The sequence below is a fragment of the Crinia signifera genome, chromosome 4 (genome assembly GCF_055691185.1).
Source record: "Crinia signifera chromosome 4, ASM5569118v1, whole genome shotgun sequence".
NCBI classification, from domain to species: domain Eukaryota; kingdom Metazoa; phylum Chordata; class Amphibia; order Anura; family Myobatrachidae; genus Crinia; species Crinia signifera.
The window spans coordinates 321,867,470-321,939,558 of record NC_139220.1 but is presented as its reverse complement, the minus strand read 5'-3'; the positions used below and the strand labels follow the sequence as shown (position 1 = coordinate 321,939,558).

The window sequence follows — 72,089 nt, the reverse complement described above, 5'->3', positions numbered from 1 at the left end:
GTGCATACGACAATTGGAGTACTGTGTGCTGGGCACAGGAAGAGCAGATGTGCATACGACAATTGGAGTACTGTGTGCTGGGCACAGGAAGAGCAGATGTGCATACGACAATTGGAGTACTGTGTGCTGGGCACAGGAAGAGCAGATGTGCAATGTCACGAAGAGTACTTGGAGCTTAGTAATGCTAAAATATTTATATTTATGCACATGAAAACAAGTATTAACTGGACTAATATGTATATATGATCTTAACAATTCCTTAGTAAAATGTCAGATAAAAGCGCTGCGGAATATGTGTGCTGGGAAAAACATGGCAGCCCCCATGTCAGGCTATGGTGGGAAAGGCTGCTTGTACACACCATGCTTGTAGCCAGGAGCAATGGCATCGGACTGGGAGATTGCCAGGCGCTGAGGACGGTCACTCAGTATGAGAGAGGCTCAGCCGTACTGGGAGGACTGGGAGATGATTGCGGAACAGCTGTACTGCACACAGGACGTCGGCTGCATCCTGACTTGGAACACAAGCACAGCCTGCGCAGACACTTAGCTGGTAAGAAAGACTATCTCATAACTCGGATCGTGACAGCAGAACCCCTTTAGGGGTGGCTCCAGGACACCTCTTTGGCTTGCGTGTAAACTTGGGGTGGAAGGCTTGGGCAAGTTTTGTAGCATGGTCATCTATCACATTGGTCCAGGACCACTCTTCTGGGCCGTAACCCTTACAATCAATTAGGTACTGCAGACGACCTTAATGGATGTGAGAGTCCAGAATCTTAGTAACTTCATACTCCGTTCCACATTGAGTATGCACTTTAGGTGCCTTAGGGAGCTTGGAATGAAAGCGATTTAAAACCACAGGTTTTAACGAGATGTGGAATGTAGCAGGAACTTTCAAATATCGAGGCAATCTTAATCTGTAGGCCACAGGATTGACGACTCGTTCAACAGGAAAAGGACCAATATATCTGGTAGCAAATTTCATAGAAGGCACTTTCAGTCTCAAATTCTTAGTCGACAACCATACACAATCTCCTGGCTGGATAGCTGGTACAGCCCTATGCTTCCTATCAGCAATTTTTTTGTACCTGCTTGAAGCCTTCAGGAGTGAAGAACAGATGAGTTTCCAGGTTTTGCTGAATTTTCGGATGGTCACAGCTACAGCTGGCACAGAGGAAACTGGTTGGCGACTCTAGGGTGGTACCCATAGTTGGCAAAGAATGGAGTGACTGTGGAAGAAGAATGATATAGGTTATTATGGCAGAACTCTGCCCATGGAAGAAATTGAGCCCAGTCATCCTGACAAGTCGTCCTGAGAAGACGAGACATAAATTCACAGGAAAGCTTCAAGGTCCTGATTCTCAATCTGACCATTTGTCTGAGGATGATAGGCTGTTTTTGAACTTGAGCTTGATTAGAAGGAAAGAGCAGAGACTTCGTCAGAATTTGGCCACAAATTGGACTTCTCTATCGGAAATTATTTCTGGTGGCAGTCCGTGAAGCTTAAATATCTCTTTCACAAATAATTAAGCCAGTTTATAAGCTGTCGGAAGACTGGTGAGAGGAACGAAGTCAGCCATCTTGGTGAACCGGGCAACTATAACCCAGATGGTGTTGAACTTGCCAGACTCAGGAAGGTCTTTTCCTAGAATTCTTCCTGGTCTTCATCAGATGCAAAACTTTGATAATCAGAATGAGTGGACCACACTGTATCATTGGAACCTAGGCTTTCTCCAGCGCTGGAGGCAGAATGGCAACTCTCACCTTAATTAGCAGATTGGAGATTTAACTTGGCTTTGGAAGATGGGGATTCTGTGCTAGAATACTTGATTCCAAAATAATTTGAACTGACTGGAAGCGGAGGGTTCTCTGAACTTATGGATAGAACCAGATTGTGGCCAGAGACTGAGGAATTGGATGGATCCGAAGGAATGAATAGATGTCTGGAACCGAATTACATTTAAAGGAGTTTGGACCAGCTGGAACAGACAAAAGGAAGCAACCGGATTGAGTCCAGACGAGCTCGGGCCAACTAGAGTCGGTCAAGTCTGTGAACCTACAGGTGACACCGGTTCGAGTTCAGAGACTGACGAGTGTTCAGATAATTCAACTAGAGGCTGGATTATGCTGAATGTTGAACAGTTGACAAGAAAGAGTTCATATTTTTGTTTGTGACTCTGAAATTCCCACTTGGGAACTTGGTTCTGGATACTCCTTTTGGAGAACAATTGCTGGGAGTCCTTTTAAGGCAGACATGTCCAAAGTCCGACCCGGGGGCCAACTGCGGCCCATGCTTTCACTTCAACCGGCCCACAGCCTCCAGCCAGAAATGGGCAGAGCATCAGACGTGGGTCTCTAGAGGTGGTGCCACTGGTGAGCGCACATTTATCTTGCTGATTTGCTGTCTGCAGTGGTGAGGAGGTGCCAGTCACCACTGTAGTCTGGTGAGTATGCGTCCAACTCCCGCCCGGGCCCCAATTCATCCTAGATCTCTCCCCCTGCTGCTGCAACCACAATCACAGTGACAGTAGTGTGCGGGAAGGAGCATCATGCAGAGTGGAGGAGGCCGACAGCGGGAGCCCAAGGCATCGGTCTCCTCTCATTGGGGTGCCTGCTTGGCCTCTCCATCCTCTGGCTCACACAAGGGGCTGGGAGCCATACAGGGGAATATACAGAGAAGGGGCAAGTTGGCAAAATACAGTGAATGGGGCAGAGTGAGGGACATACAGAGAAGAGTGGCAGAGTGGGGGACATTTAGTGAAGGGTGGCAGAGTGGGGGACATACAGTGAAGGGAGGGCAGAGTGGGGGACATACAGTGAATGGGGGCAGGCTCGAGGACATACAGAGAAGGGGGATATAAATGGAGGGTAGTTAATAACTAGTTATCAACAAGTGCAGGGGGTGCAGAGGAATACGAGGTGCTTTGTCAAGCTGCAGTGTGAATAAGGGGTAGTCAGCCCCTTCTGGGTACAAAAAAGAACAAGGGGGTACACTGCGCTATACAATAAAAAGACCAATAAATAGATCAATTAATTCATTAATTGAGAGAGTGAGGTTCCAATTGGAAATAAAATGTAATAATATTTATTAAAACATATATAACATTTCAGCATGACATACCATAATTAAAATAAATTAGCACTAGGCAGAGGGAATAATGAATTTAGTCCAGTCAATACGGTACCGTATTTTAAGAATCCACTGTTCACTTGGTCTATTCCTATAATGCCTATTTATTGTCAGGAAGCCAGAGTCGGCTAATACAGTCCAATAGTGAATGTTGATGTTATTTGTAAAAAAAGGCCCACGGTAGGTTTCTTTCAGTGGAGTGATACAACTTGTGTGGAACCTCCGTCCGGGTTGGGGCGTAGGGCTGCCCTGGAGAATGGGACCAATTGGTGACCGCTGGTCAAAAAACTCACTGGGTGAGGCGGTTGGTGAGGCTGGTCCGGACCCAAATTAATGGGATGTCAGGGTGGATGAGACTGGATGTGGTTTACCCTCTGATCCACCAACGCGTTTCGCCAGTAACCTGGCTTTATCAAGGTGTGATAAAGTCAAGTTACTGGCGAAACACAGCCCTACGCACCAACCCGGATGGCGGTTCCACACAAGTTGTAGAGTATCACTCCACTGAACTACCGCAGGCCTTTTTTGACGATTTGGATACAAATAACATCAACATTCACTATTGGACTGTACTTAGCCGACTCTGGCTTCTTGACAATAAAGAGGCATTATAGGAAAATCCTTCCACACCTGTTTTGTGTGTACTACCTAAAGTAGTTAAAAATACTAGATCATATGCAAAGGACACAATTTCAGTAATTAATAAAATAGAACAAATTATATGGGAACCAAATTACCGACTTGTCACAGCAGACGTGAAAGCCCTATATACTATAATACAGCACAAAGATGGTTTTGAAGCTATGGAATATCAAAACCACAAATACCAAAAGTAATGAAAATAATTTAATTATGGAAGGCATAGATTTGGTGCTGAATAATAACTTTTTTTGGTATGCAGGGGACTTCTATCTACAAGTATCGGGTACCGCAATGGGTGCCAATCTGGCACCAGGGTATGCCAACCTATTCTTAGCCCATTGGGAAGATCTATGTGTATGGGCTGGGCATGCCTGGGGTGCCAGCTTGGCATTCTGGACCCGCTACATAGACAATATTCTGTTCGTCTGGAGTGGGGACGAGTCATCCCTTGGAGATTTTTTTACTCGCCTCAATAACAACCTCCTCAACATAGAGTTAACATTCACTATAAGTACTGTAGAGATCAACTTTCTAGACCTCACTATTTATGTTGCTCCCGGTCAAATTAAAACAAAGAACTTTGTGAAGCCGACCGACTGCAATACTTACTTAGGTTACGACAGTAATCATCCTCATAATTGGATCTGAAGCATTCCAAATACTCAGTTCCAAAGGATTACAAGGAATTGCAGTGACATAGATCAGGCGCGCCACATAGAAGCTAATTTTAGGGGAAAAGGATACGATCCCATTCAAGTTGGTAGGGCTCTGGAAAGGTGTACCAATATAAATAGGGCAGCCACTCTACAAAGTAAAAACCCCAATAACAAGGAGGAGAATAATGAGATAAGGTTTTCTTGGGTTTAAATTCTCCTCCCAACATCGTATAGTGGAGAACATTAGAAAAAAAACATTGGGGTATTCTTGTCAAAGACCCCATTTAAAAAAAATATTTTGGGGGAAACCTAAGTTTATATATAAAAAAGCAGAGAACCTAAAAAGTCTGCTAGTTAGGAGTGCAATCCCCCTCGACAGAAGACCCTCCAGAATAACTTCAAAAGGTCTCTATTGATGCGGACAATGCACCATGTGAAAATGGATAGTAAGATTATTCAATACAAATCCAATGTTACGAACCAGGTTCATGACATTAGGGACTTTCTAACTTGTGGTTCCAAAAATGTGTGTACCTACTAGAGTGTGTCTAAGATGTGGGAAATTTGTAAATAGAGGTCATAACACACAAATTTTGAAATACAATGAGCCAAATTCTGTGAAAACAAACAATGTTTTTATTTCATTTCAATACATGTTCTCTTTTATTAAGAATATTGTACAATTGTGATACTTTACAAGTGTGTCAATTCTGTATCTTTGTACACATTTTTCTGTCATTACAAAATATGTCATACTTTATCTAAATTGTATTGTATGGGGTGTGAAATAAAATATTAATAGTAAAAATAAAAAATAGTTTATGGTGTTCTATTTTGATGATTGAAAAGCTAAGACATAGAGGAGTAAGGTCATTCATTGAGAACCGGGCTATAGGCTCAAGGATTGGCCGACATGACCCACGTGATCGGCAGACCCGGTTTAAAAGGAAGCCTGGGAGAACTCAGCGGCACGTCTTGAAAAAGGAATTTTATTTTCGAAACGTGTAGATGCCGTGCACGCCACCTGTCACCTGGCTGACGTGTTTGTAAGGAGAACTGGGCTATCCTCCTGGAATCGGTGAGCGGTCTGTTGTTAGCAGCATCTGCGGCCGAAACATCTCAACCTTCACTTGCTTTCCATCCTGTTCCTTCGATCAACTGTTTGTGATCTGTTTTTATGTACTTTTATTGTGTGCCTTTTTGGGTACTTGTTTCCTAGCACGGCCACAATCGGGATTGGTCGCGGCTCTTATATAGTGCACTATAAGGGCCGCGATCAACCCCGACGGACGCGATGCTCTTGAATTAATCAATCGCAGGCAAAGTGTACTATGGTTCAATTACCGCGACCGACACTATAATTGAAGTCTGTGATGAAATCGGTGGCATTGAAAGCCATCGGTAACATCGGGTGCACTGTATAAGCATATTCAATCCCCCCGACGCGACCAACGCGACTATTGATCTTTCTGCAAATGTCGGGGGCATTGAATACCATCGCGTACAGTGTACCCGATGCGACCGACGCGATGTGTTCAATGAACACATCGCCTATTTCATGATGTGACGGGTGCTTACAATGAAATACCCCCCTACCATTTTTCTTAAACAAGCCATACCAATTTAGCCAATACTTTGGCCATACCACTTTTCCTACCCTACTCCCGTACCAATTTTTCAAACACTTTCCCCTTTCCTAACCAACTCCCGTAACAGTTATCCTTCCACTTTGCCCGTACCACTTTTTCTAACAACCTGTACCACTTTTCCTAACCAACCTGTACCACTTTTCCCAGTTTTTTAACCTGTACTACTTTTCTCAACACTTTACCCGTACCACTTTTCCTAATCAACCTGTACCACTTTCACCAGTTTTTTAACCCAATAACCATGAAAACTAAAATATCTTGTGTATTATCACGCCACCACCAATATAAATATGAACGCTAACCACTGCATTGCATACCATTGCATGCCTTTATGGTTTGCGATGCAGTGTGTGCCGTGATAGTACACAACTAAACAAATTGAAAGCCCAATACATCGCAGTACATTCTAAACAGTCTACATTACACACAATTATTGTACTACATTACAATAAATCAGACGACACATGTAAATAAAGTTAACAGGTTTTTATTTTTTTTTTTTTTTTAGGCAGTTCAAGCCAGTTTATTTTTTTTTTTAGGCCGATCTTGGCCAAACTTTTGAAATTTTTTTTTTATTTAATTTTTTACTTTTTTTTCTAAAAAGAGCGGGGGACACGGGGGGGGGGGGGGACCAAACATAGGATCATCTTTATGGGGAAGTTGATAGAAAAATACAAGGAAAATAGATGCCAGACTATCACAACCAGGCAAATTGAAATGAGGCAACTGGGAAGATAACAGCACGCTAGAAAACCGTGCCCACTCATGGAAACATTCACATGAGTCCGGAAGAAAATACAAATATGCGGAACAGTGGTTAGTGAAGGAGCACAACGAGTACGGTCATCACAAACTTCAGGAAGACCCCACTGCAACCTTCACCAACCGAAATTGTGATACATGACCGATAAAGTTCATTATGGAGCAAAAACAGAAGAACAGGAACAAGAACATTGCTGCCAGATAATAAATTAACAATAAAATTAGCCGAATTGAAACTAATAATTATAATACCGATCATCATCTGGGGTGGGGGTCTGCAAAGTTGTCATGGCAGAGAACAGAGTCCCAGACAATGACGAGGGATCATTGGCAGGTGGCATAGGGGGTCCCGGCGGATAATAAGGGGCAGGCGGAGGAACAACCGGCGCACTGAACATGGGGGGGTGATGTGGGTGCTGGGGTGGTGGCCCTAGTTGCCTTGCGTGCGTGCTACATGATGGTAGTTTGCACTCACCACACAACTCATCCTGTGATGCGCGCAACATATTATCATATAGCAAATGCTTGAAGTTATGGTAAGTGCTTGGCTTCCGCTTCCGCATCTCTGTGGCAACATGATTCGCTAAGATTTGGAATTCATCAGGGGGGTTTGCAAGAGCTTCCTCCTTACAGCGGCAGCAATGCTCTTGGCCAGCGGCAGCAGGTCTCGTCGGCTGTCTCCTCCTGCGCGGAGCTGATGACGTGCTCGCCACCGCAGGAGCCGCCACCGACTCAGCCTGCTGCACCGACTCAGAAGGAACTGCCTAGAATAAAAAGAAAGGTATAAAAAATGTAAAATCATTACATTACACTTTCAGTTACATGAAAAACATATTTCACCACAATTCTTACTACGTCCGTGCTCTCCTGTTCACTGGATAAAGAGCCTTTATCCGTAGCAGTCCCCTCTGTTCCTCTCCTTCCTTGTTGCTCCACAATGAACAGCATCCGGTCATAGTACCACAACTTCAGCTGGTAAAGGTTCTCACTATCGGTTCCCGAAGCTTGTGACTCCCGGACCCGATTATGCTCCTTCACCAACACTGTCCGCATATTAGTAAACTTCATCCGGACCCATGTGACGTCCGCATGATGGACACGTCTCCTAGTGTAAGCCGCTATCTTCCCTAACACCTCATTCCGCTTCGCCTGATTGTGAAAGTCCATGTGGTCCTGCTTCCACAGGCATCTATTTTCCTTGTACATGTCGATCAACTTCCCCATAAGTGGTCGATCCACACAACGGTCCATGCTGAAAAATATCAAACACAAACATTAACCCATAAATTTAAAAAAATGAAGAATCCCCTGCAAAACACAATGCACTGTAGTGTTATTCACTAATATGCAATCTAAGACCACTAATATTTACCTCATATATTTGGCAGATTCTGCTCAAATTTTTCAGCAAAAAACTGTATTGTATCAACAACTGGAATAGAAAGGAAAAAAAAAGCAAAAAATAAATCGTACATGCTACTTTAATATTACATAATAAGTGCAATATGCACCACAGTTCAATACATGCTAACACAAGCACGGACATATAGCAAACGGTTATGTACCACCAAATGCAATCCAATATTTCATTGTACAAGAACACAGCGTAACATGTGCTAGAAAATTTAACAGAAATGTGTCACCCACTATCCACGCCATCCCGAAGCGTGGCGAGCGGCGGCGATACGCGTCCTACGACCTTTTCATACCCCCACTATCCACGTCGGCGTGGAGTTGAGAATAGAAAGTGTGGCGAGGGGACGCGGATACCTGTGAAGCCTGCGAGGAGACACGGATACCTGTGAAGGGCTCCGCGGGGCTCGCTGCGCTCGCCACGCTTCGGGCTCGGTGGCTCGCTGCGCTCGCCACACTTTCTATTCTCAACTCCACGCCGACGTGGATAGTGGGGGTATGAAAAGGTCGTAGGACGCGCACCGCTGCGCTCGCCACGCTTCGGGTTTAGATGCCATGGGCGCTGTAATAGGACGCAAGTAACAAAGTCTGCTCCAACAGTTTATACAAAAAAAAGACACCAACTTGCACATTAATATTAACAGGACACATCATGCTGCCTGCTGCACCATTGCAATAACAACCACATGACACCTCAAACAGCTATACCTATATATCTGTACCAAGATAACATCACAGTCTAGTCACCCTGCATTACTATCACAAATGACAGGCTATTCTGCATGTATTACACCACACAGTACATAATGTCCATGCACATGATCCCCTCTGCACATAAACACTTTTTACACCCATGTGCATTATTCACATCACCCTGAATCCTGCACATCATCACCCCCTTCACATGATCACTCTCTGGCCCTATACATGACCAGTACCACTGCACATAAACATGATCCATGCACATTAGGACCTGTACCCCACCCTGCATATCATCACTTCTGTACATAATCACAATCCCCACATATTTACCCCCCCCCCCCCCCGGACCCTACCACAACCCTGTATATGCCCTCCCCAGACCCCACCTACGCAGAGTAATCCTTAAATTCCACTTACTTATTTGAGCAGGGGCAGGGAGGCAGATTCAGGTGCTGCAGCCAGAAGATTAATTATATTTAAAATGGCTGCTGTTGTCCTTCCCCAGGGTCCTTTTGGCGCCTTTGCCCGGCAGCAATATTTCATTGTAGAAGTACTCTGCAGCATTTATCATGTACGTCACTTATCATGTACGTCACGTCGCTCACGTTAAACTGTACACCGCACAGTAAGACGCGACCGACGCGATTTACCTGATAAGTGCGGCGGAGTACTTGTAAAAAGACACATCGCGTCGGTCGCAGCCCTTGTATAATGGGCCCGACGCGACTGACATGATAAGCACTGTATAGTGCTTATACAATGAAATATCGCGTCGGTCGGATGCATTGAGCTGTAAGGTTTACAGCACAATGCGTGCGTGGACTGCCTATACATTGAAATATCGCGTCGGTCGGACGCATTGCACTGAAAAGCTTACAGTACATTGCGTCTGACGCAATGTACTTTTCCACATGTCGACATGTGTACCATGTCGACTATGCATGTCAGCATGAAGTTGATAATATTTAGTGTGCTGATCACAGCAACCCACTGAGCCCAAAGCACGGCGAGGGCCACGAGGGGACGCGGATTATTTTGCAAGTAATCCGCGTCCGCTCGCCACGCTTCGGGCTCGGTGCGCTCGCCACACTTTCTATTCTCGACTCCACGCCGACATGGATAGTGGGAGTAGGAAAAGGTCGGAGGACACATAACACCGCCCCTCGCCACGCTTCAAGAATGGCGTGGATAGTGGCGGTGTGTGACTACAATCCATTCATCCTTCCAAAATCATTCAGCTGAGACAGGAAAGACAAGTTTTTTAAAGCAGTTTTTAAATTTTACTAAAAAATGAAAAAGGCAAGAATACAGGCATTTCATTGCAAAATAAACAATAATGGGGCAATTTTAAACATTAGGGGGGAAGTGTTCTGAGTTCAGTCTTTGGGCAAAAAAGTTAGTGCATGTAATATGCGTGCAAAGGGGTCATCACGTGCGAGGCTCTTCCGCCACATGAATTCTTCAAGATAACTTTGCAACATATGCCTGGCGGTGCCCCGGTGGCGTTTATTCCTCCATTGGCACGCCCCCCAAATGCGTTCGATATTCTGGGTGTGAACCCCTGTTGTTGGGTCCACGAAGTTATACCTGTGGTTGACCCGGGCATGGTCATATCCTGACGCTCGGAGCTGGTCCGTACTGTAGGCCCTCCAACAGTCTGTATAAACAGTAGACCCAGGCTCCACAAACTGTAAAATAGCCCCCATGAGGGTGTTGGCGTCCCGAGTGGCAACTTTAGTGGCAAAGCACTGTCCGGTTTCCCGGCAAATACCGCCAAACACCCATTGCTGGGGTAACACCTGGCCCACATTCGCCTGCCTCTTCACGAAGAGAGTCTCGTCGACCTCGACAATCTTGTCGGGACCTCCAATCCGGCGCTGCGGCTGCGCCATGAGGTCAAGCAGGCAGGCCTCCCGCATGTACTTGTTTTACAGTACGGCCGTTTTTTTGGACATGCCCAGGTGCTTGTCTCAATACTCCACAATGGTCATTTCCTCGACCCAGGAGAAGATAAACCGGACCAGCGTCAGGAACGGCAAGCGGCAGCCAGGAAAGAACATCGCCGCTCGGAGACTCCTCTTCAAGCGGCAGTCCCTCACATTGCAGCGCCACATGGTCTCCTTAAGATTCAGCCGCATGGGATGCCCATTCCCACACGTAGCCTCCGCTGGAAGCAGATGATGGCGCTGGAGAAATGCCACTGCCTCCTCCTCACTTGCAGGCAGCGAGAAGAAATTCACCTCAGCCATATCAGAGGACACGGAATCCACAGCACAGCAATCCACAGCACAGCAATCCACAGCACAGGATCAGCAGGGCTCAGGATCAGCACAGCAATGCACAGCACAGGATTCAGGATCAACAGCAATCCACAGCACAGGATTCAGGATCAACAGCAATCCACAGCACAAGACTCAGGATCAGCAGGGCTCAGGATCAGCACAGCAATGCACAGCACAGGATTCAGGATCAACAGCAATCCACAGCACAAGACTCAGGATCAGCAGCAAATAGTATTCAAAGCACAGGATCAATCAGGAAGATATCACCAGCAAAGGATCTATCAGCCAAAATATCACCAGCAACTGAATACACGTCTCACTCCAACCAAGACAAAACACACAAGGAGCTTGGGACAAGGAGCTTGGGGTAAAGATAGCAGAAGGGGCCGGATTTGGAAGGGGAAGGATTTTCAGAGTAAATATTGACAGTGATGAGGTGATATGCTGTAACTGTGCAGATTACAGAGGGCAGATTTAATGTTTACATAGAAACACACAGTATAACTGTGCAGATTACAGAGGGCAGATTTAATGTTTACATAGAAACACACAGTATAACTGTGCAGATTATAGAGGGCAGATTTAATGTTTACATAGAAACACACAGTAAAGCATATGTTACTAGGAAGAATTGATAGGAGGCAGGACTAAAAGGGTTAATTGGGCCTATTACAGATGGGCCTATGAAGTGGGAAAAACATTGGGTAAATGGGCCTGATTTACATCGCGACCATCGGGTGCATTAAAAGTAACATGCGACGCGACCGACGCGATTGAGCCAATCTTCAGCTAAAAACGTAACCATCGGGGACATCGGGTCCATCGCGTGTACAGATTTACAGGTCCCCGACGCGATTAACGATATGCCGATATAAAGGCCGACCGAAAAAAGTCCATCGGGAGTATCTCAAGGGTCGGGACCATCGTTACCTTACCGCAATGACCCCGATGCGACGCGATGCTAAAGATGGCCCCGATCTATATCGTTGTGGCCGTGCTAGGAAACAAGTACCCCTTTTTTTGGATATTAAATGCTATTACATTATAAGCATTGGGACCGTGTGATTTAAAGAACCTGCTAGGGGAACGTGAGTTTGAACCATTAAGTAAGTGTCATATCACCTGTATATGTTTTTATTGAATGAAATATCAGCAGACAAAGGATAAAGAAACCATTATGGGCACGCAAGACAAAATCTTTAAGTAAGTGTTTACCTTAACCCCTTGAGTGGTAGGTTTTGCTGGGGCAGGACAAACCTACCAGGGCAGGTTTTTCCTGCCCCAGCAAAACCCACCACAGTTGGAAGCCCCCCTCCCTCACCTCTGCTCCGGCATTAGTACACCCGAACTTACCTGCCACCGCTGTCCCCGCTGCCTTAGCCGCCGGCCTGTCACATTCAGCAGTGACGTTGGCGGCAGGATGGGGGATGTTCGGGGCGGCTCGGGAGGACTGGGGTGCCTGAGCGCTCCCGAGTTCCCCCGAGCCGCCCTGAACATCCCGAGCCTGCCGCCGATGTCATTGCTACTAAAAGTATGGTGGCAGGCGGAGCGGGGTTAGAAGAGCTCTGGCGTGCGATCGCCGGAGCACAGGTGATGGGAGGGTTAGGAGAATGACTGGGAGGGGGGCCTCTAGAGGTGCTGCGCCAGTGCTGCACACCTGGACACCACTGGCGCGCACCTATTTCATATTTGTGGTATGCCCGGAAATTTTCCGGGACAGCCCGCTGCGGCAGCGCAGCTGAGCCTGGAAAATTTCCAGGCATATCACTCAAGGAAAAATGGTTAGGTCACTAGGTGGCCCAAGAGTGCGCCTTGATAAAGCTTATACAGCGAAACGCGTCGGTGAAAGAGACCCAGGACACCCACAGCCAATCTGCGGATACAATCTTACCCTGTGACCGGACCAGCCTCGGGAAATGTATCCCTTCTACTTGCAATTTGCAACAATACCATCTAATACCAGGTAGAGCACCACCCAACATCTGGCGCTCCCTGGTCCCATACTACACAATCCCAGGTAGAGCACCTATCAACAACAAGGAGCTCCCTGGACTGGAGATCACCTTTCTCCTAACAAAATTTACTATTGGGACATCACTACCGAGGCATACTAGGAACGGACTCAGGACTGTGCAGCATATTGTGGGTGACTATACCATCTCACACAACACGCATTGTGGTATCAATGTTTTTATGGGATATGTAATCCTTGTAATTTTATACTTTATTATTATTAAATATTTGTAACTTTTTTACCCAAACCTGTTGCATGTTTTAGTTAAGCGCGGTTTCACCCCCTTTTTCTTTCTTGTTATATCACTCAAGGGGCTAAACTTAATCAAAGTGCCCCTACACACAGCGTGGTGTTTTTTTTTAGGTAACGCTCCCCCTAAAAACTCGCCTAGTGGGGAGTGCTACCTTAAAAAAAATCACACCACTGAAGGTGTTAATAAGTAATTATGAAAGACTTCCAGTTCCGGCAGCGGCATGAACAGCCGCGTGTGAGAGAGCTCCGCTACCCTCCGGCTCACGCTCACCCTTTTCACGGCTGTTTCAGCCTCCACAAACCGCTGCACTCACCCCCCCCCTGCTCCCGGCACCCCGCAGACCCGCATGGACAAGTTCCTGGAGGGAATGTCCAGCTCCAGGTACCCTGCAAACAAGGCGAAATCGCCAGCACCCGCCACCTCCAAGATGGCGACGGCAGCAGAATACACGCGTGCGGCCGCACAGAACCCCTCTCCACTGCCTCCCCGATCCAAGCCACCTTCGCCCTCAGCCGCAGACAGCTACACTGAGGACTCTCAGCCTACCTCCCCAGCATCTGACCTTAAGGTAACCCCACAACTCGACGAACCGGTAAAGCAGCACTCCTCGGATCTAATGTACTTATATAATAAGTTACAAGATCTGGAAAATAGATCCAGAAGGCAAAACCTGCGTATTATTGGTTTACCAGAATCTTTAAAGGGGGCTGATCTCTTCCAGTTTATAAAAAATCAAGCCGCCAGAGTTACTTAACTTTCAAGACTGCTGTTCAGACATGGTGATAGAACGTGCACACAGGCTAGGGCCACAACGGCCCCAAGAAGGCGTGAGACCCAGAGCAGTTATTTTCAAAACGCTTAACTACCTCCATAAAGAACTTATCTGGACAATGTCCCGCAGACACAGGGACTTATCTGGGGAGGGTCGCAGAATCCTTATTTTTCAGGATTACACTGCAGAACTGGGAAGCATTGAACACCGCCAACACTCGCAGAGAAAGGAGTTCTCACAAATTTGTTCCCGGCTTATTAAGCTAGAAAGGAAGTTCGCTTTGATGTACCCAGCGAGACTCAGGATATATGATGGGTCCTCATTTAAGGACTTTGTCAGAATGGGATGCAGAATGCTTTTTGATGGAAGAACATAGCTCAGACCAGCAGAACACCCTATGTCAGATTGCGAGTGACTTTCCCATTTGACTGAGTCTCCCCCCCCCCCCCCCCCCCGTTTGCACTACACATTACTGAAGTTTATGGTCTTGATGTGGACCGCACTTATGTGATTTCATCTTGAGGACTACCACGTTGAAAATCCCAGTTGGGCCGAATCACAGACCTTTCCCTTATTGGTTTAGTATTATAAGCTAACTAAGCAATGGCAAATGATTGATTTAAGATGGCAAAATGTTTAATTAGCTAACTATTATGAGTGAGTTGGTAGGCGAAGGAGTCTACGCAGAAGGTAATAAGGTGAGATGTGTTTATCTCACCTCTCAAGTTATGGAAAAGCCTTTTTGGCAATTCAGTTACAATTTTTTATTGTTTTGTCTACCCCCCCCCCCCCTTGATACCCACTCATCTCCCCAACCCCACCCCAAGAAAGAAAGCAGTATCTACTGTATTTGTGTATTAATGTTTAAAAGGGAATATTGCTGTCAAGGCAATCGCTTACTCCAATTTCAGCCTCCATGGCGATTAACATAGGAAGCTGGAATGTGGGCGGGATTAACTCCCCTGTGAAACCAAAGAGAATTTTGGTACATTTGAACAAACTCCGTCTCGATTTGGTGTGTATTCAAGAATCACATTTGCTACCTCAGGAAACAGTCAAACTGAACATGATGAAGTGGAAACTTCTAGCATCTTCCTCTTACACATCAAAGGCGAGAGGAGCGGTTATTATAGCCAACAGTCATCTAGATATAGAAGTGGTTACGGTTATCTCGGACCCTCAGGGCCGATTCATGTTGTGCCAACTGAAATTTGATCAACAGGAATTTATATGTATTAATGTGTATGCTCCTAATCAATACTCTAATCCCCTTTTTAGACAACTGATCACTGTTATGTCCCCATTTTTGCACCTACCAATGATATTATGTGGAGACCTAAACTTAGTCTCATCTAATTATTTAGATAGGCAACCTCTCCCCGTACCTCTCCCCGCCAACTCCCCAAATTTGGCATTCCTAAATTCTGTGAGCAAATGCAGATGCTAGACGCATGGAGAGTGATGCACCCAACAGAGCAAAATTACTCATGTCTTTCAGCAGCCAGGAATAGAATGTCTCGTATTGACTATATTCTCTTGTCCCATTTTCTCCTCCCTAAAGTAGAGCTTGCTAAGATGGCTAAATGGATACCACCCCATCTTGGAGATGCCCCCCAGCCTTGGCGACATCTGTACATCTTAGAAATGCAGTTAAAAAGGCTTGGGACAACTATGCTACAGATAATCATGAGGCCTAGGAGGTGGACCCCCTACTGTTCTGGCAGGTGTCTAAAGCCACAATAAGGGGAGAAATAATCTCCCAAATGGCACATCTAAAAATGAAAGTGAAGCGAGAGCATCTACAAGCTCAACTAACACTTGGCGATGCCTTTCGGGACTTTAGGACTTCCCCTTCTCTTACCACAAAAAATAACTATTTATTTGCCAAACGGACTTATGAAGCCTCAATAGAGAGATCTGAATCTATTTATTTGTTTGCTAAAAGAGCAAGGTTCCATAGATTTGGAAACAAATCAAGTAAATTACTTTCCTCACTGCTACAGGGACAAAGGCCCCCTGCGACAATAAGACCCCTACGCAAGGTAGATAACTCCCTCACGACATCTAATACCCAGACAGCACAGGTACTCTGTGACTTTTACACTAACCTATACTCCAAACCAGTCTCTGATCACTCTAATTCTAGCAAATTTGGAGAAAAGATTACACCACCTCAGATTTCTGAGACTGATTCAAATTTCCTTACCCAGGAAATTGCTTTCCAAGAAGTAGCCAAGGCCCTATCTAATCTTACATTGGGTAAACCACCTGGTCCGGACGGACTCACACCAGGATACCATAAGCTACTATCACCAAAATTATTCCCGATTCTTACCAAAGTGTTTAATACCATAATGTCATCCAACACGTTCCCTAGTCACTTTAATTCGGCCACACTCAGAGTGATACCTAAACCAGGCAGGGACTTATCCTCTCCCAGTTCCTATAGACGAATATCTTTATTAAATATTGGTACTTGTGAATTATCCGGGCTGCCGATTTTGTCCTTAAGTTTAGTTAACTTAAGGACACCCGACCGACGCGATGCCCGCGATTTACCCCCAAATCGGGGGCATCGCGTCGGTCGTGGCCGTTATAAGGGGCCGCGACGCGATGCCCGCGATTTCCCATAGACGGTAATGTTAAAAGACACGATGGACCCGATTTCCCATAGACAGTAATGTTAAAAGACGCGATGGACCCGATTTCCCATAGACAGCAATGTTAAAATAAAATGACAATGTGAAATTGCCCAATATGGCCATTTCACATTAGATATGTTTTAAAAAAAAATGTTTCATGGCCCCCCATCACCGTTAACGCCACCCCGCTATTGACGCCAACCCGAAGCGTGGCGAGCGGCGGCGGTACGCGTCCTCCGACCTTTTCATACCCCTACTATCCATGTCGGCGTGGAGTTGAGAATAGAATAGTGTGGCGAGCGCAGCGAGCCACCGAGCCCGAAGCGTGGCGAGCGGACGCGGATTCCTTCACAGGTATCCGCGTCCCCTTGCGGGCTTCACAAGTGTCCGCGTCCCCTCGCGGGGCGCGCTGCGCTCGCCACACTATTCTATTCTCAACTCCACGCCGACATGGATAGTAGGGGTATGAAAAGGTCGGAGGACGCGTACCGCCGCCGCTCGCCACGCTTCGGGTTGGTGTCAATAGCGGGGTGGCGTTAACGGTGGTGGGGGGCCATGAAACATTTTTTTTAAAACATATCCAATGTGAAATGACCATATTGGCCAATTTCACATTGTCATTTTATTTTAACATTGCTGTCTATGGGAAATCGGGTCCATCGCGTCTTTTAACATTACTGTCTATGGGAAATCGTGGGCATCGCGTCGGTCGCGTCGCGGCCCCTTATAATGGCCGTGACCGACGCGATGCCCACGATTTTTCGGGCGCGATGAAAAAATCGGCAGCCCGGATAACTCACAAATACCCAAATATTGACTACAAGTTGCTCATGAAGATTATGGCAGAACGTCTTAAGCAAATCCTACCTAAACTAATTCATAAGGACCAGACTGGCTTCATCATGGGAAGGAGCTCAGTCATTAACATCAGACGAGTTTTGGCGGTGGTCAATGCTTCCCAGTGTGCTGTGTCGGAAGATCCAAAAGCTATTCTATCTTTAGATGCCAAGAAGGCCTTCGATATGGTACACTGGGAACACCTACATCATACACTGAAACGCTTTGCTTTCCCAGAGACCTTTGTACGCTTCTTATCAACGGTATATGAGGGTGCCTCCTCCCGCATCATATGTAATGGCCTACTGTCGGATCCATTTCTCATTTTGAGAGGAACAAAGCAGGGATGCCCCCTCTCGCCATTATTGTTTGCCTTGGCTCTTGAGCCATTAGCCATACACCTAAGAGAATCCCCGGAATTTCAGGGAATCCAGATTCGCAATATAGACCTTCATGTATCCCTATTTGCGGATGACATGTTGTTGTTTTTGTCTTACTCACAGTACGCCATTCCATTGATATTCCGGACGCTACATAACTTTGGTACCTTCTCGGGATATAAGGTCAATGTAGACAAGTCAGAACTCCTACTTTTAACAGGCCCCCCACCTACGTTCCCCCCTACTGATAAATTACATTCAATAAAAATTCAAACATCCCATATTAAGTATTTGGGCATACAAATACTGAACAGGTTATTAGATTTATACAAGAGAAATTATTCCCCATCATATCGAAAATCCTGAAGACACTCCAGGACTGGACATCCTTGCCCCTCTCCCTTCTAGGAAGAATCGAAGTTGTGAAATCAGTCATATTCCCGAAAATAATGTACCCAATGCAAATGCTCCCAATAAAAATCCTGCCCTCCGACATTAAAACTTTAACACAGGCCTGCTCCAAATTCATATGGAATAGTAAGAAGCCTAAGATTTCCCTGGCGAAGTTAAACCTTTTCAAAATTAATGGAGGTTTGGGTCTCCCAGATATTACAAATTATTCCTGCTCCTTACTGGCCCGAGTGGCGGTAGGATGGTTGCAGGAGGCCGACTTGTATTCTTTATATGAGTTGGATAGGGCTGTTCTCTTCCCATATTCCCCCAAAGCCCTTATTCACATACCGAAAAAAAACAAATCCCATCACATGTACATAGCAACCTCTTGTTTCAGAATATCCACAGTGCATCGCACTTCGTGTGCTCTAAAATTGGCCTAGACCCAATGTCTGCTGAATGGATGCCTATATGTGGCAATCCTCTGTTCCCTCCGGGAGTTGATAACCCAGTTTTCAAGAGACTTGAAAGTAAGGGATTAAAATTGATATCCCAGGTATTTGACCCAGGAGGAAAGACTCTATCGTTCCCCACTCTCAAGGACAAATTTGGGTTACCTAATAATGCACTCTTCCCAATAATCCAAATTCAACACTTAGTGCAATATCTACCCACCCAAGACATTATGTCATCATCACATTCCCTACTCCACACTTGGGTAAATAAAATCCAGAGAACAAAAAGGAGGGTAGATCTGCACTCCACCTATTAGACCCTTATATACGGGTATTTAGATCCACCTTGTTTTAAATTTTATTGGGTGGGGGTGCTATCTTTATAACCAATAATGTATACAAGAAAAGAAGGAGAGAAGCGGTTGCGTGATTCGATGCATACCTGTTTTTGTCACACTTTTAATAATCAATTTTAGTGTTTAATAAAGTTTTATTAAAAAATTGGTGGGAATACGCAATAAATATGATAATGGAAGGGCTGCCCACTTAGCCTTTAAAAATCCTTGTAGATGGGTGAAACACGTGTCGGACCCCCAATCCCTCAGACCTGTGTTGTTACCCTGAAATTATGCTAATTAGCGATATGTAAATTGTTCTACAAATGTGACAGGAATGTGTATTAGTGTCTAGGTGAATAGATACCCAGCAGCAACCCCTCATTGGAGGCAGGGGCGGATTGGCCATTATAATTACCGGGAACTTTCCCGGGAGGCCGATGCTACTGAGGCCGAATTTAAAGTTGCAGGCAGCAGGGGCAGCACTGAGAACACAGCACAAAATATACAGCTGAGCGGCGGAGCGCTACAGTCAGGCCGCAGGGGATGAAAGGGGCCCGATGCTTGCTGTCCGCCCGGCATGCTGAAGTCCCCCCTTTTAAAAAAAAAAAAGTGCAGTCACAGTGCCGCGCACGTGAACGGGCGCCTGTGGGTATGTGGCCGGTCGGCCTGGCAGGCAGGGAGTCAGGACGGATAAGGGGGGAGTTGGCCCCCCTAGGCTTTGAAGCTGCCACCCGGGCCGACTGCCACCCCCCTCAAAACATACACATATACTTGTATACTTGAGAAACGTAAACACTCCCGTCCCGCATTCTAACCTGTGGACCCCGCATGGGTATGGGCACGATGGGTGGCGAGCTTCACAGCCGGCCACACACTTTGGGCAGCCTCACCAGCCAGCAGAACTTGCGAGTGGACACCTGTGAAAAAGCGCAGGCATGGGGAGATGAACCCAGAGCACATCTCTCCAGAGACAGCAGCGCTGGATCCCCCCTTCCCTGCTGCCCTGCACGTACGAAGCCACAGCCAGTCACTGTCAGACTGTCGGACATCCTGTGCGATAGAGGAGCATGCTACGGTATGAAGATTAACAGGTCAGAGGCTGCTGATAATGGATATAGTGATATCATTTAGGGTTTTATTGGCATGTCAACTAGCTACTTTGCTGGGAGTATTGGCTGTGGAAAGTAATGTCTGTTCTTCATCACAGATAAAGTGACAATGTCCTGCTGCTAGGTGCAGATTGCCCCAGGCCATGAGGTGTCATTTATCAGACTCTGTGTTTGCATCTCTCCACCCCCTCCTTACATATATGTGTCCCCTCCCTACCACCCTGTGTCCCTCTACCCCCCCTCCATGCAGTCCTGCATCTCCCTACTCCCTCCCACCCTTCTGTCCTGCGTCTCTCAACCCCCTCCCCACCGCCCTGCGTCTCTCAACCCCCTCCCGACCGCCCTGCGTCTCTCAACCCCCTCCCCACCGCTCTGCGTCTCTCAACCCCCTCCCCACCGCCCTGCATCTCACTAAAACATCCATACTGCCCCGCATCTCACTATAACCTCCCTAGCACCCTGTGTGCCATAATGTCATGGGCACTATGGTGTGCTGCATAATATATAATGGGCACTACGGTGTGCGGTATCATGTGTAATTTGCAATACAGTGTGTGATTTGGTAATGGACGCTACAGTGTGTGGCATAATGTATAATGGGCACTACAGTGTGTAGCATAATATGTCATAGGCATTATGGTGTGCTGCATAATATGGAATGGGCACTACGGTGTGCGGTATAATGTGTAATGGGTATCACGTGTGTGTGAATGTGTAATGGGCATTACGGTGTGTAACATAATGTCATAGGCATTATGGTGTGCTGCATAATATGGAATGGGCACTACGGTGTGCGGTATAATGTGTAATGGGTATCACGTGTGTGAATGTGTAATGGGCATTACGGTGTGTAGCATAATGTCATAGGCATTATGGTGTGCTGCATAATATGGAATGGGCACTACGGTGTGCGGTATAATGTGTAATGGGTATCACGTGTGTGAATGTGTAATGGGCATTACGGTGTGTAGCATAATGTCATAGGCATTATGGTGTGCTGCATAATATGGAATGAGCACTACGGTGTGTGGTATAATGTTTAATTTGCATTACTGTGTGTAACAATGTGTAATGGGCATTACTGTGTGCGGCATAATATGTCATGGGCATTATGGTGTGCGGCATAAAATGGAATGGGCACTATGGTGTGTGGTATAATGTGTAATGGGTATCACGTGTGTGAATGTGTAATGGGCATTACAGTGTGTGAATGTGTAATGGGCACTACAGTGTGTAATGGGCACTACAGTGTGTAATGGGCTTTAAATTTGAAGTAAATAAAGCAAAAAGCCACAATGTGGGTTTTTTTGTGTGTGTTTGCGGGGCATAAACCATATTTTTGAACCTGGGCCCACAACTTGCTTGTTCCGCCTCTGGAGGGGGCAGTGCAGTGGATAGCGCCGCTGTGTGCAGCGTGGGTGGCCACTGATCGACGACGGCCGGGGACTCATTTTTATTATATATAACATACATGGCCTGGAGAAGAGGCAGGACAGTAGCCGCTCAGAGAGAAGCCGCATTCAGTAGCCGGCAGGGCAATGTTCGCCGGGGAGTGCACTGGGAGGAGGCGGGACAGCGGACTCTGGAGTGACAGTCTCAGTCTGTGATTGTATATGCGTTGGGACGTCATGACGTCACCCCGCACATTACAAGAGGCGCAAACTGTGCTGGGGCAGGGTGGGAGGAGGAGAACGGGAGAAGCCTGTGTAGCGCAGCAGTTGGAGTCCTCAGTTGTAAATCCTGCGGAAGAGGGACCATTTGTCTACAGCAAAAAGATAGACAACCATTAGGTTGACACCATTAGTTAGACAAGCAGAAAGGTCGACATGCAAGTAATTCGAAATGCCAAAATGTCGACAGTGTCTAGGTCGATAGTCAAAATGTCGACATGGGGTTTTTCACAGTTTTTTTACCCAAATGTCGACACATTCACATGGACACAGTTTGAAGTGAACCGCAGCCCCTCGCATCGCTCGCAATGCTTCGGGAACGGTGCCTCGCTACGCTCGGCACACTATTTTATTCCCACACCTCGCCCTAGTGGATGGTAGGTCATGAAATACTGCCTGTCGGCACATGTCAGCTCAAACAGTAAAAAAACCCTTGTCGACCTTTTGACTGTCGACCTAGACACTGTCGACCTTTTGGCATGTCAAACTTTTTGCTTGTCTAACTAATGGTGTCGACCTAATGGTTTTCTATCTTTTTGCTGTAGACAAATAGTCCGGATACCCTTGTACGGCACTAGCCATAGTTACATAGGGCCTTATTCTAGTTCACTCTTTCTGACAAAATCCTTCTTAGATGGACAAAACCATGTGCACTGCAGATGGGGCAGATGTAACTTGTGCAGAGAGAATTAGATTTGGGTGGGGTTTTACTTCAAAGTGAGATCTATATTGCAGTGTAGAAATAAAGCAGTCATTATTTTCCCTGCAAAATAACTCCCCCAAATCTAACTCTCTCTGCACATGTTACATCTGCCCCACCTGCAGTGCACATGGTTTTGTCCATCTAAGAAGGATTTTGTCAGAAAGAGTGCTCTAGAATAAGGCCCACAATGTAGTCATTAGTTGGGGGGTCTGGGGGCCCGGCACCAGCAAGCTTGGCAGGCCATCGTTGCATGTGGTATACTATGTAATGTGTGTATGACGTGTAATATGCATTATGGCGGCGCGCACTATACCTGCTGTACCTATTTTACGAAAAAGCCCTGACCTGATGTGTAATGGGCTTTACGGTGTGTGGCATTAGTTTTGCCTGTCAACAATGTATCTTAGTGATTTAATAATCCCGCCTACTGTTATGTTGGCTCCACCCTTTATTGATTTGTTGCCGCCCGCATGAGGCCACTTTCAGAAATTTTCCAGGGCCACTTTTAGTCCCCAATCCGCCCCTGATTGGAGGTAAAACTAGCCACGAGCATTGGTATAAATTGGGGGCACTAAGGGCAAAAGATGGATTTTGTACTTACCGTAAATCCTTTTCTCTGAGTCCACTGGTGTCACTGGAGTTACACTGGGGAATAGAAGGCGACCACAGGGAGCTTGGGCACTTTAAAAAAAAAAGATTAGAGTGGCTGGCTCCTCCCCTTCTACTTCCCCTCTCAGGCCAGTCGTAAAGGTTGTGCCCGGAAGGGAGCAGGAAGATAAAACACACTTCCGAAGAGGAGGTCAACACCACATACATCATTCAATACATTAAGTAAAGAAGAAACAGTGAAATTTCAAACATACAGAGTCAACAGACAACGCAATATTATAACATAACAGTTGCAACTGTAACAGGGAAACTCCAAGTAAACGATCCCTGCAGGAACATGCCCTAAGGCAACAGAAGGAAAACAGCGCTGAGGCGGGCATCCAGTGACACCAGTGGACTTGGAGAAAATAATTTACGGTAAGAACAAAATCCCTCTTTCTCCTTCATCCAGCAGGTGTCACTGGAGTTACACTAGGGATGTCCCAGAGCTTTCAACCCGGGTGGGTGAGCGCTAAGAGCCCCTTAATACCCTGCGGCCGAACACTGAAGACGGAGCCGCAAAGGTATCAAACCTGTAGAACTTCACAAAGGTTCTACTGCCCGACCAGGTATCCGCTCGGCAGAGCTGCTGTAGGGTTACTCCTCGGGCAGCCGTGATACAAGCAGGAGGAGTCCGAGAAGAGGAGATGTAGGCCTGACGAATGGTCAGCCGAATCCACCTGGAAAGAGTTTGCTTTGTAGCCGGCCACCCACGACGTACTGGGTCGTAGGTGACAAAAAGAGTCAGACTTCCTGATGGAGGCTGTGCGAGATACATAGATTCGTAAAGCCCTAACGACATCCAGAAATCTTGCTTCTGGCGAGTCCTCTGTAAAAGATGGAACCACAATGGGTTGGTTCAAGTGGAAAGAAGACACCACCTTTGGGAGGAAAGACAGAGTAGTACGAAGCTCTGCTCTGTCAACATGGAACTGAAGAAAAGGAGATCGACAAGAAAGAGCCCCCAGTTCCGATACCCGCCTGGCAGATGCCAAGGCCAGTAAAAGTACGACCTTCCACGTGAGATAGCGAAGGTCCACCTCCTCCAAGGGCTCAAACACCGAAGTTTGTAAATACTGGAGGACCACATCCAGGTCCCAAGGAGCCGTAGGAGGACGTATGGGCAGTTGTAACCGTAACACCCCCTGGAAGAAGGTCTGAACCTCTGGAAGAAAGGCCAGCTTTCTCTGAAAAAAGATGGAGAGCTGAGACCTGTACCTTTAGAGTATTGAGCCTCAGCCCCGAGGCCAAACCATTCTGTAGAAAGAGAAGGAGTCTCGCCTTCTTGAACAGGCACGTGGAAACACCACGCTTCTCACACCAAACCACGTACGAATGCCAAATGCGGTGATAGTGCTCTGAAGTGACCTCTTTCCTTGCCCGAAGCATGGTAGGTATGACAGCTTTAGGAATATCTGCCCGACTCAGGATGGACTTTTCAGCAGCCACGCCGTCAAATGAAGACGACCTAAATCTGGGTAGATGAAGGGTCCCTGGCTGAGAAGATCGTCCTGAAGTGGAAGGGGCCACGGCTCATCTATCAGCAGGGCTGTCAGACTGGTGTAGTGCCGTGACTCCCTCTCTCTGGATTCGCTGAAGAACTCGCTGAATCAACAGGAACGGTGGAAAGAGGTATACATATCGGAAGGGCCAAGGAGCGACCAGCGCATCCACCCCTTCTGCTTGTGGGTCTCGCGTTCGGGCAAAGAACCTGGGGAGCTGAAAGTTGTGTCGAGACGCCATCAGGTCCACCTGAGGGCAACCCCAGTGATGGATCAACTTCTGAAACACCTGAGGGTGTAAGCACCACTCCCCTGGATGTACATCCTGCCGACTGAGGAAGTCGGCCTCCCAGTTTTCTACTCGGGGTATGAAAATGGCCGACAGGGCTAGGGCGTGTGTCTGGGCCCAGAGCAGAATCCTGCTGACCTCCTTCATGGCCGCGCAACTGCGGGTGCCGCCCTGCTTGTTGATATACGCCACAGCCGTGGAGTTGTCGGACTGGACGCGGATGGCCCTGCCTTGAAGGAGCAGTCTTGCCTGTAGAAGAGCGTAATAGACAGCTCGGAGCTCCAGCACATTGATCGAGAGGAGACTCTCCTGTAGTGTCCATAACCCCTGGTACTGTTGGTCCAGGGTGACCGCTCTCCAACCGCGGAGGCTGGCATCTGTGGTTAGGAGGGTCCAATCCCATATCGCAAATCTCTTCCCCTGTTGCAGGTTTGGGGTGTTGAGCCACCAATGCAAGGACAGGCGAGCACGAGGGGACAGGGTCACCATCTGTTGTAAGTGTAGGTGAGATCCGGACCACTGATGTAGAAGCGACAGCTGGAAAGGTCGTGAGTGAAACCGGCCGTACTGAATCGCTTTGAATGTGGATACCATCTTTCCCAGAAGCCTGGTGCACAGGTGCACGGACACTTGTCTGCGATGCAGGACAAGTCTGACCAAGGCCTGTAAGGGCTGGATCTTGTCGGTTGGCAGAAACACCTTCATCTTGATGGTGTCCAAGATCATCCCTAGAAACCGAAGCCACTGACTTGGTTGAAGTTGTGACTTTTCCAAGTTGAGAATCCAGCCATGGGATGTGAGGATCCTCTGTGTGAGCCGAATGTTCTCTAGCAGGGACTCCCGGGAGCGGGTCTTGCAGCAGAAGGTCGTCCAGATATGGGATGATGGTAACCCCCTGCGTGCGGAGAACCTCCATCATTACCGCCATCACCTTCGTGAAAATCCGAGGTGCTGACGAGAGGCCAATGCTGATCCCTCACAGCGAACCGGAGGTATGCCTGGTGAGGGGGCCAGATGGGTATGTGCAAGTAAGCGTCCCTGATATCGATAGATACCAGGAACTCCCCTTGTTCCAACCGCTGAATCACCGACTGCAGGGACTCCATCTTGAACTTGGCTACTTGGAGGTAGGGGTTCAAATCCTTTAAATTTAGGATGGGGCGCACCGAGCCATCCGGCTTTGGCACGAGAAAAAGACTGGAGTAGTAGCCCCGGGTACGCTCTTCGACAGGCACCGGAACCACTACTCCCATGTCCCGCAATTTTGCAATTGCTGTTAACAATAGCCGTCCCTTCTCTGAAGGTAGGGGAAGTCCTGTCTTGAAAAACCTGTTTGGAGGAGACAGACTGAAATGAATCTTGTAACCTAGTGTCACAAGATCTCTTACCCAGCCGTCCTGACAGGACTGGAGCCAAACGGGACTGAAGTTTCGAAGTCGAGCTCCCACCCTGGGGTCCCCCAGATGGGATGGAGGGTCGTCATGCTGAAGGCTTGGTAACCTTAGGGTCCAGTGTGGCTGTAGCGGCACCTCTGCCGCGGCCTCTGGAACCACGCTGTAATGGGGCCCCTCCTCTAGATCGACCTTTGAATCTGGCGGGCGGACGAAATGACCAAAAGGACGGCCCTTGGCCGGTCCTACGTGAGGGCGGAGGAGCTGCGGAAGGGAGGAAATGGGACGTACCTCCCGTCGCCTAGGCTATCCATCTATCCAGCTCTGGGCGAACAGGAGCTCCCCATTGAAGGCCAAAGATTCCACCGCTCGTTTAGATTCGGCGCCAGCCTGCTCTACGGGCCGAAATGGACAGTGCAGAAATCCTGCCTGCCACTATACAGCTGTCCGAAGAAGCCTCCATCAGAAAAGTGGAGGCATCCTGGATCTGTTCCGACAACTGAAGGATAGTTGCCGGATCTGAGCCTTCCCGTATCTTCTCCGAGATTTGGGATGCCCATACCCCTATGGCCTTAGAGACTCAGCATCCGACCTGCGCCGGACGCTGTAACACCCCAGCCGCTGAAAAAATATTTTTCAGGGTTACCTCCAACTTGCGGTCAGAGGTATCTTTAAGGGTGGTAGCCCCCGGAACCGGGAGGACTGTCGTCTTTGACAGTCGCGACACGGAAGAATCCACCGCCGGTAGGATCTCCACTCGCTTACGGCCTTCAGGCGGTAGCGGATCATTTTGCAAAAACCTCTTAGGGGTCTGAAAGCGCTTATCTGGATGCTTCCAGGCCTCTGTAACGTGATCATCCAACTCTTCCGCTGTAGGGAAGGTTGGAGACAATTTTTGTTTTTTCCCAAACAGGGAAGGACGAGAGGGAGTATCCACTCCATCCGTCACGTTACAAGCAACCTTGTTCATGTCAATCAAGTCTTCAATCCCCTGGGAGGGTTGAGCCGGAGTGTCATAGGTTTCCAGTACATCCTGTACATCGTCCCCAGGGGGCGCAAGGTCACCCTCTTCTAAGTCTGGCATATCGTCAGAGTCAGGCGAGTCCACCTGTAGTGGAGGCCCTCCTCCTTTATAAAAGGGGGGGGAAGCTGTTTTGAGGAGGAAGGGCGTGCTTGGCCTGGAGCCAAGGCCTTAGTGAGGCTCTGGACGGCAGAGGTTAAATCACTCTGCTGGCTCCTGGAGATCTCTCTATCTCTCTGAGACTCTGGGGGTTATTCAGGTTGATTCGCAAGGCTGCGAATTCGCAGCCTTGCGAGTCCACCAAACCCCGCCCGGCGAACGCACGCCTCCCCAGCAAAGTGCGGCTTTGCCCGCACAGCAGCGAATGGATGTTTTGCATAAACATCCATTCGCTTTGCTGGGGTGTCCGCCCACATCATTCGATGGTCGGTGACCATCGAATGATGTTTAGCGTGCACGCTTATATAAGTGACTTTTGAGTTACTTAGTTTAGCGTGCACGCTGGCGTGATATGGGCGGGCAGCTGACATCCGGTGATGTCAGCTACCCGGCCCACACACCCGCGTCACTGCCTCATTACCATGAGAACGCCCACACCCGGCGACCCGAAAGGTCGCCGTGGGTGCACGCAACATGCGCAGAAACACGCCTGCGCAGACACACAACATAGGTACTGCGTGCGAATGCGCGCAGTACCGATGAAATCTGAATAAGGCCCTCTGAGAGCTCAGAGGATAAGCGTGTCATGACATCAGTGAGCTGTGCAGCCCAAAATGGGGGGTCCCCTGGGGTTTGTGACCCAGAGGGATTCACAGTACACTTGTCACAGTACAGGACCTCTGGAGAGGAAGGTGCAAACTTAGTTACATGTTTTACAAGTAATTCTCTTGGAGCTTCCCCCAGCCATATTGTACAATTTGCACAGTACACTGTAGCACACACAAACTACACACTACCACACACCCAAGGGAGAGTAGGTATAGAAGATCCAGCAAGAAAACTGGAAGGGAGAGACAGTGAAGGGGTGAAGCTGCCACAGGGTATAAACAGCGCTATAGTATATATATACAGGAAGCGCTATAGCCCTCAGTTTTGTACAGCCCAACTGCCTTCCCTAAGCTCTAAACCCCCCACTGTAACTCACAGTACCGGGTAGAGCAGTAGCAGGATGGTCGCCCAGAGAACGGAGTGCATGCAGCTTTTGGTGGAGCGTGCAGCGGCACAGTAGGAGCCTCCAGCAGCGTGTTTTGTGCCCAGCTTGAGAAGATGGCCGCCACGCGTGACTTGGAGTGCACTGGGGATAGCTGGGCCTTCTGGGAGTACCGCGCGGTAGCTCCGTCCCCCGCCCGGCAGCTCCTGTTCTCATAATGGCGCCAGGTTTAAACCATCTGCTGTGCCGCCTTTTGGAAGACCCTGACCACCGCCGCTAAAGGCGGGGCAGGGAATACTCACCCGCTGCAGCCTGCCGTCGGTGGTGTAGCTGGGGGAGGATCGCGGCGCGCACCTCGGTGAGCGGCGCCCGTTACAACTCCAGAGACTGTGGTCTCTTCAGCTAGGGAGCCGGGCGCAAACCCTGACAGCTGCAGCCGGCTCCCTCCGGCAGGCTCCCTCGTAGCAGGCAGATAGTTGCTGCACTATCTGCCTGTGTTGTAAAATAAAAAAAATAAAATATTTTCTTTTAAAATCAATGCAATGCTCTGAGTGAGCAAAAGTGTGTCCGCTCCCTTGCGGGCACAACTAAGACTGGCCTGAGAGGGGAAGCAGAAGGGGAGGAGACAGCCACTCTAATCTTTTTTTTTTAAGTGCCCAAGCTCCCTGTGGTCGCCTTCTATTCCCCAGTGTAACTCCAGTGACACCTGCTGGATGAAGGAGAAATAAAAAGCCCCCCCCCCCCCCCCCAATATTATAATACTAAAGCTTGGCTAAGCAAAGGCTTGTGAAAGGAGTCACGCAGACACCAATATCATTAATATCTATGCACACAGTGCTTCTGGGTGCATTGATATCCCCCTGTGTTACATAAGGGGAAGCCAGTTGTAAGCACCAGTCAGGAATAATAAGGGCAGATATTAAGCCCCCCCAGACACAACAATACCAAAATTGGTTAAAATCAAGTTTGTCTGCTGAACTATAAAACATTTAAATAAAACCTGAGAAATATACTAAAATTTCCAGGAGAATTAACACCTACCAATACCCCCCACTAAAGGGAGAGTGAGCTGGGAATACGGACACCATTAGGGGTGATAAGGGCAGAAATTGGGTTTCAACACCCACTGCAATAAGAAAGAATTCTCACTGGAAGAATTTAACACCTAGACTGTAACATCCTGATACACACTCCATAGATGTGAGTAGTCTGGGATTTGTACCAGACAAAAGAGCTACCAATAGACAATAAATCCTAAAAGCTCAATACTCAATCATAGAAGCTAAAAGCTGTAGTACAGCAATACAATGAATTATAGCTTCTTCTCACATCTTGATCATAGTCAGGGACAACACAGGCTCTGTAATTTTTAATACACTACTTTTTTCACAAATTTTTCTAAAACTATCCCTGTTATATGTGATAACAGTATGTCTTTTTAATTTCTTATTCCACCATGTCTAACTGTTGAATGACCCGGAGTTTCTGTGAATAAAAGAAAAACAAAGGGACATTTTTTAATAAAACTTTATTAAACACTAAAATTGATTATTAAAAGTGCGACAAAAACAGGTGTGCATCGAATCACGCAACCGCTTCTCCTCTCCTTCTTTTCTTGTAAATAAAATCCAGACTGACACCTTTAAATCAAAACTTATTTACACAGAGATGCAGAAGAATTCTTAATTTACATTACAAGATAAGACAAAGGATTCGTGGGTACAAGACACTACAAGTACTGGATATTTTCAAGTACTACGAATCCTCTATGAAAATTCTTCAATCCTCAGCCTTGCAAGAGGCACATTATAAGACGATCCATAGAGCTTTCCTGTCGCAGAGACAGCAAAGCTACTTTGATCCCAATGAGAGGGGAAGATGTCTCAAATGTGGCTATTATTCTGGGTCTCTGTTTCATAACTTCTGGGCCTGTGGACACATAAAAAAGTTTTGGTTCAAGATTATACACTATATAGAATTTTTTTTTACCCTAAAAGTTACACTCCATCCCATACCAGTAATATTCTTAAACTTTGACACATAGCAGTTAAGTAATAGCCAATGACATCTCATACCATTTCTGACAGTACTCTTTACAGCGGCAAAAAAGGCCATATTGAAGTCTTGGATCACCAGCCATAAACCAAACTTAACGGACGTGGAAGAATTATTAAATAGCTGTATGACTTTCGACAGGTATAACAATATACAATCCACTCAATCGCTAACTAAGTCCTTCTTGAGGAAATGGGAACCATACATCAGAACTAAAACCTTGGTCACCCAAAATAAAACTCTAGAATCCCTAGACCGACACCCAGTTACAGAATGATTAGATTTACCGAAATTGCTATGATCTAGGAGGACAACACAGAGATACTCTAGAAATAAGGTACTAACTGATATGCTGTTTTACTTTGTTCATACTTTAAGGCAGTGGTTCCCAAACTTTTGTGGATCACGGCACCCTAGAGTATCAGATTTTTTTCCATGGCACCCCTTGGGAAAAAGTTTGATACCAAGAACTACAGAAAAAAATATTAAATTAAGTTGCGCTTATATGTCCTCCTTAGGTCCAGTTATGTGGTGAGGAACAGGATTCACTTCTGTTTATCCACATATGTTATAATTGGAAGTCACAAGTACTGATTTTCCTCATTACATTGACCATATATAATTTGAATGTCCTGGACCACCAACCCAGGGCACCCCTGCAAGTGCTCCGCGGCACCCCTGGGAGCCACGGCACACAGTTTGGGAACCACTGCTTTAAGGGCTATATCCTCTATTCAGAGAAACACGCAATATTCAGCATAAAACTTCCCGAACCTGCAATCACATATGATATTCTCTCAGCTGATATACCTTTTGCACTTAGACAAGTGGTTCAATATGATGATATAGACTGCAATATCTCCTGTTATTCAATTGAGATTTCTGACCCCCTCTTTTCCCTCTTCCACGACCCCCACCCTTTAGTATTAATTTTCTTGTTGAAGCTAAATTTTATTCAAGAACTAGTCAGCCAATTTACTATTTCAAATATGGTATGAAGACTAGAGGTTGAGTTATGGAAGGCCACTGAGAACGGTGTATGACCAGGAAGCCAGCAGGCTGGCAAATTGTTATCCCTTCCTTACAACATTTATTAATTTTATATATGCTATCACTCATCCCCACTCAAGCTATCAAACTATTGACTGTTGATTCATTATTACAAATGTGAAATGTATGTTATGATTTAATGTAAAACCAAATACAGGTCGAGTATCCCGTATCCGAATATCCGTTATCCGAATTATTCCGAAATACGGACATTCCAGAAAGTGAAAAAAAAATATTTTTTTGCTAAAAACTCACTGGGGACATTTGTAACAGCACTACTGAGGACATCATATGTAACTGGCACTATATATGTACAAGAAAATGATTGCTTGGCATTCAAATTCAGTGCTGAGATAGTACACACATTTTGTTTCACGTTTTGAAACCTTGTTTTTTGAACAAATAAAATATATTTGTGTGTATTTTATGTGGTAATAAAATATATTTGTGTGTATATTATGTGTTTATACAGCATAAATGCAAGATACTTCAAAATACATCATTAAAATATTAAAATATTCCGAAATACGGAATAATCCGTTATCCAAAATTCTCCTGGTCCCGAGCATTTTGGATACGGGATACTCAACCTGTAAAAATATTTTACAAAAAAGTAATTATGAAAAAGTAATAAGCAGATAAGTGAATACTTGTTTTCATGTACATAGACACATTTCAGCATGTAAACATGTCTGATATTCCTGTGCCCAGCTCAAAGCACAACTGCCTATCTGCTATATCTGTGTCCAACTCAAAGCACTCCTGCAGTCATAAGCACATCTGCTATTCTTGTGTCAAAGCTCAAAGCACTCCCGTAGTCAAAAGCACGCCTACTATTCCCATGTCCAGCTCAACATATTGTTGTAATCATAAGCATATCTGCTATTCCTCTGTGCAGCCACAAAGGCTCTAGCTGCAAAAGCACATCTGCTGTTCGTGTATACATCTACAAGCATTGCTTCTGCTCAACCTTTGTAATTACTGCTGACGCGCCAGATTCAGAGCCTGGCAGTGTAATTACAGGCAGGGAGGAGACGCTTGTCCTGCAGAATCTGGAAGCATGGCTGCATCTGCAGTAGTGTCGATGGGGCTGTGTGACTGACAGAGGTGGCACTGTACATGCACAATCCGGGGCAGCCATACTGCTGGATACCGTAACAAGCAGCTTCACCTCCCTCCCAGTAATTACACTGCCAGACCCCAAACCAAGCATAGCAGCAGTGATTACACATAAAACAAATGATGAAACAAATGATGAAACAAATACATTTTAGAGGATGCAGTGGGGTCCAACAACCCCTATCCCCTTCACCTTGTATAGTTAGACGGTCTGGCCATGTCTATGTCACCTCCCGCCCACGCACCGATATGGTGCTGTCTATCAGCCCATATTTACCCCATATGGTGCTGTCCCATCTATATGGGCCATGCCCTCTCCCTTCCCTACCCCCATATGATGTCTGGCAGCACTGATGAACAGATTAACAAAGTTCCCATATGGTACATTATCCGTCGGTCCACCCATGCCCTCATTTGTCTATCTCCTTGTCTATGCTTTCACTGCCGCCCTGTAGTCAAGTAGTGTTCTATCCGGTGTGATCCTTCTCTCTCTTGCTCCTTTCTTTTTCTCCCTGACACCGTCACTCTTTCATTCTCTTTTTCCATGAATACCCTTTATTTCTCACATTGCCCCTCTCTGCTGCTTCTAAGGGGCATTGTAGCATCAAAGCCTAGGAGTCAGGGGGAGGGGGGCTTTACAGATTTTGCTATGGGGCCCAGAAAGGTTGAATTTCTCCCCTGCCTGTAATCCGGAACTCATAGATCTGCCTGTCAGAAACACAATCCCAGTACTGAGAGGAGCTCCAGGAACTCTATAATGGATAATCAGTGTTTCCTTCTACTATCCCCAGCACAACAGCTGTAAAGTACAGACCCCGGTACTGTCAAAGTCGGACTGCATCTACACTGCGCTAGCATTTCATGGCCGCCATTTTCTTTCGCATATTTAAGCAAAGAGCATACAGAGGCGAGTAGGAGAATTGTGTGAAAGTAGTGGCAGCTATACTAATACACAGATTCATACTCCACATTCCTAAATAATAAAATATAGTTATATGGTACAATATCGCAACACATTAACACAGTATTAAGAATAATACACAATTTTCCCTTGTCATGTTCAGTATCTGTGTAATAAGTGTTAGTTTTGAAAATGCAGCATATATCATTCAGAAATTATGGACATTACATACAATAATTATACATTGCCATGAGGAATGAGTAACAGAAGGAATCCAGTTGAAACCAGTTGCACAGCAGGGACCGCAAGACATGATGACGAAGCCTTGAGGAAAGACCCAGCTGTGCATCCTTACTGTACCAAATAAGGAGAGGCGAATTCTGACCTCTTGACCAATTTAGAACTTTATTGTATCCCATTGTCAGGACCCTATATATTGCTGCGCCCGGGCTAAGGACCTTAATCTTTACTGCACTTAGACGGATATAGATCCCTGGTCCGGGGTGGCTCTTGTGAGTGAGAGACGGTAACTGTACTCTATGTATTGTGTAGTTTGTATTGTAGGTGATTGAACTTGCATTTTTTCCCCCCTTTTTGTTATTATTGTTACATTGTATAAAGATTGTATACTGTGTAATCTCTTTATATTTTGTTTCCCCTTTGTGTCCATTAGGGACTAAATACATGAATAAGGACTTTGTTCCCCTACTGAATTCTCGTTTAATTTATTTGCAATAAGCGGTAGTGTTTACAGAAACAATCCATGGTATATTGAAAGTGTGTGTAAGTACTTTGTACAGGTAAAGATCCCACTATAAGGGTATCGGTGTAGCGTGAGATACGCTGATAAGGTACACTACGTGGCGCTACGCATTTGTATGCCCATAGTTAGGAATAAAAGGTAAAAGTTTGCGGACACATTACGTAAACTGTGAAACTTGCTTATTTTCCATCGGATTGAATATATATGGATTTTCATAGTACCGGCACCAGCAGAACAGCTGTATATTACAAAGCTCGGTACCGGCACCAGCAGAACAGCTGTATATTACAGAGATTAGTACAGACACCAGCATAACAGCTGTATATTACAGAGCTCAGTACCGGCACCAGCAGAGCAGCTGTATATTAGAGATCAGTACCGGCACCAGCAGAACAGCTGTATATTACAGAGCTCAGTACCGGCACCAGCAGAACAGCTGTATATTACAGAGCTCAATACAGGCATCAGCAGAACAGCTGTATATTACAGAGCTCAGTATCTCCACCAGCAGAACAGCTGTATATTACAGAGCTCAATACCGGCAGCAGCAGAACAGCTGTATATTACAGAGCTCAGTACCGGCACCAGCATAACAGCTGTATATTACAGAGCTCAGTACAGGCATCAGCAGAACATCTGTATATTACAGAGCTCAGTACCGGCACCAGCAGAACAGCTGTATTTTACACAGCTCAGTACCGGCACCAGCAGAACAGCTGTATATTACAGAGCTCAGTACTGGCAACAGCAGAGCAGCTGTATATTACAGAGCTCAGTACCAGCAGAACAGCTGTATATTACAGCGCTCAGCACTGCCCCAGCAGAACAGCTGTAAATTAAAGAGCGCAGTACCGACACCAGCAGAACAGCTGTATATTACAGAGCTCAGTACCAGCACAACAGCTGTAAATTATAGAACTCAGTACCGGCAGCCCCATCACCAATGTCTGTTATACTGCAGCTCTAGTTCCTAACCGAGAGATCGTCCCAGGGAGAAAGTGCCCCTAAATCCACTTGTCAGACCGCTCCTGTCTTTATCAGGACTGATTTATGTAAAACAATTCTTACACATATTGAATGCATATTGTGGTGTTACAAGTTACCTTACTTATATATGAAATATGCTCCATTCAGGCCCTCAGTGTGACTCAAAAGATTAATAAGTCTTGTCTTTGTAGTAACACTACCTGCATTCACAGCATTTTTAGCTTCTCTCCTGTGTGACTCCTCTGATGTAGGACAAGATCTTACTTCTGGGAAAAACATTTGTTGCATTCAGAACATTTATATGGCTTCTCTCCTGTGTGACTCTGATGTTGGACAAGATTTGACTTCTGGGAAAACCATTGGCCGCATTCAGAACATTTATATGGTTTCTCTCCTGTGTGACTCCTCTGATGTATGAGAAGCTGTGATTTACATGTAAAGCCTTTGTCACACTCAGAGCACACATGTGGTTTCTCTCCAGCAGAACAGCTGTATATTACAGAGGTCAGTACCGGCATCAGCAGAACAGCTGTATATCACAGAGCTCAGCACCTGCAGTACAGCTGTATATTACAGAGCTCAGTACCGGCACCAACAGAACAGCTGTATATTACAGAGATTAGTACTGGCACCAGTAAAACAGCTGTATATTACATAGCTCAGTACTGGCACCAGCAGAACAGCTGTATATTACAGAGCTCAGTACTGGCACCAGCAGAACAGCTGTATATTACAGAGCTCAGTACCGGCACCAGCAGAACAGCAGTATATTACACATCTCAGTACTGGTACCAGCAGAACAGCTCTATATTACAGAGTTCAGCACCAGCAGAACAGCTGTATATTACAGAGCTCAGTACCGGCACCAGCAGTACAGCTGTATATTACAGAGCTCAGTACCAGCATCAGCAGAACAGCTGTATATTACAGAGCTCAGTACCGACATAAGCAGAACAGCTCACATCTCAGTACCGGCACCAGTAGAACAGCTGTATATTACATAGCTCAGTACCGCTGTATATTACAGATCTCAGTACCGGTACCAGCAGAACAGCTGTATATTACAGATCTCAGTTCCGGTACGAGCAGAACAGCTATATATTACAGATCTCATTACCGGCACCGGTAGAACAGCGGTAAATTACAGTACAAGCAGCCCCATCACCTCTGTCTGTAGTTATACTGCAGTTCTAGTTCCTAAGAAAGAGACCTTCCCTAAGAAAGAGACCGTCCCTAAGAAAATGCCCCCAAGTCAACTTGTCATACCGCTCCTGTCTCGATCAGGACGGATTTTAAAAAACACTTGTCAAAGTAAAAATTGTATTCATAGAATGCATATTGTGGTGATCCATGTTCTTTTACTTATGAAACCCGCTGCATTCAGGCCCTCACAGCAAGTCCAGTGATCAGTATGGTCTTTCTAGTAACACTCTACCTGCATTCATAGCAATTTTATTTTCTCTTCTGTGTGACTCCTCTGATGTCGGGCAAGGTGTGATTTCTGGGAAAAACATTTGCTGCATTCAGAACATTTATATGGCTTCTCTCCTGTGTGACTTCTCTGATGTTGGACAAGATTTGACTTGTGGGAAAAATATTTGCTGCATTGAGAACATTTATATGGTTTCTCTCCTGTGTGACTCCTCTGATGTATAACAAGATCTGACTTCTGAGAAAAACATTTGCTGCATTCAGAACATTTATATGGCTTCTCTCCTGTGTGACTCCTCTGATGTATAACAAGATCTGACTTCTGAGAAAAACATTTGCTGCATTCAGAACATTTATATGGCTTCTCTCCTGTGTGACTCCTCTGATGTTGGACAAGTTCGGACTTCTGGGGAAAACATTTGCTGCATTCAGAACATGTAAATGGTTTCTCTCCTGTGTGCCTCCTCTGATGTATGAGAAGCTGTGATTTACATGTAAAGCCTTTGTCACACTCAGAGCACACATGTGGTTTCTCTCCTGTGAGGCTCATCATGTATGAGGTGAGAAACAAATTACAGTAGTTGCTGAAGGTTTATTCTATCCAGAAAATGATGTCCCTTTCCACGTACTCTTAATTTAAATCCTGCTCCTTATGTGCCCTGTAAGAAAGTTAATATATAAAAGCATAATGGTTACCAGGATAACATTACTTTTATTGTATAAGACATATATTTATACACAATAACAAGTATCAGTCACTGATTATATATTCGTGTACAGATGTGTCCACATACATCCAGCCTCCTTGTGCGTTAAACAGTCCTTCTAGTCCTGCCATGCTATAGCGGGATTGTAAGAGCCGAGCATCTTTTTATTAAATTCTTTGCAAAGCGCTAGGGGCATGATCTTGCCAGCGTGCGAGTAAACAGGCCTGGCCAACCTGTGGCTCTCCAGATGTTGTGAAACTATAAACCCCATCATGCCTTGCCACAGTTTTGCTATAAGGGAGTGTTAAAACTGTGGCAAGGCATGCTGGGATTTGTAGTTTCACAACATCTGGAGAGCCACAGGTTGGCCTGTCCTGGAGTAGAAGCAAGAGCTCCCTGGCTGATATTCCCATCCTAATAGCTGCAGGGCGGGAAGCACAGACAGACATCGACGTGAGGGGAAAGCAGACAATACCTGCACCCGCTGCTGTGTAACGCTCCCCCGAGCTGCCACGCAAAGGAGCCGAGGGCCCATTGGTCATCTCTGAGGATTCATGAGCACATTGCTTACCAGCCAGCAGGAACATTAATTCTGTAAGGGCTATTTCACACGCTCCGGCTCCTGCCAGGCAGCGAAACCCCATGCCACACACAGTAGTTAATGGACACGATTGTGTCCATTCACATGGGACGGCCACGGCTGCAACCGGATCCCACCACTGGAAGGGACGGCAGCCGGGCTGTGGCCATCCCCACCAATGAAAACTTCTGAGTGCGGCTCAGCTTCTTTGCCGTGCAGGGTTTCGCCACCTGGCAGGAGCCGGAGCATGTAAAATAGCCCAAAGGAGCTAGGTGGTCGTGCCAGCAGGAGACAGCGTCAGACGCCTGGAAGTAGTGGGCTGTTGTAGTCCGCAGGAGAAGGTGTTATTACCAAGAGGCTGCTGCGGGGCATAAGTCGCGTCTTTACCTGCACCTTTAGGTACTTGTGTATTATCTGGGCGCCCGATTTTTCATTGCATGCCACTACTTAAGGTATGCGATGCGATTTTTCATTGTAAAGACCCAATTTTTTATTGTATAGACAGCCATGGGTGATTTCATACCCCCAGTATCCAGCTAAGCATGGAGCTGATTATATATAGTGTGGCGAGCGCAGCGAGCCACCAAGCCCAAAGCGTGGCGAGCCGCACGAGGGGTTGCGGATTACTTTACATGTATTCTGCGTCCGTTCGCCACGCTTCAGGCTCGGTGGCTCGCTGCGCTCACCACAGTATATGAAATCGACTCCGTGCGTAGTTGGATAGTGGGGGTATGAAATCACCCATGGGTGACTATACAATTAAAAATCTGGTCTTTACAATGAAAAATCGCATTGCATGAATTGTATGCCACTATATTGCATGCGATGCAATACAATGACAAAATCGGGTTCCCAGATATTACACAAGTACCCACCTTTATTCTTAAACTGCATAGTCAGTGTTTTTTGTCAGCGGATAAGATCAGTTCAGTGTTGAGGGCTAGAGGGCTGTGTTGTACCATCTGGACAGAGCGGGACATTGTATTTGTTGCCAAGGGAGATTGCCAGCGAGATTGTGCTGGCTCCTGAAGCCCTTCATGGATCTAAACTGTAGAATTCAGCTTGCCATTAAAATAGAACTGTATAACGCAGCTGTAGCATCATAGTACAGAAGTGTAATAATGACATTTTTTTGTGTGTGTGTGGAGACACCAGCACCGCAATTGGCAGTTATACTGGGGAAAATTTAGCAATACTACAGCCGCAGCCCAGCTAGAAAGATATGCCTGCGCACAAGCCAGAAACAATTAACAAACACCCTCGTCCCCACCACATACCACCCCCTCCAAGGGCAATAGCCCACGAGGACCCCTGAAATTACACTTCAGCAGGTTCTAGAGGCCATAACCAGCACCGAGCTCTGCAAGGCTGGACGGAGCCGGGCACCACACCCATGGTGTACAGTACAGAGGGAGGTAAGTTATTGTAATATGTAATTTGTATGTATGTATAAATATCTGGCAGTGTGATATGTTTTTAGCCCTGAGTAAGTGGACACGGTCCACGAAACTTTGGCATTAAAGAAATAGTTTTTCATGTTCATTCACCTTATCAGTCTCCTGAGTGCCTTCTATATTGTTTGCAATGTGTGTGTGTGTGTAATATATATATATATATATATATATATATATATATATATATATATAATATATATATATATATTTAGTTTAACGATGAAGTAGCGGCACTCAGAAGTCTTTGCAGAGATACAAACAAGTTTATTCCAACATGTTTCGAGTCCATCCACTCGTCATCGGGGAATAACCACACAGTGCAAATAAACGAACTTAAATAGCATAAAGAACACACCCTCTCCAATCAATAAACCACCTGAGCTTTAACACCTCCACGTCAGCACACTTGCAGCTGTTAGGACAACATGCAGGAGCACAGGCGCTTCCAGGGGTCAGAGCCCGGCAGCCAAAAAACATACATAAAAAATTAACATAATGTTACAATACAATTACATAGAGGAGTCACGACGGCGTGCACGTGAGGGAGGTGAATGTGCTCTCCGGCGTCTATGGTTTCCAGCCGTGAGACTCTCTCCCATCTCCCCCACTAAACTGACCCGAGTAGCAGGCTGACCTGGTGAGCAAGCTGAGGGGCCAGGGTGTAGCAGAAAGGGATTGTACCTTCCGAAGATTGGCGGCGGTGGCAGCCCGCGTGTGTGCAGGTGTGAGGCAGTGACGCGCTGGAAGCGCGCGGCTTCAGGAGAAGAGGACTGCACGTGGAGTCCGGCGTGGGGAGTGGAGGAGGCAAAGCGGGCGGCCAGATACAGTAATCCACACCTAACGGAGGTACCGATATCAGCCCAGCATGGCGGCAAAGTCTGCAGTAATTGGAGGTGATTGTTCGATTGAAGTGATGATGTGGTGAAACATATTCTGCAAACAAGTCCTAACAAGCAAGCTACAGGAGCGGGGAGTTGCTTAGCGTTACAACCCGGTGAAGCACAGTGGGACATTCGTTTGTGCTGAATAAGTCTACACACACTTAAATGGAATAATTCCTGCAAATATTCCTAAACAAGTAAGCTACAGGAGTGGTGAGTCATTTATGGTTACAACCCAGGTGAAGTACAGTGGGACATTTGTTTTTGCTGAATAAGTCCACACACATTTAATGGATCATTGTAAAAAAAAAAACAACATTAATAACTGTCTGTTGGGCACAAATAAGCTCTGCTCATATGAGGCTAAACCGTTGTTATAAAAGAGACTGTATCTAAGGCTTTGCTGTAGGACTGCATAAACAACGTGGAGGGAACTGGTATAAGTTTGAATAAAGTGTATTAGTGTGTGTGGTGAAGACAGCATTGCATAAGAAATTGTAGGTGCAATTATATTGCTAGAAAAGCAGGAAGCCACCACTTGCTGATCTTAATGGGTAAATCCACCCAAAATACAGCCGCAGCTCGGCTTGAGAAATATGCCCGTACTCAAGCACAGGGCCCTCCACCATCACGTGACAGTACCCCCCACTCCACTCCTACAAAGAGTAATACCCCTCCACAACAGCAAGATATAACATTAGCACAAGTATTGGAGGCGATTAGTGCATCGGAAACCAGGTTATCGGGTCAAATCGATAAGGTCCAATCAGACATTATGCTCATCCGGGACGATGTACAAAAAATTCGTACTAGAGTAACCGAAACGGAGTCTAGAATTTCTGGGGTGGAGGATAATTTGGTTCCTATGCAGGCACAAATTAAAATCATGGCCGAGAAAATGCAAGAAATGCGCAATAAACTGTCCGACATGGAGGGGCGCTCGCGCCGCAATAATCTACGGTTCGTTGGGCTTGATGAAAAAGTGGAGGGTGATTCGGCAGAAAAGTTTGTAGAGAACTGGCTCAGACAAACATTTGGCCTGGAGGCTCTGTCCCCACAATTTGTGGTGGAGCGTGCCCACCGAGTACCAAATAGAGCTCCGGTACCGGGTGCCCCCCCTCGAACCCTGATAGCAAGAATACTACTGTCGAAGGACAGAGACAGAATCTTGCGACTTGCCCGTGACATGGGAGATCTTAAACATGGAGGGAAAAAAGTCTCGGTCTTCCCGGATCTGCCATATGAGATCCAAAAGGACAGAGCACAATATCGAGAAGTGAAAGCTCGAATGCGAGAATTGAAAATCAACTACTCGATGATTTATCCAGCCAAGCTCCGTGTGGTTACAGACGATGTTATTAAGTTCTTCTATTCTGTACAGGAGGCAGCTGCTTGGCTGGACCAAGCGTATCCGGCCAAGATACAACTGGCTAAAATTTAGCATGAGCAAGAGCAGAATAGTAGCTATAATTATATATTGTGTTAATATATTGTTACAGAGATTCAAGTTATAACATCGTAATCATACCTGTAGAAATGGGTCGGTGGGTGGGGGGATGGGAAAGTTCTCTTATGTAATTCTATCTAAGCCGGAGAGTCACACACGTCTTGTGAGGGCTCTAGTACAAGTTTTTGTTTTCCCTTTGGGTAAGGATATTGGCCCTGGTGGACCAATAGGGAGGGGGGAGTGGAGGTGGGGTATTGGGGTGTCTGAAGTATGCCTAAAAGGGTAGGTGATACAGGGTGGGGGGAGGGTGGGTATGTGTTATATGTTTTGTATAGGTGTGTATTTGGGGGAAAACTGCAGCTATATTGGATGGTAAGGGCCAGATTTCGGCGAGGGGTAATTCTATATATGGGATGTCAACTCCTTCTGTATTCTTCACTAGATAACGCCAATGGTATGTTTTAGGACATGGAATGTTAGAGGCATGGGAGAGAAAATTAAGAGATCTCTGGTTCTCAACCAATGTCGCTTAGCACCAGCTGATGTCATCTGTCTCCAGGAGACACATCTCAGTGGTGATAAGGCAGGTTCATTGCGGCGACCTTGGATGGGAAAGATTTTTCACTCATGCTTTTCATCTTCTGCTCGAGGGGTCTCCGTTATTTTTAAAAAGAAAACTCTGTTTGAGCTGGTTGCCTCAGAGATAGATCCTTTGGGGCGGTATGTCTTTTTGGATGGTCTCTTGGAGACAAATAGATATTGTATCTTAGCGGTTTATGTTCCTCCCCCTTTTACACTGGATATCTTAAGACTGGCTGTTAACTTCGCCGCGGCACGCCCAGACAGCTATGTAGTATGCCTGGGCGACTTTAACGCAATAATGAACATGGGCAAAGATAGATTCACAACTAGAGGTGCCAGTCCTGATAACGAAACAACATTGTCCCATTTTGTATTTGAATATGATTGGGTGGATGTATGGCGGGAAAAGAATCCCAGCAAAAAACAGTTTTCTTTTTTCTCCCCCCCGCATAACACCTTTACTAGGATTGATAATGTCTTTGTTTCTAGAAATTTGACTCCGAGAGTGACCAGTGTGGAGTACCTACCCCGCGGCATCTCGGATCACTCTCCGATTCAAATAATGATCGAATCAGCTAATCCAACCAGTATTAGGCTGTGGAGACTACATCCGAATTGGGTGTCTGTAGTGGGGATGGAGGAGGAATTTAAAATAATGGTGGAGGAGTTCTTTGAACAGAACATTGAAACGGCAAATCCTTCCGTAGTATGGGACTCATTTAAGGCCTATCTACGGGGCCTGTACGTTAAAAAAATCTCATACATTAAAAGTAATTGTCGCGAAAAGGCTGTGAAATTGGAGGCGCAGGTGGAAATGCTTGAAGGGCAATATATCATCGATCAACTAGAAAGCTCTAAAAAAGAATGGTTGAAGGTTCAGCAAGAATGGAGGGCACACCTTCAAACAATGATGACTTATAAAATTAGGATAGACTCACATAAATTTTATGCAAATGTTGATAAACCTAGCAAATACATGGCCTATCTGTCTAAACTCGATAACCCATCAACAATAGTTACTAGAATAGTTCTGGGGGATGGTAAACTGGTTACTTCATCTGCAGATATCTCTGCAGCTTTTTGCGCACATTTCTCCCAGGTATATAAATCCTACCTGACTGCAGACGAAAATCAAATTAAGGCATATCTGGCGGATATCAATATTCCAGTGCTTGGTGAAGAGGATAGTAATAGCTTGGAGGAGCCTTTTTCCATAAGTGAGATAGAGGCAGCGATTGGGGCTCTCTCTGGTGGGAAGGCCCCAGGAGTGGACGGCATCCCAGGTGAGCTCTACAAGACGTTCTCCAGAGCCCTTGCACCACGGTTGCTACAAATGTACAGTAAAATGGAGCTAGAGGGCCAGCTCTCTGACTCAATGTCGGAGGCTATTATCACGGTCATCCCCAAGAGTGGGAAGGATTTGAGCTTGGTTGACTCTTATCGGCCAATCTCCCTGATCACGACTGACGTTAAGATTTTCGCAAAAATTTTGGCGACTAGGTTGAACAGTGTGATGGGGAGGATTGTGCACTCTGACCAGGTGGGCTTTATGAGTGGTAAGTCAACCAATATCAATCTTAGAAGACTTTATATGTTCCTGCAGATGGCCGTGATAAACAATAAAAAAGCAGCAGTGGCCTCATTTGATGCCAATAAGGCATTCGATTCGATTGAATGGCCATTTTTGAGGCAGGTATTAATTACCTTTGGTTTTGGAGAGAAATTTGTCAACTGGATTTTTTTGATGTATAAGGCTCCGCGTGCAAGGGTTCTGGTGAATGGTTACTTGTCAGAGTCATTTCCCCTATTCAGGGGCACGCGACAGGGGTGTCCCCTGTCGCCCCTAATATTCGCACTGGCCATCGAGCCATTGGCATGTAGACTGAGATCTGCGTTGGGGATAGGTGGCCAAACACAGGAGGCTCATAATAACATAATCTCGCTATATGCGGATGACCTACTGGTCGGTATGGTGGATAGGTATAGGTTGTTACCAGTAACTATTGACCTTATAAAGGAGTTTGGAGTTTTCTCTGGATTGACTATAAATTGTAGCAAGTCGCAGTTGTTAATATCTCAAGAGGATGAGAGTGAAATAAGGGGTAACAACTGGGGTATGACTTATGTTACAAAATTGAAGTATCTGGGTATTATAGTCACGATGAATCCCATAGATTATGTTGGAGATAACCTAGACCCCATCATTACTGAGACCAGGCGTAGATGCAAAAACTGGCAGAGGCTCCCGTTAACACTTATTGGTCGTGCGAATCTTATAAAGATGATAATATTGCCTAAACTGTTATATATATTTATTAACTCCCCCATATTAATTAAGGAAAAAAGTTTTCTAATAATTAATCAAGTGATTTCCGCATTCATTTGGAGGCATAAAACACCCCGAATTAGTCTATCTACGCTCTGCAAAGAGAAGAATCAAGGGGGGATATCGTTACCAAACTTTAAAATATACTATTACGCGGCCCAATTGGCCCAGCTGGCTACCTGGTGGAGGGAAGATGAGTACTATCGGGAGCTCAAGGGGTATATGGGGAGAATATGTTCGGGCCACACTCCCTTGCAGGTTCTGCTACTGCAGGGAAATCCGTTAAGAGCCCCCCCCTATATAAAACAAGCACGGTATATATGGAAATGGGCGCATAGGAAAATGGGATATGTAGGTCTAGACCCAGATACAAATATATTTTCAACATCGATATATAGTAAACTAAATGACAGTCAGGGTAGTAGAGTCTGGGGACAATATGGTATACACTCTATTGGGCAAGTATTTGAGGGGCAAGAACTCAAGCAATATACACAGCTGCAGACCGAGTATGACTTGTCAAGGGGCATGTTTTATAGATACCTCCAAATGAGAAATGCAACATCACAGTATTCACGGCATACTTTATTGCTAATTGAGGAATCCCCACTTAAAAGGGCCATTAATATAATGGGGAAGGATAAGCTGGTATCAAAATGTTATAAAAATCTCATGACTGTTGTCCAGAAGGATGATAGTGAGAGGCGCATGCAAAAGTGGCTGGTGAATATACCAGAACTGAACGAGGAAATATGGGGTAATGCCCTCAAAAATATGTGTAAGGCAACGAGCTCACCCAGAATTCACCAGGTTCAATTGAATATTATGTATTACACTTATCTGACCCCGGACAGGATAAATAGATACTCTCATGGGAGTGGGGACAATTGTCCCAAGTGTCGTTTGCCAAAATGTGATTTCTGGCACCTGATTTGGGCATGTGAGTACCTGCAGGAATTTTGGAACGGGGTAGAGGAAGTACTTTCAGATATAGGCCTGAGTGGTTATAAGGTTACACCTTTATCGGCAATACTGGGGGTATGGCCTAGGGATACACCAAAAGGGATTGCTCAGTTTCTGATAAATGTATGTGCAATTGCTAAAGTTACGATCGCGAGAAGTTGGATGGGGAAAAGGGGACCACCAATTCAAGAGTGGATATCCTTGGTAAACAACACGGCTAATCATGAACAGTACCTGTATCTCTCCAGGAAGGCGATAGAAAAATTTAATGATATTTGGGATAGGTGGTATATCTCATCGTATAGTAAAGTAAAAAATCCACACTAATTAATTGGTAGTATGATGGGTGTTCACATAAATACTTAATAAACAATTTAAATATGTATTATAAGGTTTTTTTTTTTTTTCTTTTTTATAAAATGTCACTTTAAAAATAAATGTTCGTCTTTAGGTATTCTATAAAAAAGAAAGTGAAAATGGTGTCCACTAGGTTAGAGATGTCGTGCGGCAATTAAAGTAAAAACTGTAAAATAGTATTGAACTAAGTATAAGGGCAATTCACACATATATATTGACTTAAATATACGGATAAAGCACGTACATAGTTTTATTTTTTTTTATTTTTTTTTTTTTTTTTTTTTTTTTTTTTTTTTGTATAAAGTGTCACTTTAAGAATAAATAGTACAATAGTAATGAACTAAGTATAAGGGTAATTCACACATATATATTGATTTAAATATATGGATAAAGCACGTACATGTTTTCCCCTTTTTTTTTTTTTTTTTTTTCTTTTCTTTTTTTTTTTTTTTTTTGCCTTCTACAATAGGAAAGTAAAAAGGAAATGCACCAAGTTAGAGAAGTTGTGAGACAAGTAAAGTTTTGTTTATTGAGTAGAATCGAATTAAGTATAAAGGTCAATCCACATATATATTGAATTAAATAGATGGGTAAAGCACACATATATATTTGATTGCTATGAACTTAGCGACCACAAATGCCCTGGGAAGGGCCTCACAGGGGGAAGTTAGGATAAAGGAGAATAAAATACTCCCTGGAGAGATATAAGGGACTGCTATAAGTACAAACCCACAAGTTGGGTAAGTACATGAGGTGACAAACTAGCTAGCTGACTATAAGAGAGGATGGCGTACCCCTGAATTTAAAATAATGTATAACTGTTATGTGTATTATATGCAAAAACTCTCAAAAATGTATAACCATTGGACTTGAAGTAGCCCGATAGCCGTGTATAATGTTGGTAGTAGTATTTCTTACCATAAATATATATAATGTATAAAGGATGTACCTTAATCACACCTATGTTTTTATTGTATGTATGTCTTTTGTAGTGTCATGAAATTTATAAAACCTCAATAAAGAAGAATAAATAAAAAAAACAATACAATTACATATAAAAGTATAAAACCAATGCTGAATATCACTAACAGGTAATCATTGTCATAGTAGTCACATAGCACATAATATAGTGTGTGTAAGTTTGAATGGCATAAGACTAAAGGTGCCCATACACTAGTAAGATTTATCTGCAGATCTGGCTGGTTGGAACAAAAACATGGTTATGGATGAGTGACAGTTTGTCAGTTTTCCAGCATTTCCAAGCAAATAGTCAACTGTCATTTGCTCTCATCCATAACCATGTTTTTATTCCAACCAGACAGATCTGCAGATAAATCTGCGTGTGTATGGGCACCTTAAAACTACATATGACAATTTCTAGTAGTGCACAGGTTTCTAGGGGCTCAAATGTATTTATAGAAAACAATGTAAAAACAATGTGAGTCCCCTCGGTGACAAGGTATCAAGTTTTGCTATCCAGTGGCTCTCCAATTGTATTAGGCGCTTGCCTTTATTACCACCTCTAACTAGAGGTGGAATTTGATCAATGAGCTTGGTGCGTAATCTCAATACTGAATGACCCAGCCGGGCACAATGTCATCACACTGGCTGGTCACTGGTACCAGCTTGTAATGCTGTTCTAACTGACAACCAGTGATTAGCCATTCTTTCCCCAAATGTAGTTCGGTTTTTCCCATGTAAATATATCCACATGGGGCAATAAATCAAATATATTACAAACCTAGTGGTACATGTCAATAAATGTTTAATGGAAAATCTTTTGCCACTATAGGGATGTAAAAAAGGATCACCCGATAACAATTGAGTTGCACGTAGTGCAGCAAAAACAACGGTAACAACCATTAGGACGGGTCAAAAAGTTGTTAGGCACCGGCGGTTTCATCAAATCGGTAACGTGTAGTTTAACCAGCGTGTCAAGTAGGTTTCTACCTCTAGAGTACGCAGGCATCAAACGGGTATTCAATAAGCTTGGGAGGTCTTTATCGGTGTTGACAATTAGCCATAGCTTTTTTATATGTTTATTGATAGATGGACTAGATGTGTTATATCGGTTGATCCAAGGGATCACTTTCCCCTGCGCCACCGATTTTTCCTTCTCAGCAATACCTGTCCCGCGAGGGATACTTAACACTTTCTTTTTAGCCAATAGTAAATCATGTAAATTATAGCCTTGTTGCAGAAACCGCACAATCATTTCATCCAAAGCTGTTACAGTGGTATCAAGGTCACTGGTAATTTGTCTCACATGTAACATTTGTGAATAAGGTAATCCGCGTCTAAGAGGCAGCGGATGACAACTGTCATGTGTGAACACAGAATTACGATACGTCTCTTTGATATATAATTTGGTGGAAATTGTCCCTTTATTGGAAGTCAGGTTAACATCCAAAAAATGAATTGACTCTTGGCTCATGGCTACGTGTCCAGTAGAGTTGTGTTGAAGATGTCAGGCAAGGTCTGTTCAGGGCCCAACCAAATTAACAATAAATCGTCTATAAAACGAACATAATTTTACAGATCAGGATTGTGTATGATGGTTTTAAATAAAGCCATTTCTACTGACCACATGAAGGTGTTGGAGTACAATGGGGCCATGGAGGACCCCATCGCACAGCCAGACACCTGAAGGTAGAATTGCCCATTGAAGTAACAATAATTTTTAGTCAATACCAAATTGAGCAGTGATAGAAATAACTTCACCGGAGGACCGACATATAGCCTGTTATCGGTAATTAGTTTCTCCACAGCCTGCATTTCTGCCTGGTGTGGGATGCAGGTGTATAAACTTGTAACATCATCACTACAATAGGTGATGTTCCCATTATTGGTGTTGAAAGTACTCAATTTCCTCAACAAATCATTGGTATCCTTTAGATACGAGGGAATCACCTGCACACATGGGTTTAGCATACTATTCAAAAATACAGAAACAGGCTGGAAAAGGGACCCCCTGGCAGAGATGATAGGCCTGCCAGGAGGATCCACCAGCCGTTTGTGCACTTTTGGAAGAGTATAGAACAATGGCACAATGGGGTGTTCCACAATCAATTATTTTAATAAATCCTGAGAAATATCACCATGTTGGGCTAGATCTGAACTAGATCTAGTTCCCTTTTAAAAAGGATGGTAGGATCATTATCTAAGGGTAAATAGATCGATCTATCATGTAATTGTCTATAGCATTCATCTACATATGAAATGACAGGTTTTATAACTATAGATCCCCCCTTATCTTCCGATCGGATTACAACATCTTTCCGCGATTGCAGATTTTTTAATGCAGCTTTTTCAACAAAAGATAAATTAGAATAATTACATGTGGTAGACATAATATCATCAGGAGCTGATAATAATAACCGAGAAAAAGTCTTTACGTAGGGGAAACTGAAGGAGAGTCAAAAGTAGATCGAGGTGAAAACTTACGTACAGCTGATGGCACGGTAGATACATGTTCAGAGTCCTCATTCTTGCCAAAAAACTCCTAAAGTCGCAAAGATCCATTAAAGAAATGTCTCTACCTGCCATTGAAAAGGGTCATGATGCGTGGTGGGAACAAATGTCAATCCTTTAGATAACACCCCTACTTCAGCCTAGGACAGAGGGGTATCCGAGAGGTTAAAGGTTAAACAGTCTGTTTTTTTTTTGTAGAAGCACGACCTCTCCCTCTGGTTTTGTCTACCCCGCCGCGTCCTCTTCCGGAGGGCAGGGGAACTGGAGGGGTACCGATGTTCCTGATGCAAGCTCCTAAAGGGGCACTGATGGTTGAATGTTGCAGAATCGCTTTGAGACCAATTGGTGTCATTGCATTTATGGTAGCATTGTTTATGTACTTGCTTCTGTCGTATGTTATAGTCACTTCAACGTTGTGGATTGAGCCAAGGATAAACTGAGTTGGACTTATAGTCCATTTGTACCTTACGGCACTTGTCTTTTTTGAACTTAATAAGGTCTTGTGTATAATGCATAATATTCTTCTTGATCTTATCAACCCAGTCTGTGCCCAAGTCAGTCAGCAAGGAAGGTTTTTTATCATTTTAAAACACTTCCAATTTTACACGTACCAAAGCCAGTTCTTTAGCCGACTCCTCGATGACCAGTAGTAGGTCCATAGAACATTTATTTAGTATCCCAATCCACTTTTTTACAAAAGGGAGCACTGTGGCATCCGATGGTCGGTGTATTGCGTACTCGGAAGCCGCGTGGAATTTGCTTCTGTCTATGGTAGTCGGATAATGTTATGCCATGATACAGAAAATCAGTCTCTCTTTTCTTAAGTTGGTACCATTCCTTGTACAAATCAGCACACTCCGGGCTAATCACATAATCCTGTAAAAATCTTGTAAAACGTATGTTGTCAGCTTCCACATCAGAGCACCTGAATCTAAGTGCAAAAATGCCAAATCAGTGTCCACACCTTCAGCCATAGTAGTTCAGTTTAGTCCTTATTGTACAATCCATACAAACTGAGGTGAGATCAGGTTTAGATGGATAAAAGCATATCCCAAATGCAGAGGTAGAAGCTTGGAAGGGCTCATTGATCATATTCCACCTCTAGTTAGAGGTAGTAATAGAGGCAAGCGCCTATTACAATTGGAGAGCCGCTGGATAGCAAAACTTGATACATTGTCACCAAGGGGACTCAAAGAAAAGCTAGGCTTACATTGTTTCCTATAATCTCATTTGAGCCCCTATTTAGAAACCTGTGCACTACTAGAAACTGTCATGTGTAGTTTTAGTCTTATGCCATTCAAACTTACACACACTATATTATGTGCTATGTGACTACTATGACAATGATTACCTGTTGGTGAGATTCAGCATGTTTTCATACGTAATTGTATTGTAACATTATGTTAATTTGTTATGTAAATTTTTATGTATGTTTTTTCACATTTTTTTGCTGCCGGGCTCTGACCCCTGGAAGCGCCTGTGCTCCTGCATGTTGTCCTAACAGCTGCAAGTGTGCCGACGTGAAGGTGTTAAAGCTCAGGTGGTTTATTGATTGGAGAGGGTGTGTTCTTTATGCTATTTAAGTTGGTTTATTTGCACTGTGTGGTTATTCCCTGATGACGAGTGGAAGGACTCACAACATGTTGGAATAAACTTGTTTGTATCGCTGCAAAGACTCGTGAGTGCCACTACTTCATCGTTAAGCTATTTGGAACCACGGTTCGTTGAAGGAACCTGAGCGCTTCACTTGTTTGAAATTGGGAGTGCCGGAGAGCAATATATATTTAGAAATAGCACTCCACAGACTCATAAAACAGGTAAAACTCTGTCCACTCTTAGGAAGTGTAACATCTGCTTTATGAGCAGTTCGGATGGTGTAATGGTTAGCATTCTGCCTCACAGTGCTGAGGTCATGGGTTCGATTCCCACCATGGCCCTAAAGGCCCATACACACACAACGATGTGTCAGTAACGATACATCGTTAACTACCATCTTTCATTTTCACCCTTGAAGTGAAAATGAACGACCTCAGCATTGCAGGTGATCGCTGGTGCACGACGGCTGACAAACGACCACAAACGATGCAGGACTTTTTCTATTGAAAAAACAAACAATGTTAACGACCATAGCCAAATTGACCTGCATGCATTGACGATGTCTATGGTCTTTAACGACCCACGGGTACGCGCATCGTTGGTAGTCGTCCGTCATTCACAGCATAAACAGTAGACGATGTTAAAAGATTCACCTCCTAAACGACCCTGAACTAAGTCGTTCTGGGTTGTTCAGGAGGTGATTTATAATGGGGTCGTTCATCATCATTAAGAAGACATCGTAGTGTGTGTATTGGCCTTAACTGTGCAGAGTTTGTATATTCTCCCCGTGCTTGTGTGGGTTTCCTCCGGATACTCCGGTTTCCTCCCACAATCCAAAAATCTACTGGAAGGTTATTTGGCTCCTAACAAAATTAACCCTAGAATGTCTGTGTGTGCATGTACATGTGGTAGGGGATATAGATTGTAAGCTCCACTGGTAAAATATTCTCTGCAAAGCGCTGCAGAATATGTGTGCCCGGTACTTGTGTAGTACCAGGGCGCCCACTAAGCAGTTTGCTTAGTGGGCTAGTCTGCGTGAAATCACATGTCCCTTTTTAGTGCCGTGCAATGCGATCTTCCTAAGTAATTTATTCACTGCTCTCTCCCCGGGCTTATCGCATCGCATGCCATGGCACCTCACACCTCCGACCTTTTCATACCCCAACTATCCACGTCGGCATATAGTTGATTTTACATAGTGTGGCGAGCGCAGCGAGCCACCGAGCCCGAAATGTGGCGAGCTCCGCGGATTACTTTACATGTAACGAACTTTAAATTTGCTGAATAATTAATCATAAAGATCACACAATTACATTTATACACAGAAATCAAGTGAAACAACAATAATAAAGATAATGAATGAAGAAAAAAAAGAAGACTAATAGAGTCACTATGAAGGCAGTGTCAGAGCATACAGAATGCGGCTAAAGGGATTAGAAGCACCCAGAGTCTTCCTGCACATGAACTCTTCCAAGTACGAATCCAAATGTTTGCCGGAGATGCCTCTTTGGCGCATGTTTCGCAAATTTACATGCCCCCCACAGCCGCTCAATGTTTTGCGTGTGAACCAGACTCTGGATCCACAAAGTTGAACCGATGGTTCGCACGTGCGTGCTCATAACCTGCTTGCTGAAGCTGCTCCGTGTTGTAGGCCCTCCAACAATCCGAATAGATCATCGATCCAGGATCAACGAAATCGTTGATGGCGGCCATCAAAGCAGGCACCAGTCTCCCTGCATAACCCTCCAAAAATCCACTGCTGAGGCAGCATCCTTCCAACATGATTTTTACGCTTCACGAAGAGACATTCATCCACTTCGACCACCATGCCGGAACCACCAATATGCCTATGGGACTGGGAAATCAAGTCCATAGTGCAGGCCTCCCCGCATCAACCCGTTGTACTGCACTGCGGTTTTGTTAGACATGTGCAGTTCCTGGTCACAATACGCCACACTTCATCTCCTCCGCCCAGGAATAGATAAAGCGGACAAGTGTGAGGAAGGGTAAATGGCACCCCGGGAACCAGTGTGCCACTCTGAGGGTCACCTTTTTGCGGCAGGCCTTTGTGTGGTAGCGCCATATGCTTTCCTTCAGGGATAGCCGCATCGGGTGCCCGTTGACACAATTCTGCGTGACCGGCAGCGACTGGTGGCACTGGAAAAAAGATTACAGCCTCCTCTTCTGTATTTGGCAAGGTGAACATTGTGACTGATTCACCTGCCATCACTGTAACCTCAGTCGCATTATCAGCTCTCCCTAATGCAGCCATCACTGTCAGTTATTCACCTCAGACTGAATCTGACAGGGACCGGGAACACTTACGCAAGTTCTGAGTGACTAAGCTATTTGCGCAGCCTACGCCTATTCAGAAAGCACAGCTACGCTAACCGCCAAACGTCCATACCATATTAACTACTGAGATCGCACTGCACTAAAACGGGCTGTGCGATGTGATTTCCTTACGTATGTTAATTGGGCGCCCTGGTACTACACAAGTACCGTGTGCACTGTATAAGAAACTGTTATTAAATTAATGAGTCTGTGGAGTTCTACTTCTAAAATCAGCATTATTTTGGGCTGATGCAAAAATCCCAAAGGAGGCACCCCAGCAAGATATGCGAATGCTGGACTATCTGCTTAGATATAAAGAGAGACACATTATATTTATATCTATATAGATATATATATATCTATATATATATATATATATAGCGGGTTTCCGACACTCCAAAAGTAGTCAGATTAAGCAGGTAAAAGCATCAATTTATTTGCAATGTTTCAATGAGACATTGTTCTCAGGCTTAAAGTTCTGATGACAATGTCTCGGTGACATTGAAACGTTGCAAATAAATGGATACTTTTACCTGCTTAATCTGACTACTTTTGGAGTGCCGCACACCCGATGTGTATATCTATTTATTCTCTGTGAAAGCACCCAGTCTACTACAAACTACATTAGGCTGTGCCGGGCTACGCTGTGTGTGTGTGTGTGTGTGTGTGTGTGTGTGTGTGTGTGTGTGTGTGTGTGTGTGTGTGTGTGTGTGTGTGTGTGTATGTATGTATGTATGTATGTATGTATGTATGTATGTATGTATGTATATATATATATATATATATATATATACACACACACTTCAGTTGGGAGGTGCGGCACTCACAGCATAAAAGAAGACGCAGTACACTTGATCAGGTGCAACGTTTCAATGTCCTTTATTTGGACATTTTCGTCAGGCATGTAAGACATCAAACGCATACAGATATATATACATCACCGTGTGAACGTGATCCAGCGTGACTCATGTCGCTGGAAGATGACGTCAGTCCCGTAAGACTGCGTGCTACCATCACCATGGATACAAAAAGTAACAAAACACGTACATACTTTTTGTATCCATGGTGATGGTAGCACGCAGTCTTACGGGACTGACATCATCTTCCAGCGACATGAGTCACGCTGGATCACATTCACACGGTGATGTATATATATCTGTATGCGTTTAATGTCTTACATGCCTGACGAAAATGTCCAAATAAAGGACATTGAAACGTTGCACCTGATCAAGTGTACTGCGTCTTCTTTTATGCTGTGAGTGCCGCACCTCCCAAATGAAGTATCTACTACCCCAGTGAGGGCACCCAGCCAAGCACCGTATCTACAAGCGCTGCGGCGCGTTCGTGAGTGCCGGTCTTCTGCTACATATATATATAACATATATATATATATATATATATATATATATATATATATAGAGAGAGAGAGAGAGAGAGAGAGAGAGAGAGATAGAGAGATAGATATATAGATATATAGATAGATAGAGAACTATAACAGGGCTAACAACACTGTAATAGCGCTACTTAGCATTTTTCAATGGCTGTCTCTGCTGCAAGGATCTCTTCTCATCCAACCACATGGCTGACGAATGCCTTGTAATGAATAATGGAGATTTCTCAAATGTAGGGAGAAGAAAGAAGCTGTAAAAATTCGCCCACAATGTTCTGGTCCTGCTCTGCGTAAGCTTCGTCCCTAGTGGCATAGCTAGGACTCTGCAGCCTCAGTGGTGGAGGGGGAGAAGGTGCAGGTTCACGTGCCAGCAGCAAGAGAGATGCAGGAGCCAATAAGGATACCCTTCTCTGCCTCCAAGGTGGAGCGCTCCCTGGCTGTCTGTGTAAGCACTCAGTCAGTGACACTGTGTCCTCACACAGCCAGCCAGAAAGCACTGCCCCCTCCCATGCCGCGCTGCTGTCTTTTCTGGGCTCCCTGTGGCTTGACTAGCTGGATGACAGGGTTGTCCAGTGGTGGACTGGGCAGGGGGAGGCCAGGAGGAATGAAGAGTGCTCTCCTGGCTGCTCTGAACCTCTGACACCTGCCCAGCATGTCCTCAGATGCAGAGGATTATGGGCTGGAGCAGCAGGTGACTGACCCTCTCAGTGACTGCTGATTGGGGGCTGCGCACATGACTGCAGCTGGGTCATGTAACAGTTTCTGGAGACTGGGGATTGGAGCTTGCAGGTACTTTCAGGAACCATCCAAACCAGGTTTGTGACAGTTTGCCTTTTCATGTCCATTTCAGCCGCTAACACTCCCCCCATGGCCTTTACAATCCTTATAGTCGGACCTTACTCAGACTTGCAGTATTATGGCGGCTTGCGAGACCAACAAAACCGAGTTTGCAATGCAGTCCTTGATGTCACCACACTGGGGAAACACGTCCCCATTTCCTGATTACCTTCACCACACCCAAGGCTCTGCCCGTCAATCAGGTAGAGGTATATGCAATCACAGTACCCGTCATACACATGTGCAGTATCCCCAACATTGGAAACTGTGCAATTGTCCTGAGGATTGGATAAGTTTATATAAACTGGAGAGAGTTGGGAGCCATGTTATCCACATGACTCCATTTTGTGTTGTGCCCATGAAGCAGGATTCAGTGTAACTAATTAGAACCACAAGATATAGTTTTATATTGGAAAATAAACATGTATTAAGAGTGTAGACCAGTGGTTCCTAAAGGGGTGCCTTGGATTGGTGGTCTAAGACAAATTCATAATAGTTATAGGCAAAAGCAGAGTTGGTGGCAGCCAATCATGAAATATGTGGGCAAACCAAAGCTTATCTGGTTCCTCACTACATAATTGATCCTAAGGATAACATATAAACACAATTTACTTAATTTTATATATTTTCTAACATGATCAACAAGAAACTTTTGACCTAGGGGTGCCGTGAAAAATATTCTGATATTCTAGGGCGCCGTGGTTCAAAAAGGTTTGGGAACCACTGGTGTAGACTAATTATATTCCAGAGCTGTTCATTGTTACAATTACTCTTTCCCAAGGCCAATGAATATAATTGTAGTCTATAAATAATGACTTCTTGTTATTATTATTATTATTGGTTGTTCCATTTTTTAAATGTAGTTATTTTGCTCAGTAATAATTTGGGCAATACTGCCCCATGCTGCTTGGAGTTTATAATTTATAGGTAATGCTTAAACATTATTCACACGTGTAGCATGAAAATAGGTACAGTCTGAGTATCCCTTATCCAAATATCCATTATCCAAATTATTCCGAAAACCATACATTCCAGAAAGTGGAAAAAAAAAACATTTTCTTGCTAAAAACACTGGGGACATTTGTACCAGCACTACTGCAGACATGATATGTGACTAGCACGACTGCAAGATACATCATTGAAAATAGGATTTTATTACCTACCGGTAAATCTTTTTCTTGGGAGTCCATATGGGATATTGGAGATTCGTCAGAACGTATGTGAGAAGAGAGGTATCCGCAGGAGACAGGCACATAAAAGCTCTTTGACTGGGTGTACTGGCTCCTCCCCTCTACTTCCTTCCCACAAGCCAGTTAACATGAAAACTGTGCACGAAGGAATGGAAAGTATATGAGAAAATGATATAACTATGTGTTAACATATATAATGTGGTGATATGCAACCAGCACACCCATAACACAAACAAATGGGCAAGTATGTTTTTGGCAAATACAAACTGTAACTCAAAAGAGAACAGTAACAGGATCCATTATTCAGGATCAACAAGGCAGCAAGACCCCGCACTGAGGCGGGCGCCCAATAACCCATATGGACTCCGAGATGTTTTCTCTATCATCCATATGGGATATTGGGGATTCGTCAGAACATATGGGAATTATACCCAAGATTCAAGGACGGGCGGGAACGCGCGTAGATTGCTGCAGCACCACATTCCCAAACTGAATGTCCTCCTTGTTAATAGTGTGAAATTTATAAAACTTGACAAAGGTATGTTGGCTCGACCATGTAGCCGCCCAGGATGATCCCACCGCCCTGGTAGAATGAGCCCTAACTGTTGCAGGGCCAGCCACATCATAGGCCTGTTTGATAGTAGTACAAAGCCACCAAGCAACAGATTGCCACGAGGCCGGATGACCTTTTTTCTGGGAATCGTACAGAAAAAAAAGAGAATCTGTCTTGCGAAGCCGAGCCGTCCTCTGGACGTACAACCTGAGAGCTCGGACCACATCCAATGTAGCAGGAATGTCCGAGTGAGGCCCACCGGCTGCAAATACAAATGGTTGGTTCAAATGAAAGGTCGAAACAACCCTTTGGAAGAAACCGTGGGTTCATTCTCAACTCCCCCATTATCCTTATGGAATATAAAGTATGGGCTCTTGCAAGACAGAGTGCCAAGCTCTGAAACGTGCCACGCTGAAGCCAAAGCTAACAGAACTGCAGTCTTCCATGTCAGGAATTTTAACTCCACCGAGTTCAAAGGTTCAAACCATGATGACTATGGGAATTGAAGGTGGTCTAAGCCTTCCTACAGAGGCGTAGGTGGCACAAAGGGGGGCTGAATACGCAACACACCTTGCAGGAACGTCTGGACCTCCGGCAAGGAAATCAATTTCTTCTTGAAGAAAATGAAGAGGGACGAAACTTGTACCTTTAAGGAACCCAAATGCAGGCCCAACTCCAAGCCAGACTGCAGAAAATATAGAAAGCGGTCTAATTTAAATTCTGCTGGTGGTAATTTCAACTGCTCACACCAGACCACATATCTCCTCCAAATGTGGTGATAATGTGTAGAAGTCACCGGCTTCCTGGCCTAAGTCATCATAGAGATGACTGATGCATGCAGTACTTTGTGAGCTAAAATCTGCTGCTCAACCTCCTAGTGTTCCCGCTAGGCTGTTTTAGCGGGGCGCTGCGCCCTGCCCGATTTCTAAATGGGAAAATGCGCCCTGCCCCTCCAGCAGCGCCCCGCTAAAAGAGCCTGCTGCCTGTGCCCGGGGAAGCTCCAGGCACCGCAATCTCGGCGGCGCTAGGCTTCCCCGGCAGCTCACTGATTTGGGCTGGGCCAGGTCCGCCCCCTTGTGTGACGGAGGAAGCCCGGGCACGCCTCCTTTAGTGACGCGGCAGCCCGGGCACGCCTCCTTTAGTGACGCGGCGGCCCGGGCACGCCTCCTTTTGTGATGTCGGCGGCCCGGGCACGCCTCCTTTTGTGATGTCGGCGGCCCGGGCACGCCTCCTTTTGTGACGTCGGCGGCCCTGGCACGCCTCCTTTTGTGACGTCGGCGGCCCTGGCACGCCTCCTTTTGTGACGTCGGCGGCCCGGGCACGCCTCCTTTTGTGACGTCGGCGGCCCGGGCACGCCTCCTTTTGTGACGTCGGCGGCCCGGGCACGCCTCCTTTTGTGACGTCGGCGGCCCTGGACCGCCTACAACGATGACGTCGGCGGGCCCGGTCCGCCCCCATTGCGCTGCCCCCGTGCAGCGGCGCCCTGCCCCCAAAAATTCCTAGGGGGAACACTACCTCCAGGCCATTAAACGTAGTTGCTCTAAGGCCTGGCAGAAACAGGGACCTTGAGTAAGCAAGTCTCTTTCCTGAAGGCGTCACAGGTTGTCCGCAAGCATGGGAACGGGGTGGAACTAAGTTCCACCACCTCTAATGGTTAGGTGGAACATTTTAACCTCCACACTGACCCTGCACAGTAATTTTCACAAAAAAAGCATTCTAGTTTGCAGGGGGGTTCCAAAAGCCCTACCACTGGCCCTGTCTCTGCCTAATCGGGGGAAGAGAGGGTAATTAGGTGGCATAGAGAAATTAGTTCCCCCATAACTGCATGGCCACTTTAAGCCCTGACCTTCATGAATATGGGGGGGGGGGGGGGGGGGCAGTGGACAGACCAAAGGGTGGGCCTGAAATTGATAATGCTCATCCAGGATGGCAAACCACAGGGACGCTGATGTGGGGCCCATATTGGGATGTTTAGGTAGGCGTCCTTCACATCGAGGGATGCTAGGAATTCTCCCTCCTCTAGTCCTGCTATGACCGCCCTAAGGGATTCCATACAGAAAGTAGTCACCATTAGGAATGGGTTGAGGGACTTTAAGTTTAGAATTGGACATACTACAAATAAGTTGTTGTAATAACCCTTGCCCCGCTCCTGAGGGGGGACAGGGACAATTACCTGAAAGAGAAGTAACTTCTGTATCGCCAGCAACAGGGTGGTCTGATTCTCTATCAAGGCCGTTAGGCGTGATTTGAAGAACCTGTGTGGTGGTTGCTTTGCAAACTCCAGCTAGTAGCCTTGAGAAATGAGAGTCCGTACCCAAGGATTGGTACAGGACCCCTCCCACACCTGAGCGTTGTGTAGTAGATGAGCTCCCACCTCCAGTAAAACTCGTGGTGGGTTTGGGCAGTCATGCAGAGGGCTTGGATGCGGTAGCTCCGGAGCTACAATCCTGGGCTGCAGGGGCTGAGGCCTTACGGAACTTTGTCAAAAAACCCCTCTACGTACTGGAGCCACCTCTACCCTTCTGGAGGAATCTAGAAGTGGCACATCGCTTGTCATTTACCTGCAAATGCAATGTGAGGCGCGTTGACATGCACCTCGCATCGCAGATTCTACGGGCTGCCATGAATATTTGTCGCAGCCCCTGCTAGGATCAAATATGATACATTGTATGCAAAAGGAATGCATACAATGTACCACATGTGATCCTGTCGCTTGGGAGCCATCGAGTGAGATGGCGGAGTATCGCATGTGAGGTACCGCAAGTGATACCTCGCCCTAGTGGATTGGGGCTATAAAGCATTTGTCTTCGTATCTGAAATAAACCAAAATGTTATATGAAGTGACAGTAATTCAGTAACAATTCTGAAGTCTGCGAGTGCCACCAAATTATAGTGGTGTGTGTAAATATACATCACCCGCACTCCACTCTCCAACTCTCTGTCTCACCCACAGGGACAGCGGAATGTCCCCTAATGGCGCACGGACAAGAACTGCAGCTGAGAGAGTGAGCAGGGAGCTGTGTGAGGAGCTGGACAGACAGTGCAGGGGGTAGCAGGGCCCAGTAGTAGGAGACTGCATCAGCGGCAATAGAGAGCAAAGAGCTGCGGCAGAGCCGGCTGTATGTAACCAACTGGCTGAGCCAGTGCCTGGCATGTGAACATATAGCCTGATATATAGTATCCTACAGCAACACAGCCTCATATACACCCAGATGTACACTAATACGGTCACACAGGGTAATGGAGTTACGTACACAGCTTCACACAGGGTAATGGGGTTACGTACACAGCGTCACTCACTGCCGGATGTATACCGTCTAATACCGTCACACGCTGCCGGATGTACACTAATACTGTCACACAGGGTAATGGGATTACGTACACAGCGTCACACACTGCCGGATGTACGCTAATACCGTCACACAGGGTAATGGGGTTACGTACACAGCGTCACACACTGCCGATGTACACTAATACCGTCACACAGGGTAATGGGGTTACGTACACAGCGCCACACACTTCCGGATGTACACTAATACCATCACACAGGGTCATGGGGTTACGTACACAGCGTCACACGCTGCCGGATGTACACTAATACCGTCACACAGGGTAATGGGGTTACGTACACAGCATCACACGCTGCCGGATGTACACTAATACCGTCATACAGGATAATGGGGTTATGTACACAGCGTCACACGCTGCCGGATGTACACTAATACCGTCACACAGGGTAATGGGATTACGTGCACAGCGTCACACGCTGCCGGATGTACACTAATACCGTCACACAGGGTAATGGGGTTACGTACACAGCGTCACACGCTGCCGGATGTACACTAATACCGTCACACAGGGTAATGGGGTTACGTACACAGCGTCACACACTGCCGGATGTACGCTAATACCGTCACACAGGGTAATGGGGTTACGTACACAGCGTCACACGCTGCCGGATGTACACTAATACCGTCACACAGGGTAATGGGGTTATGTACACAGCGTCACTCACTGCTGGATGTATACTAATACGGTCACACAGGGTAATGGGGTTACGTACACAGCGTCACACACTGCCGGATGTACACTAATATCGTCACACAGGGTAATGGGGTTACGTACACAGCGTCACACGCTGCCAGATGTACACTAATACTGTCACACAGGGTAATGGGGTTACGTATACAGCGTCACACACTGCCGGATGTACACTAATACCGTCACACAGGGTAATGGGGTTACGTACACAGCGTCACACGCTGCCAGATGTACACTAATACTGTCACACAGGGTAATGGGGTTACGTATACAGCGTCACACGCTGCCGGATGTACACTAATACCGTCACACAGGGTAATGGGGTTACGTATACAGCGTCACACGCTGCCGGATGTACACTAATACCGTCACACAGGGTAATGGGGTTACGTATACAGCGTCACACGCTGCCGGATGTACACTGATACCGTCACACAGGGTAATGGGGTTACGTACACAGCGTCACACGCTGCCGGATGTACACTAATACCGTCACACAGGGTAATGGGGTTACGTACACAGCGTCACACACTGCCGGATGTACACTAATACCGTCACACAGGGTAATGGGGTTACGTACACAGCGTCACACGCTGCCGGATGTACACTGATACCGTCACACAGGGTAATGGGGTTACGTATACAGCGTCACACGCTGCCGGATGTACACTGATACCGTCACACAGGGTAATGGGGTTACGTACACAGCGTCACACGCTGCCGGATGTACACTAATACCGTCACACAGGGTAATGGGGTTACGTACACAGCGTCACACACTGCCGGATGTACACTAATACCGGCACACAGGGTAATGGGGTTACGTGCACAGCGTCACACGCTGCCGGATGTACACTAATACCGTCACACGCTGCCGGATGTACACTAATACTGTCACACAGGGTAATGGGGTTACGTACACAATGTCACACACTGCCGGATGTACACTAATACCGTCACACAGGGTAATGGGGTTACGTACACAGCGTCACACACTGCCGGATGTACACTAATACCGTCACACAGGGTAATGGGATTACGTACACAGCGTCACACACTGCCGGATGTACAATAATACCATCACACAGGGTAATGGGGTTACGTACACAGCGTCACACGCTGCCGGATGTACACTAATACCGTCACACAGGGTAACGGGGTTATGTACACAGCGTCACACACTGCCGGATTTACACTAATACCGTCACACAGGGTAATGGGGTTACGTACACAGCGTCACTCACTGCCGGATGTATACCGTCTAATACCGTCACAAGCTGCCGGATGTACACTAATACTGTCACACAGGGTAATGGGGTTACGTACACAATGTCACACACTGCCGGATGTACACTAATACCGTCACACAGGGTAATGGGGTTACGTACACAGCGTCACACACTGCCGGATGTACACTAATACCGTCACACAGGGTAATGGGATTACGTACACAGCGTCACACACTGCCGGATGTACAATAATACCATCACACAGGGTAATGGGGTTACGTACACAGCGTCACACGCTGCCGGATGTACACTAATACCGTCACACAGGGTAATGGGGTTACGTACACAGCGTCACACACTGCCGGATGTACAATAATACCGTCACACAGGGTAATGGGGTTACGTACACAGCGTCACACGCTGCCGGATGTACACTAATACCGTCACACAGGGTAATGGGGTTACGTATACAGCGTCACACGCTGCCGGATGTACACTGATACCGTCACACAGGGTAATGGGGTTACGTACACAGCGTCACACGCTGCCGGATGTACACTAATACCGTCACACAGGGTAATGGGGTTACGTACACAGCGTCACACACTGCCGGATGTACACTAATACCGGCACACAGGGTAATGGGGTTACGTGCACAGCGTCACACGCTGCCGGATGTACACTAATACCGTCACACGCTGCCGGATGTACACTAATACTGTCACACAGGGTAATGGGGTTACGTACACAATGTCACACACTGCCGGATGTACACTAATACCGTCACACAGGGTAATGGGGTTACGTACACAGCGTCACACACTGCCGGATGTACACTAATACCGTCACACAGGGTAATGGGATTACGTACACAGCGTCACACACTGCCGGATGTACAATAATACCATCACACAGGGTAATGGGGTTACGTACACAGCGTCACACGCTGCCGGATGTACACTAATACCGTCACACAGGGTAACGGGGTTATGTACACAGCGTCACACACTGCCGGATTTACACTAATACCGTCACACAGGGTAATGGGGTTACGTACACAGCGTCACTCACTGCCGGATGTATACCGTCTAATACCGTCACACGCTGCCGGATGTACACTAATACTGTCACACAGGGTAATGGGGTTACTTACACAGCATAACACACTGCCGTATGTATACTAATACCGTCACACATGGTAATGGGGTTACGTAAACAGCGTCACACAGGGTAGGGATGGACATCGGAAGCCAACCATCAAATGATGGCAGTGCTTCCACCATTGAAACTTTCGATGCGATGGTAACTAACCATCGAATCAAAAGTATTCGATGGTGAAAACTAGTTATATGACTAGTGCATGCGCAAAAGCCTGTATTGCCATTTGTAAGGTAGTAATTGAGTTTGGTGGCAGGGCCCAGGCTCTGAACAACATATTACTTTATCATTGGACATTGTGTGTATAATATACCAGTGATGCCGACTCTCCCGGAATGTCCGTGAGACTCCCGGAAATCTGGGATATCTCACGGACTCCCGGAAGAGGGTCCCTTTCTCACGCAGCTCCGCTTTGTGTCTCTGCAATGGCTACTGCGCATGCGCAGATATTATCGATGCGTCATCGCGTTGCCACGTCATAGCCGTTTTCTAGCGCATGCGCAGTAGCCGTCGCGGAAGTGAAGCTGAGCTGCGGGAGTCCACTTCGGATCAGCGTGCGTGTGTAAGTATGGCAGTGCACTTTTTTATTTACAGCTGCACACCCCCAGCAGAGCCCGCACACCTCCAGCACTAAGCCCGGGGACCTTAAATTCACAGCCCCTCAGGCAGTCACCACCTCATCTTCCGAGCGCTGCCCCTGCCCCGTTCACTGTATACAAATTTAGACTGTCAGCTGCACATTTTAGGAACGATCTCCCCCAGCAGAGAACAACCTGAGGCAGTGAGTCACCTCACCTTCCGAGCGCTGCCCTGGTCATCATTCAGCCAGGCTTCCCATCCACTGGGCATTCCTAACCTGTAGATTGTTTGACAGTGTACGAGTTGGCTTTTATGTAATCTGTTAAATGTTACATGTACCTCAATAATGATAGCAGTTTTTAGCACGCCAAGCTGGAAATATGTTGTCCTGCTTTGTGCATTTATATTTATAACAATTATCATAAAACTTGCTTAACGTGCAAAAGAATATAGATAACTGTATGATAATTGTTATAAATGCACGAAGCAGGAAAACATATTTCCAGCTTGGCGTGCTAAAAACTGCTCATAATTGCTGACAAACTGGTGACGCAAGGCCCTCCCCCTGGCGACGCAAGGCCCTCCCCCTGGCGACGCAAGGCCCTCCCCCTGGCGACGCAAGGCCCTCCCCCTGGCGACGCAAGGCCCTCCCCCTGGCTTTTAATTTTCTCCCTGAAATGATTTTTCAAAAGTAGGCAACCCTGTAATATACATATATAATATTCACACAATGCCCAATGATGAAGTAGTATAATAATTTTGTACACATTATTAACACTTTAACAGCAAGTAATCAAAATGTAATAAAATTAGATAAATTGTAAACTAACTCGTTTTAGGTTTCATTATTTTTCCAGATAGGAAAATGTCTATTTATTAAGGCAAGTGTAACTACACACACAAACACAAATAAGGGAGATGACGGTACAGTGGTCATCACATCATTTATATGGTGAGATAAATATTGCAATGAGCAGGGCTGGCTCTACCATTAGGCAGCTGCCTAGGGTGCCAGGATCTGTGGGGGCACCACTATAATGCTACACACTAGGCGATTCTAGCTTCCATCGTCAGCTATATGGTCGCTCAGTGACCATATTGCCGGTGATACCTAGCGACCTTCGCCGTCTGTGCGCTCCCACCGCAGCCCAGCGACGGTTGCTGGTCGCAGGAACTTGCTAGAATCACTGGTCCCCAGTAAAATACTGATAACCAGCAATTCGGTCACTGAGCGACCAATCGCTAGCGACAAGGTCACGTAATATAAAAAATAGTTCACTATATATAAAAACAGTTAAGGTGCCCCTACACTGAGGCGATTTGGTCCGATTGTGGCCAATTGCGACCAATCGACCCCTTAAATCGGACCAAATCGCCTCTCCCTGACATGCTGTTGGGTCCCGTGCGCATCGGACCCGACCAGGTGCTCAGACCGGCAGGCAGCCACCCGTTCCTCCTGGCGGTGAGGCGGGTGGGAAGCAGGGATGCATGCAATCTATCACAACGGATCGCATGCGTTCCTGCCGCCGGGAAGGTCCCTGCAGCCTGCAGGCTGTCCTGTGTCCGTACACTGCTGCGAGACATCAGAGCAGTGTATGGGCACCTTTATCTTGGTTCATTCCACTGGTACCCCAGGACTGTGTATATTGTTCCTCACTATCTCACTATGGGGCAGATGTATTAACCAGCGTTAAGTGCAAAAATGCACTTAACGCTGGTTAACTGGGGGGGATTACGTCTGTCCCTAATGTATTACTAGCGCACCTAACGTGCGCTAGTGACAGCCCGCCGAGTTACGCTCGGCGGGGCTGTCCCTGCAATCCCCCCCAGGGATTAACGGCCGGGGCGATGTATTAACAGCCTTCAAGGCGTTAATTCGCCCCGGTCGCTTCGCCAGCTCAGGGCTAGCGTTGTCCTATCCCCCACTATGGGGACAACGCTAGCCCTGCGTCTGGCTTGGGCTGCGCTGGAGATCTTGCGGTTTTTGCGAGATCTCGCGCATGCCCAGTAAGCCGGGCAGGGGGGGCGACGGGGAGTGCGCATGTGCAGGGCGGCGAGGGAGCCGATAAGGAGAGCCGTTAACGCTGGGCATAACGGCTCTCCTTATCGGCTTGGGGGATGTTAATACATCTCCCCATAATGAGTGCCCGCTTCTCCTCGTTATGCAGGAGAAGCGGGACTCGTTATTTCACAAACGTAACAAGCTTAATGATACATCTGCCCCTATATTCACAGAAACAGACAATCTCTGACCAACACTTCACTGATGATCATATAGTGGTTGCTGCCTGGTAATACTAATGCAGTATATTAATGAGTGTTGTATGTGACTGACAGTCACAAATATCTGTAGCTAGTTGTATTGTGTACCTATTATTATTATTGTAGCTTGCCTGAGCTGGAATAACATTCAGTGACTTTTCCTCCTCTCTGAATCCTCCAGAGCTCAGTGTGTCTGTGAAATTTGCTGCTGTTTGAGTGACTGGTGCTGCAGGGTGAGGTTTGTGCTCTGATTGGCTCTCTGAGTCAGTGAGAGCCAATCAGAACTAGCAGTGGGCCCTGTTGCCTAGCAGCTACAGCAACCATAGAGAGGGAGAGGGAGGGAAGCAGAGAGAAAGTCAGACAGCCTCCAACGAACCTAGGAAGTTTCCCTGACACAGACACAGCAGCCAGGGGAGGCATAGCTTTTGTGAATTACAAAAAATAAGCCACCATCGGTACACCATCGAATGATTAGCATTCGATGGTGACAAACATCGGAAGGTCACCATTAAATGGTAAAAACACTAACATCGAAAGAAAAACATCGATGTTTCCGAAACATCGACCATCGATGTCCATCCCTAACACAGGGTAATGGGGTTACGTACACAGCGTCACACACTGCCGGATGTACACTAATACCGTCACACAGGGTAACGGGTTTATGTACACAGCGTCACACACTGCCGGATGTACGCTAATACCGTCACACAGGGTAATGGGGTTACGTGCACAGCATCACACGCTGCCGGATGTACAATAATACCGTCACACAGGGTAATGGGGTTACATGCACAGCATCACACGCTGCCGGATGTACACTAATACCGTCACACAGGGTAACGGGGTTATGTACACAGCGTCACACACTGCCGGATTTACACTAATACCGTCACACAGGGTAATGGGGTTACGTACACAATGTCACACACTGCCGGATGTACATTAATACCGTCACACAGGGTAATGGAGTTACTTACACAGCGACACACACATTCTCGGATGTACACTAATATCGTCACACAGGGTAATGGGGTTACATACGCCGCGTCACACGCTGCCGGATGTACACTAATACCGTCACACAGGGTAATGGAGTTACTTACACAGCGACACACACTGCCGGATGTACGCTAATACCGTCACACAGGGTAATGGAGTTACTTACACAGCGCCACACGCTGCCGGATGTACAGTAGTACTGTCATACGGGATGCGGTCATCTATTAGAATGAACTTAGGTCTACAGTCATTAGGTCGACCCCACTAGGTCGACTGGCAGGAAGGTCGACCTGACTTAAGGTCGACATGGGCCAAGGTCGACATGACTTAAGGTCGAATTTGCATAAAGGTCGACATGAGGAAGGTCGACTGGTCATAAGGTCGACATGTGTTTTTCACTGTTTTTTGAGCCGACAGGCGGTATTTCATGCCCTACCATCCACTAGGGCGTGGTGGGAGAATAAAATAGTGTGCCGAGCGCAGCGAGGCACCGTGCCCGAAGCATCGCGAGCGAAGCAAGGGTTCGATTCTCATTGCCAACTGTGTCCATGTCGACTGTGTCGACATTCGGATGAAAAAAAACAGTGAAAAACCCATGTCGACCTTATGACAAGTCGACCTTCCTCATGTCGACCTTTATGCAAATTCGACCTTAAGTCATGTCGACCTTGGCCCATGTCGACCTTAAGTCAGGTCGACCTTCCTGCCAGTCGACCTAGTGGGGTCGACCTAATGACTGTAGACCTAAGTTCATTCTGACAGATGTACCGCTTCCTGTCATACAGGGTAATCGGGTTACGTACACAGCGTCACACACTGCCGGATGTACGCTAATACCATCACACCGGGTAATGGGGTTACGTACACAGCGTCACACGCTGCCGGATGTACACTAATACCGTCACACAGGGTAATGGGGTTACGTACACAATGTCACACACTGCCGGATGTACATTAATACCGTCACACAGGGTAATGGAGTTACTTACACAGCGACACACACATTCTCGGATGTACACTAATATCGTCACACAGGGTAATGGGGTTACATACGCCGCGTCACACGCTGCCGGATGTACACTAATACCGTCACACAGGGTAATGGAGTTACTTACACAGCGACACACACTGCCGGATGTACGCTAATACCGTCACACAGGGTAATGGAGATACGTACACAGCGTCACACACTGCCGGATGTACACTAATACCGTCACACAGGGTAATGGAGTTACTTACACAGCGCCACACGCTGCCGGATGTACAGTAGTACTGTCATACGGGATGCGGTCATCTATTAGAATGAACTTAGGTCTACAGTCATTAGGTCGACCCCACTAGGTCGACTGGCAGGAAGGTCGACCTGACTTAAGGTCTACATGGGCCAAGGTCGACATGACTTAAGGTCGAATTTGCATAAAGGTCGACATGAGGAAGGTCGACTGGTCATAAGGTCGACATGTGTTTTTCACTGTTTTTTGAGCCGACAGGCGGTATTTCATGCCCTACCATCCACTAGGGCGTGGTGGGAGAATAAAATAGTGTGCCGAGCGCAGCGAGGCACCGTGCCCGAAGCATCGCGAGCGAAGCAAGGGTTCGATTCTCATTGCCAACTGTGTCCATGTCGACTGTGTCGACATTCGGATAAAAAAAACAGTGAAAAACCCATGTCGACCTTATGACAAGTCGACCTTCCTCATGTCGACCTTTATGCAAATTCGACCTTAAGTCATGTCGACCTTGGCCCATGTCAACCTTAAGTCAGGTCGACCTTCCTGCCAGTCGACCTAGTGGGGTCGACCTAATGACTGTAGACCTAAGTTCATTCTGACAGATGTACCGCTTCATGTCATACAGGGTAATCGGGTTACGTACACAGCGTCACACACTGCCGGATGTACACTAATACCATCACACAGGGTAATGGGGTTACGTACACAGCGTCACACGCTGCCGGATGTACACTAATACCGTCACACAGGGTAATGGGGTTACGTACACAGCGTCACACTGCCCGATGTATACTAATACCGTCACACAGGGTAATGGGAATACGTACACAGCGTCACACACATTCTCGGATGTACACTAATATCGTCACACAGGGTAATGGGGTTACGTACACAGCGTCACACGCTGCCGGATGTACACTAATACCGTCACACAGGGTAATGGGGTTACGTACACAATGTCACACACTGCCGGATGTACACTAATACCGTCACACAGGGTAATGGGGTTACGTACACAGCGTCACACACTGCCGATGTACACTAATACCGTCACACAGGGTAATGGGGTTACGTACACAGCGTCACACTGCAGGATGTACACTAATACCGTCACACAGGGTAATGGGGTTACGTACGCAGCGTCACACTGCAGGATGTACGCTAATACCGTCACACAGGGTAATGGGGTTACGTACACAGCGTCACACACTGCCGGATGTACACTAATACCGTCACACAGGGTAATGGGGTTACGTACACAGCGTCACACGCTGCCGAATGTACACTAATACCGTCACACAGGGTAATGGGGTTACGTACACAGTGTTACACACTGCCTGATGTACACTAATACCGTCACACAGGGTAATGGGGTTACGTACACAGCGTCACACGCTGCCGGATGTACACTAATACCGTCACACAGGGTAATGGGGTTACGTACACAGCGTCACACTGCCGGATGTACGCCTTACCGTCACACAGGGTAATGGGGTTACGTACACAGCGTCACACGCTGCCGGATGTACACTAATACCGTCACACAGGGTAATGGGGTTACATACACAGCGTCACACACTGCCGGATGTACGCTAATACCGTCACACAGGGTAATGGGGTTACGTACTCAGCGTCACACACTGCCGGATGTACACTAATACCGTCACACAGGGTAATGGGGTTACGTGCACAGCATCACACTGCCAGATGTACACTAATACCGTCACACAGGGTAATGGGGTTACGTACACAGCGTCACACACTGCCTGATGTACACATACCGTCACACAGGGTAATGGGGTTACGTACTCAGCGTCACACACTGCCGGATGTACACTAATACCGTCACACAGGGTAATGGGGGTACGTACACAGCGTCACACGCTGCCGGATGTACACTAATACCGTCACACAGGGTAATGGGGTTACGTACACAGCGTCACACACTGCCGGATGTACACTAATACCGTCACACAGGGTAATGGGGTTATGTACACAGCGTCACAGACTGCCGGATGTACACTATTACTGTCACACAGGGTAATGGGGTTACGTACACAGTGCCACACAAAGTAATGGGGTGACATTGGGTTTCCACCAGTGCAGGGGAATATTATAAAATGGCACAAACATTTTATATATAGTATACACAAACACAATGGTGGCACATAACATGGGGTACACCAGAGCAGGGGAGGCTTGTAACATGGGGTACACCAGAGCAGGGGTGGCACATAACATGGGGTACACCAGAGCAGGGGAGGCATGTAACATGGGGTACACCAGAGCAGGGGTGGCACATAACATGGGGTACACCAGAGCAGGGGAGGCATGTAACATGGGGTACACCAGAGCAGGGGAGGCATGTAACATGGGGTACACCAGAGCAGGGGAGGCATGTAACATGGGGTACACCAGAGCAGGGAAGGCATATAATACCCCTTTTACACCGCCGAAAAATCCGGGTCAGCGGCGGATCTTCGGCGGTGTAAATCCCTAATGCTGTGTACACACGGGGGAGATATATTGCTCAGTTTCTCCTGTTCATCAGCGACCAGAGATGGTCGCTGATGAAAAAGAAACTGCCGGGGGGAGTCCGGCAGTGGTAATCAGCTGGTCGCAGGAGCATGTTCCTGCGACCAGCAATCACCACAGGGGCAAAAACGGGAGCGCGCACCCAGCGATATATCGCCGGTGCACACTCCCATTGCGGGCAATATGGTCGCTCAGCGACAAAATCGCCCCCGTGTGTAAGCACCTTAACACGTGTCCCTTTACACGGGACTTCTACCCAGGTCCTGACCTGGGTAGA

The 72,089-nt window shown here is 46.3% G+C and overlaps 1 protein-coding gene across 1 annotated transcript; it reads right to left on the bottom strand.

Annotated features, from left to right (window-relative positions):
• Positions 1–30,469: 30,469 nt before the first annotated feature.
• On the bottom strand, positions 30,470–57,325 carry LOC146072856 (uncharacterized). Its single transcript, XM_083180043.1, has 3 exons — positions 57,195–57,325; positions 37,111–37,765; positions 30,470–30,729 (listed from the first exon to the last, which is right to left on the bottom strand). Exon 2 carries the CDS (start codon positions 37,657–37,659, stop codon positions 37,117–37,119), a length of 543 nt encoding a protein of 180 aa, XP_083036169.1. The 5' UTR covers positions 37,660–37,765; positions 57,195–57,325; the 3' UTR covers positions 30,470–30,729; positions 37,111–37,116.
• Positions 57,326–72,089: the final 14,764 nt, after the last annotated feature.

What these genes read in the sequence shown, in the direction of transcription:
- LOC146072856 (XM_083180043.1), bottom strand. Translation starts at nt 37,659, where the DNA reads ATGATGAGCCTCACAGGAGAGAAACCACATGTGTGCTCTGAGTGTGAC.